General features: G+C 38.7%; 2 protein-coding genes across 4 annotated transcripts; both read right to left on the bottom strand.

Annotated features, from left to right (window-relative positions):
- Positions 1-4,953: 4,953 nt before the first annotated feature.
- BLOC1S5 (biogenesis of lysosomal organelles complex 1 subunit 5) lies at positions 4,954-22,202 on the bottom strand. 2 transcript variants are annotated; one of them, XM_032697461.1, is made up of 6 exons: positions 22,173-22,202; positions 21,768-21,864; positions 16,789-16,871; positions 14,564-14,693; positions 10,971-11,029; positions 4,954-7,027 (listed from the first exon to the last, which is right to left on the bottom strand). In XM_032697461.1, the coding sequence occupies exons 1-6, from the start codon at positions 22,185-22,187 to the stop codon at positions 6,848-6,850; spliced, it is 564 nt and encodes a 187-aa protein (XP_032553352.1). In that variant the 5' UTR covers positions 22,188-22,202; the 3' UTR covers positions 4,954-6,847. The 2 variants fall into 2 exon arrangements, with proteins under 2 accessions (XP_032553352.1, XP_032553344.1); XM_032697453.1 differs by lacking the exons at positions 21,768-21,864; positions 22,173-22,202 and adding an exon at positions 17,967-18,104.
- Positions 22,203-26,591: 4,389 nt separating this feature from the next.
- Positions 26,592-43,154, bottom strand: EEF1E1 (eukaryotic translation elongation factor 1 epsilon 1). Of its 2 annotated transcripts, none has more exons than XM_032708927.1 (4): positions 42,978-43,154; positions 40,760-40,960; positions 34,403-34,498; positions 26,592-27,257 (listed from the first exon to the last, which is right to left on the bottom strand). In XM_032708927.1, the coding sequence occupies exons 1-4, from the start codon at positions 43,152-43,154 to the stop codon at positions 27,117-27,119; spliced, it is 615 nt and encodes a 204-aa protein (XP_032564818.1). In that variant the 3' UTR covers positions 26,592-27,116. The 2 variants fall into 2 exon arrangements, with proteins under 2 accessions (XP_032564818.1, XP_032564828.1); XM_032708937.1 differs by having other exon boundaries at positions 42,953-43,092.
- Positions 43,155-72,089: the final 28,935 nt, after the last annotated feature.

Raw genomic sequence — 72,089 nt, forward strand, 5'->3', positions numbered from 1 at the left:
GCCACTGTACTGAACCAGACTTTTTGAATCTGGCACAGATAAGAGGTTGGCCCAGACAACATGTCCACATTTCACATAACTCAGAGCATTCCTTAGAAGGGATGTAAGCAACACTTTTTGTTGAAGGAAGAAAAAAAAAAAAGACATTTCAAACAAAACCTTTTATGATGTGAGAGTAAAAAGCTCATTATGTTAAGTGATATCAAACATGACCAGAAAAGACCCTAGGGAGAAATTACACTTTCTTTATTGGATTCTGTAGGACAAACCAGCCTGGGAACTTAAAAGCAGAAGGAAGGTGCACGTGGAAATCACATCATATATGAAGAATAATTCCTTACCGTGTGAAAATAATTGGAAATAGTTTTCAGCTAAAGTTTCTCCTTATGGCAGCCTTTTCAAAGGGATCATACTGAGGCAATGACCTACAGTAGCACTAATTCAATAGCTGCTGGATAACCTCCTTGCAGAGGTATGTGGTCTTAGTCCAGTTACGTGTCAACAGGCAAAATATAATGAGGACTGAAATTCTTAACAACAGGGTCTCTTTCTTGAGCCTTTTCTTATTTTGACTGAAGATAATGGCAAAAATTCAACTAACTTTTTGAATTTCAACTTAATTTTTGATAAAAGCAAAATTGGACCTGGAAAGGGTATAAAGAGGGGACTACTGTTTCTTTGTAAGGGGAGGCTTCAAGGGAGAAAGGGGCAGTATGCAAAAACTCTGCTATGACTTTCCATGCTCCACTTTGACCACCACACATTTCTCTGGGACTTGCATCCTCTAAAAACCAACTGAAGAAAGATTTTGCATTTTTGTGACCCTGTGCTGATGGTGACCACCTCAGTTGCAAACAGCAACACTACAACAACCTGCAGTAGTGGGCTGCATTGTCCATTTCCTCCCTACTTCATCATCTGGCTAAGAAACAAAAGTCAAAAATTAAGACAGTTTTATTACATAAAATTCTATCTGTTATGGAAGTTTTAAAGGAAATTGCATTTGCTGTACCATCTGCAAGTCACAGCTGCAAGAAAGTTTCAAAACACAATGCATCCTGGTCACCTCGCTTTTTTTTTTTTTTAATATGTATGTAGATATTTTGGAGTTCAATTTCTTTTTTCATTTTTTTGTTTTTGGTTTTTTTTTCCACAACCAGAGATGGCAGTCAGTGTCTAGGCCCACTTCTCCTGGATACACAGATACACAAAAAGTGTTAAACAAAATGGGAGAAAGATACTGTCCTACACTAGACATCTGTGCAGTATTTGTATTCTGCACTCCAGGTGCCCTAGACAAAAAATTCATTACATTGGCTGATGCAACGAGCATCTCTAACCTTGTTCAGGACATAAATATCAAAGTCCTATGAGCTCTAAGTACTTCTTGATTCCAGAAAATGTTTCCACTGTTGCAATGTATTGCAGGCTATTTATTCTGAAAAAATTTTTGAACCCTTAAGGCTCTGACAGTTTAAAGGATAGTTCCTCCTTAGGATTCCAAAAGCTAATTAGCTGTTTGAAACCAAGCTGCTATGTAGGTGTACTACTGTAATTCCACTTTACAATTTTAAACATTGTTTGAAAAATAAATTCTAAATTATTTTAAATTTTCTTTCAAATCAGTACACTGGAAAGATGGACAGTATTTCCTATTTATGTAATTCAGCTTAGAAGCTTTCTAGTTGACAGAGTAAATATTGGAACATATTTAGAGCCATCTGGAGAGAGGATTTTCAGGAACCGGAATTTATTTAATGAGGGCTAAAAACATCTGGAAAGGACAAACTTGGGTCCATCAATAAAGGACTTCCTATGGCCTCGAGCAATCCGGAACTAAATTTCCCGGAGCTAAAGCTACTGAAAAGTGCTGTGCATATTCTAGAACACGTTGCAGCAAGAGGCATATTTGCATATCCTAGTTTGGGAGAGCACTGGTTAGGTAGCACCCTACAAGCTTTGCAAAGCAAACTTGCAAATTTATTTTACAATTAATTGAAAGACAACTAAAAATGCTTATCTGGGTCCTGCAATGTTTGCTGCAGCAAGAACAAAGTTTATTTTTTTCCAGATTGCAAAGTGTTGCAACAATGTGTCATGAAATGCTAGGTAAATTTATATTATGTCCATCTCAAAATGTTAGTAATGAGTACCAAGCCAAAGCCATAAATAGTGCTTTGCTTCTCACTAAATTCCATTACATCACATTAAATGCAATGTCTGTTAAAAGAAAAAAAAAAGATATTCAGTTGCAGGTCTCCTTGTATCCACCCAGTGAGTCATTAGTGGAGAAGACTGAGGAAACGTAAGGTTTTATTTTAAATTACAGTTTTAAAATACAATATTGTCCACCCTTCAGTGTAGCTGTCTTGAAAATTCATATTGAAAGGGTTATCTTTTTCTTCATAGTCAATAAAATGATGTTAAATAAAAATCAGAGCCATCCATGTTCTGATTTGGCCCAGACAGAGCATTTAAGGCAGCAAACTGAAAGCTAGGTGAATAGGTCTACACGATTCCTAGTTAGGAAGCACAGCTCTGGGCCTGGATTTTCAAAGTTACAGCTTTAATCCCTGGCTGGACTTCTGCAAGCTTTTCTTCTTTCTAATGCTCAGCATTGTCTTGAGTAATTTTGTTCCTACTTTGCTCATTACTTATAAATGAAACTGCAAAGGTGTTGCACCCAATACTGTACCTCTGCAGAACTGGAAGGTACATTTGTGTGGAGTAATGTGTTTCTACAAGATTTCTTTCAACCCTTATTAACTACCTTTGTTAAGTGCTTCAAAACAGATTTGACTTCTCTCTTCTCTTTTAAATGTCTACGTTATATGGAATTTTTGAATCATCTTTGACTTAACTATTTATGAAACTTGTGTTATTCACTAAAATCTAACTAAGCAGCTGCAATTTCATTTTCCCGTAGATTCTGTTGCATCTTGACACACAGACCAGAAGTTTGACTCACAGCACTGAATGTACTGCATCTTTACTACTTTGAGAAGTTCATTTGATTATAAGCAATAAAATAACTGGCCTATTTTAAAAATGTGTGGTATGATGATTTTGTTCACAAATTTTATTTGCAGAAGATCCCATTTCCTTACTAAGGTGCAATCTCTATCAATAAGCACAAACTTTTGCCTCAAAAGTTCAGAAAACCTGATCCACTAAAACAAACAGCAGTGTAAGAATGCAGCTCTTGAAGTTTTTAATCTCTGACATTGAGTCTAACCTCATATTATAATACATTTTAACTAGAACGCGCAAGAACCGCAGACAATATTGTTCAGGTCAGCACACATTACATAAATACTTTGAGAGTTATTCAAAGTTCTAAAAAACCTGTTCTAAGGTTTTTTGAGCACTAATGGGGCAAAACGTTGTTGATAACTAGTGTCACTTTATATTTAAAAGTATGGCTTCATCCATAAAATGTCTTTTACTTACACAAAACATCGTGTTAAACTGAACAGCAGCATTTACATTTCATACCTCGTATAAAACCAGGCTTCCTCACGTTCCTTCTCTGGCCTGCACTGACACCTGCTGGGGAACATTTGTCAATCTCCAGTGCACAGCCTTGAGACAATCGGGCTTTTCAACTTAGCAGTGAACTATACCTGATTCAATTTACTTGCCGGTTATGCCACGTATTTGCTATTTAATTTGACTACGAAAAAACTCCACAGTATTTGAGGAAATATTTAACAAGCCATAAATTATCAGAGAAGATGCAATGTTGCAGTTGCTATTCTGTACTTTTTCTATTAAAAGTATTACCTAGTGTCACCATAGAAAAAAAGCAGAGGAAGGTCATATAAATAGGCATTCTCCCTCATTCCTAAGATTAAAACAATGTGATAGGCCTTAGAGAAACATTCCAAGAAGAACAGCGGGTTCATTGTTAACATAAGCCAGTTTGAAAAACCCCAAACCTTAAAGTATCTCTTCAGTTCTTCAGTTTGTGATTCTAAATACAGCAGCAGCAGATTTCATACAGCAGTTCCAAGGAAGATACCAGCTTCTTGCTATGTGTTCATTAGAATAGAAAGACTAAGAAAATATTCCAGTGGTTACGTGACACCGAGCCCCACTTTCAGTTACAACGAATAGTTACACCTACGGTTCAGCACAATAAACAGTGCTAATAGCTAAGCAAAAACTTATACACATAGGCTGGTGCAAAGACACAGAAACTCACTTGTCATACTAGAAGTTAACAATGTTGAGGACCCTTTCCAACTCCTATTGGAATCCAATGCAAACTTCTATCAAGTTTAACTGGGATTAAACAAATCCTCAAGATTTTTAAAACTATGATGTTCAGTCACGTAAAATTGCAACTATAAATTAAAACACTTCCTTCATGCACCAGTGACATAAAGCCAACTTTTAAACTATTTTTTTAACTACTCATTTTTCTATTTCTCCCAAATGGCAGAGACTATGAATAACAAGAATTTGAATCTTGCAAAGAAAGTTGCACTGTGGGGAACTATTGTGTCCAGACAGACCATAATCCCACCCTGATAAAAAACTGCAGAAGATAGGAATATTTTTTAATCAGTCAGACATGTTCTGTTTTGACATAATATTAGACACATCAGATATTGGTTGGGATTTTTTTAAGCATTTGGACAGAAAAAATAGGTTTTCCTATTATTGTTGGCAAGTTGCTTCAAAGATGATTAAGCATTTCTAGGTACCTCAAAACCTACAGCATATCACACAAAAAAAAGTAAGAGTTATGAAATGAAATATTTCAGAAACAGATAGTTTTCACTGTACTCCCCACAATGAATAGCAATGGGCCAAGAGGGAGACATGGACTGCAGAAAACTGCTTTCAAATGACCTTCAGCATAAAAAATTCCTCAGCATAAAACATTTTAAAAGAAGAACTCATCTTCAGTGTTAGACGCTTTCCAAAAAATCAGGACCACACAGCTCAGAAGGTTTTGGAAATACCACTTTATTTTCTAGTGAATATCCAACTTGTAACACTTGCATCATTGCTTAAGAGCCTTCAAATTGATGAAATACTAGAATCCAGTGCACAGTTAATTAGATATCTAAATCTCAATAAAAATTATCAGTGCAAAAATAAAAATGAATTCAGTATGCAGTTAAATGCATTTTGTTACAAAGGTATTTGAGTTTTGAGCACATATACATCAAATAATCTGGTAAGAGAGAAGCCACTTCCAATCTGTGCTCCAAATGAAATTATTCCACACCTGATTCTAAAGAGAGGCAAAAACTAACTTTTTCTTTTTAAATGAAAACTCTGAGCTTAGTTAAAACATTCACCATGGGTACATAAGCTGAGAAATACTACAAAAGTCACCTTCTATTCAGATAGGAGTTGTTCTAAAAGAGGCTTTCCTATTTTTCATGTGTGGGATACCTTTGAGACATCTATGTTTTTTCCATCCACAACAGAGAATTAACAACATTCCAGCATGCCCCAGTGTTGGCAAGTCCTCTTTTCACTCCAGACACACGATGATGATTGATGAAGCTGTTGGGCCTACAGTAGCAGGCAGAGCAGCTTGGCAGGAATTCAGTGTTATTGAAAGAAATCTCAAATACTTATTCCATCTCCTCTACTAACTTTAATCACACTATCAACATGCTGCCAGGAGCGGAGCCTTGACACCAAGCCATAATCTTATACAAGCAACCATTGTTGGTATATTACTGCTGCAATACAGGTAAAGCGTAAATTCTGTTTATTTTTGCCTGTTTCCATTCTACATTGGACACCAGCTAAATTATGGAAAGATATTTCCTGTACTAACGGTTAGCTTGCAGCAAATTTCATTAAGGTACTAAGTCTCATTTTCCTTGGTTAATGAACTGATTAAGTTAACTTCTTCAGTTACATTGCTGTAAACTGCAAGTTTCGAATAAAACGAGTTTCATGTATCCCCTAAGAGTAAGAAAGCAGATCAGTACTACAGGCATTTTACCACTAATCTGCTCGTTTGTTATGTTGATAAAGAAACAAAAAGCTTACCTCAATTGCTTCATAAAGTTCTGACAAGTTTATCCTAAGTAAACCAACAGCATGATAAATATTTAAGGTAAATACTGTACTCGCTACAAAGGTAATACAAGGACCGATATGCTTTTCATGATTACTTTTGAGCTTGTTTTGGCTTTGCTTAGAACAGTAAAGCTTAAAAAGAGAGGCCTGAGACAATTACATGGTGAAAAAAAAAAAAAAATTGTTGTCCAAGCTTACTTAGCCATTTTTATGCTAGCAAAACCCATTCGAATCACAACTCTGTTTCATAATACTGAACATACAACCCAAAAGTTTGAATTACAATTGGATTTAAAACTCTGTTGAGATCTTTCACTGCTAAAACTTCAAAGTAAAATATTTCATAAGACAAGTTTATTTTCTTGAAATCTACAAGCAGGATATATAGTTTTCCCAGTGAATTCTCAACTATGGCTGGAACCTACTAAACTACTTTTTAGGAAAGGGCTGTGGCTGCACACGGGGATAGTTAATATTACATTAGTCTCTGTTTTCCTAAATGATATGATACTCTGCTGATGGAAGAGAATTCTAGTTTGCAACTCCCTGAGCTGATGTAGTCACAAAATTTTCATTTCCACTTCCCAACAAAGAAATACTGGCATTCCACCTGCCCTGAACCAAACAAGCAGAGATAGGCACTTAAGTTGAGAAAGTATGCAAACCTTTTCTTCCCATACCAAGCCTGTAGAGGAAATTCTCCTTTTTCTTATCTGTTTCAGCTTTCCAAAAGAACCTCAATTTAAGTCAGAATAAACTGAGTAATGGCACAAATCTATCATTATTAAAAAAGGTCTTAAAAAGAAACATATTTGGCCAGTTCCTTCTCCATCTCAGAATACTGCTCTTTGAGGCGCTCCATAGCTTTTCTGTGCTCTTCATCCACCTCTGCACGTTTGTTCTGCTGTTCTTTCATGAATTCCTCCCAGTGGGCGATGCACTTCTCTTCTCGAGCCATCACCTTGTCTGCCTGAAGCTGAGAGGAGGAAAATGTGAAGTTTTAACAGTCATTTCCATGTTAAAACAGGAGGTTTAATGAGGGCTACATAATTTTAAAGTATCAGAGAAACTGGAAACTAGCAAGAAAACATAGGGAAAGGTGAAACTAAAAAGAAAACATCTATTTTTTTATAGTCAATCCAAAACAAGCGGTAAAATGTCTGCAATACTATTAACGTAATAGCATTAGCAATGATAGCTTTTCTATGCTATTTCTGTAAAATATAACAACACAGATACTAAATGTTTTGAAACTGGCAGCTAGTGTTTCTGTTTTAGCCAGCTAGCTCTCACTGTGATTAATGTCTTCCTTTATAAATAAGTTAGTTTTTCCCTCCTACTTTCTTACTGCTTGGCTTCTGGTAAGTCTGATTCCTTGCACTCTCTTATCTTGAAAAAAAAATATTAAAAAATGTCTAGATATCCAGAAAGAGAAATAATACACACATCCAATGCACACGTCATAATGCAATGTACTTCTGTGGATTGCTTGCATGCAGTATTAACAGTCTGGCCTCCCTATATTATAGGTGCAGAAGCCAAAATAAATCTAGGCAGGTGTTCTTCCATTTGCTCCATCTTCCAGCAAAGGAAAGGATTAAACTTTTTTTTCTTTTACCCCCCTCTCCTTTTCGGTCTATCAGCAATGACTGTTTACTACATACAGTACTTCTGTGTAGGAATAAACACTATCATACAGCTTTAATAGATATTTGGCATTTTTGTCAACTGAAGGCACTGAGAATCCATTTATGTATTCTTAAATACCCTCTCTTGTTCTTCAAGGTCACATATCATGGGCTAAATACACAAGTTTTGCAGTGCAGCATTTTATGCACTTCCACAACATTATACCAAGATCCATTTTGTTTGCAGCACTTGCAGTAACAGCTACCAACAAAACTAATAGTTTGATCAGTGTGCCACTTTGTATTCAACAGGCTTTGAAATGCTGGTGTTTCACACACTTTTTGACATGATTACACAGCACCTACCCAAACTACACTTCATCTAGACTAACTCTCACAATATGAATAGTTTGCAAGGAACATGGAACTGATGTTGCTACTTTCTACCTTCATTTTCCACTGCACCATTTCTACCCAAGGATATAAAATGATCTGCCTAGTAAAACAGCCTAAGACATTTCTAGAACATAAAAAATAAAATTAAGATATGCTTGCGCAAGCAAGTAAGAATAATAAGAAATACCAAGTAAAAGACATTAAGGACTTGAATACTGTTTTCACTCTCCCATCTCAGCAATGACGTGGAAAACTCCATGGCAGAAGCTCAGTGCACACCCTGAGCACTGCAGCTCTCCTTCCTAGAAAACAAATTCAAATCCAGCTGTGGTCAGCAGCACCTCCAGATCATTAATACTTACTGCTGCCAAGTGGATATGTTTGTGGGTGTGAGACAGTCACAATCTTAAAACCAATATTCTTATTTGTACCAGACAAATAGGTGTGCAAACAAGCAAATATAATAAAGTGTGATGCTTAAAGGTCTTTCAATCAAAGAACATGTTGCAGTGTAAACCTGCTGGTTTAGAAGCTAAAGAATCCACACAGGAGAGACATATGAATGCTATTGCTGTGGGATAATCTTCAATGAGCACTTAGTCTTGTTAAGCATGACAGAGCAATGAGAGAGACATCTGACCAAAGACAGGTTCTTCCTTTGCCCACATCCAACTGCAAGACCCAAGCTGCCACAGACACCATCCCTGAAGCTAAGGTACTAAAAGTCTTCCCTCATCCAAGCCTTCCCTGCTCTCTTGTGACAGCTGCTACCACAGTACAGCCTTTTGTTTAGCGGAGTGTCACTAAGAGTCTCTTGAGAACCAGGCTCCAATGCAGGACACGCAACTACTTTCACTGACACCTACTGCTACAGCCACAAAAAATTCAGTTTCTCAGCACAAAAAAACCAACTTCCACGCTGTAGCTCTGCAATTACCCATCAGGTCTTCCCAATATATATTGTGCTTTCTTACCACAGTGTTCTCCACTACTACCACATCCTCTTCATATCCAGCACTATTAACTTCACACTTTATTCGACTGACCATAACATACAGGAGGAAAAACTAATGAAATCAAGACACTATGCAAAAAAATACTACGTTCTAACTGCAGCATAGCTAGAAAGCATAGAGGTCCATATCTCTCTTGTTATATATGCCCTTGACAGTCATGAAAAATCTTTAAAATACAAAGGTTTTCAAGATGTACAGACAACTTTGCATGGATTTGTCTTGGTTAAGTCAAAAATCACTTTCAAAGAGCAAAAACAGTTTCCAAAAGTAGCATAATTAGTGATCTGTAGAGGCAATACTGAGTGTATTTTATATTACCAACTCATAATTTCCAAATTTATAGATTTAGAAAAGGTTTGTTTTCTGGAAAACAAACCATGTAGAATTTGATAGTATGCCTTCTTTCAATGAAACTCACAGAATTAGATATTACTTTACATCCTAAGTGAGACTGTGGTAGGGGCAACATAATTTCCGTTTTGTTACTTGGTCAGTAGCTGAAAAGAACTGCAAGAAAAAGATAATTAGTAAAGTAAATAATCTTAAAATTCATCCTATTCAGCAGAAATTGAATTAATTTCACTGAGGGCTCCTAATACTAATAACTTGACACTACATTCTACCAAAATCCCATTATTTTTTCAGAACACATGATTTCAGAAAAGTAAGGAAAAAGTATTTCTCCTCAAGTGGTTGCACTACAATGACAACTTTTACCTATAATTTTAAAAGAATGTGACTACTCACATTTGAAAGTTTCAAGCCAAAAAGTCTTACTATACTGGCTCAAAGAAATGCTACAAACCCTGAATAGCTATTACTATTCCTCCACTACATATTAAAAAACCAAAGAGTGGAAACACAGTTAATATTTTTAAAAAAGAATAGTCATCATTCTTACTGAGTGTTCATTTTATAAGTTATAAATTTTTTATTAAAGTTTTACTTCAAACAAACAGTAGCTGAACTGTAAGAATTTCCTATTTAACCTCTCTACCAGTATCTACACTAGTGTTAGACACAAGCAAACTTTGTCAGGGTTCAGCAGTGTGCTGTTTGCACAGTACCAGTATTCAATTGCAACCGAACTGCCCATCTTCATCGATTGCAAAAAGGAAAGAAAAACATGATTATCAGCTTACATACATCAATGCACGGACTGTTCTGCTTGATGGCCACGGAAACGTCTTCAGTTTTTCTGGACTAAATTATAATAAATAGCATTTTGCAAGTTAAGAGATAACCCAGGAACACAATAACGAAGCAGTAATGGGAAAACATGAAACTAATTTCTTGTATAATTTTCCAACTTCTAGATTCAGAGCACATGTATTTCAAATAAGCAAAATGTAGCCAGCTGAAAAGGTTCCAATGATTCGCATGTTCCTATAATATAGCCCTTCATTAAATAACCCATCCACAAGTGAAAAACACACTTCCTTTTCAACAAGCAATATATATAAAGCAATATATATAATATGGTCAATGTTCTCAGCTAACTAGGAAAGATTTACATTTCCATTCTGGTAGGTTAGTAGGTGTTTTTTGTTCCACAGAAAATAAGGGCTTTTTTATATTTAAGCTTTCCCTGTATGTGACAAATGTTATAGTCTGAGTTAGGAGGGAAAATAAGTGAAGGAAATAAAAAAAATAGTTTCCATACATCAGAAGACTGTAGGAAGACATAGCTAGATCCATTTGCAGTGTGCATTTTCTAAGTGCAGAAATCACCCCAGAAGAAGTTTTACTGCAAGTATATACAGTATAGGAAAACATGTTTTTAAGTTTTGCTATACTGAAGGCAGATGAACTTGCTGTGAAGCACGAGACTCCGACTTAGATCACACTATAAAAATGTATCCATCCACCCTTCTTTTACCTTTCTCACTTCACTTTCTTTCTCTTGGAGTCTATGGATCATGTTGTTGGCAGCTTGCACTGAAACAACAAATTGCAGTAGATCAGTCTGCTGTTCTAAATCAAAGAAACTTGCCTGAAAGGGATTTAGAAGATGTGAGATTATTACAAATCAAAGATTATATTCCACTGTGCCACTTAACTCTGCACAAGAGTTGTCAGTACTTGCAAAAAGTGCTTTACACTTACAACTGTAAGTAGGCTTATCACCAAGTTTAACCTTTGAGTGTTCTAGAAGGCAAAATGAGAAAAGCAGCTAGGTCCTCTTGGGTCCATACTCCCTAGTGTGGCTGATGAGCTAGAGTGCACTACTCAGCACCTCAGAAGACATCAAAAAACACTCTTAAGTCAGTAAGTAGAAACAGGTGACCAAGCTCTATGTTTTACTTGGTTCAGTTTTTTTCTTATTTTTTCCCCATCAACTGTAAAAGGTGATGTAGTATAGACTTTACATGGAGAACATCTTTATGCTGGAGCCAGCCTCTTCTCTCATGAGATTAAGCCTGGGAAAACTTCTCAATGGAAATAGGAACTGTATTCCTATGCACTTTTTCTTCCTAACTTATTTGACACTTAATTAATGTAGAATTAAATAAACTAATTTCCCCAAAGCAGTCACTTTGCCCACTAACACAATTTGGCATTGAGAAATACCTTACTTATTTATCACCATCTTGAAGCTGGTGACTTTCCAAAACAGGAGGCAGGCTCCTGCCACCCTGAGGACCTCCAGTTACAGAACAGGTTCACTGCCCATATAGCTGATGAGGAGCAGGGAGCACCATAAATTGGAGCATCTGGTGGCTGAGCCTGAGCTGCTCAGGACCACTAGAAGAGAGTGGCAAGTGGCAGCTGTAGCAGATTCCCTATGGCAGGGGACAGAGGCTCCCCACCTTTCAACATGTTTTGTCATCTAGGGAGGTTTGCTGCTTGCCAGGGGCTCACATTTAGGATGTCGTAAATTTGGACTATTACCCCTGGTGCTCTTCCATGTAGACAACAGTGGTACTGCAAGGGTGACCTGAGAAATAACAGGAATGACTACAAGAATCTCAGGACAGTGGTCAAAGGCATGGGAGTCCAGATAATGATCTCCCCAACCTTCCTGTTGAGGGGGACTAGGTGGATTTTTGGGATTAACAGCTGGTTGCACAGTTGGTGTTGGCAGCTGGAGTTTGGTTTCTATATCCTTGTGACCCATTCTGAGCATCAAGAGATGCTTGGAAGAGATGGGATCCACCTGACTAAACCGTGTAAAAGTACCTTTGCCAGAAGGCTGGCCAACCTGGCAGGGACAGCTTTAAACTAGAAATGACAGGCAAAGGAGTGATTCACAAAAAAAAAAAAAAGTAAAGAGGCTGGGGACACGGTAGGTCTGGGATGATTGTAACAAGGATCATCTCCTCCAAGCTCAAGAAAGGTCCATCCCAACAAGCATGGATGTTTCCTGCAGTAGGAGGTCTGCATGGATGACCAAGGAGTTCCTGACTAAATTTGAACTTAAAAAGGAAGTGTATAGGAGGTGGAAGCAGGGGCAAGTCATGCAGCAGTACAGTTGCTGTCTTATGAAGCAGAGACAGCATGAGGAAAGTAAAAGCTGATTGGGAGTCAAATTTGGTGAGAGGTAAAAAAGATAGCAAGAAAGGATTCTGTAAGTATGTAGCAGCAAAAGGAAAACTGGGGAAAATGCAGGCCTTCTGCTGAATGGGGTAGGGGAGCTGGTGACAAAGAACATGGAAAAGGCCAAGGTACTCAATGCCTTCTTTGCCTTAGTCTTTACCATAAAGACCAGCCTTGAGGAATCCCAGACTTCTGAAACCAGAGGGAAAGTCTAGAGCAAAGCAGACTTACTGTCCGTGAAGGAGCACCAGGTTAGGGGGCACTTGAAATGGTTGTGCTGCCATTCTGAGGGACCTTGTGCAACAGGAGAATTGGGCCGAGAGGAATTTTAATGAAGTTCAACAAAGGGAAATGTCAAGTACTGCATCTGGGAAGGAATAATCTCAGGCAGCAAGACATAACAAGGGCCAACAACACAGGCCGCACCTGAGGTAGTCTGTCTACTTCTAGGCTCCCCAGTAAACACAGATTAATTTACTGGAGTAAGTCCAGCACATGGCCAAAAAGATGATTAAGGACTGGAGCATGTTTTGTATGAGGCAAGGCTGAGAGAGTTGGGACTGTTCTGTCTGGAGAAAAGAAGGCCCAGGGGAGAATGTGAATAAATATCTGAACGGAATGAAGATGAGGGAGCCAGGCTCTTCTCTGTAGTGCTTACTGGCAGGACAAGAGGCAGTGGGCACAAAATCAAACACGTGGGATTTCAAATTAACACAAGAAAACACTTTTTTCTGTGATGGTAGTCAAACACTGGGACAGGAACAGGTTGCCCACGGTGGCTGTGGAGTCTCCACCTGTAAAGGTATTCAAAATGCAATGGGACAAAGTCCTGGCTCTAGCTGCTGCTGCTTGAGCAGGCAGGAGGCTTAAAAACATGACTTCCTGAGGTCCCTTCCCACCTCAACCATTCTGTGATTGTATTACTAAAGATGTACTGCACAGCTGACCCCTTAGAAAGTCAGGAAGCAGCATCACAGGTTCACTCCAGTCAGATGGTATTAGAACATACGTCTTATTTGCATGACTAAATTTAAAGTTTAAAATACTTCCCTGCAATTGTTTTGTGTGTATAGTATCATCCAGCATTTGTTATTCTGCATATGCCAGATGCCGTATAAATAAGTTATAAGAAATTAAATGCTTATACAACATGCCACACATAAAATATAACACAACCTACACTGGCAAGTTTCAACTGCATAAATTTGGCAGCTAAAGCTATGTACCCACACTCTCTTGAAATCTCTTTTTAAGAAGCCATGCTGACGAATGAGCAAGAAAAAAAAAACAAACTGAAAAATTAGTACAAAAAAATTTAAATTTTCTTTTAAAATCTGAGCAATAAAAAAATATATTATTGTAGTGATGAAACTAAGATTAGCACGCAATTATTCCTATTTCACTATTTGTGACTAAGATGATGATGATGAAATAATAATAATAATAATAATAATAATAATAATAAATTTCACAGCTATACAGCAGCAGGTTTTGTTTTAAATCTTGGGGGACAGTATTATGTGCTCCTGTGGGAAAATTAAGAAACTTGAAGGTCACACCACAACATGCTTGCAACAAACTGAAAAAAACCCCTGAAATTTCAGAAAACTAAAATTTTGTCCATGGCTTTGGTCAACATGGAGCACTATTTCCAAGTGAGTAGCAAACAACTGAGCTGAAACAGTTTCTACTTAAATCAACAAAAATCTTTAATGTAACCTTAGCAAGAGCTGTGTGGCTGGACTGATACGCATCAAAAAACATCCCTGTTGTTTCCCTTTTAAAATTTCACAGAAATGAGAAAAAAGCACATAAATAGTAGAAAATTATCCAACTATGATAATTTTTCTACGAATTTTCTACATTTTGAATTCAAACTACTTAAATTACTCCTCAAAATGATGCAACAAGAGAAATAAGAAGCAATGTGCTTACATCTCTTGAATGTTTCATTCAAATTGTCATGCATTGCCTGCTCACACTTAGGAAGAACATGTTCATTCGTTTCAAAGACTGTATTCTTTAGATTTTCAAGTACTCGCAGTTCTCGAAGGCCACGTTTTTCCTGCCAGAAAAAGGAAAGAAAATCAGTGGCTAACAAGGAATTCCACTTTACAAAATAAAGATGGTTTCCCAGTTGATAAACTAATAGCTTCATCTCAAAAAACTACATTATTGTCTATTAAAGAGTTACTCTACTTATTTAGCATGATTAATAAAATTGTCTTGCGAAAAAGAAGAGCAATGTTCCATTCTTCACAGAAAAATACAGGAATTTTTTGAATGACCCTTCTGGCCTTTGTGAAAAAAGTCAGTACTGACTAGCTAAAACACTGTGTGGAAAAATGTGCCATTTTGTAAAGAGGATTTACCGCATATCAAAAACAACTGAGAGCAGGAAAACTTGAAAACATTGCACTTTTATAACTCAGTTGTTACTGACTGATAACACAGCAGTGATTCTGCTTGTTTGATGTCTGACCCACACTTAGCATGGGAAGAGATTAAAACAATCCAAGTAAAATTGTTTTAACTGAAGTAAAGCAATGAAGTCAAGACTAAAAAATAATATAATACAGCTGACTAAAGAAGCAGCCCTTCTTCTGGATCACTGCTGATCATGATTAATTACAAGAACACCAAGATCTTGCTTTACTGTTTATATTTCAAAAAATAATCTTTTTTCTGAAGCTATAGCACTATTTCCACTCTGAATTTCACCAACACTTTTCTTTAGATGACTACTCTAGTTAAACAAAAAATACTGCATCCTATGAAGTGGGCAACTGGATATCAACATGCCTGTTTTAAAATTTCAGAAACTGAGGCACAGACAAGTAAAACCACTTTATTAAACAGGCTCCAGATTTCCTGAATGCAAATCTACATTCTTTGCACACTAGGTGCTCATCATTGAAAGAATAAGTATATGTCCTACTACAACCCAAAAATAGTTAATATCTCAAAGTTACAAACAAGTGTAATTTTTTGAAGAAATTCTAAGTTACAAAAATTTATACAATCCTTTGCTTTGCTATTTCCCCCCCTAAAAATAAAAACCAGTAACTGAATTTCAATAAAAGATCTAAGAATATATTAAATTTGTCCAAGAAACAGAACAAGACTTCAGGTGCCATGAGAGAAATATATGAAATTATAAAGATATGAGTTCTAATTTTGTAATTGGGTTTAAAATTTTCCTTCCTATGGAATGCCACATAAAATTACTTACTGTACCCTAAATCTTACTTAGGGAAGGCAGAGAAAATAAATCATTTCTTATGACTCTCAAGCCCATGTGATACAGATCTGATGAGAGTTTATTTCACTTGTGTATTTTGCTAAACCAGTAGAGACAAAACAGACCTGCTTCAAATATAAGCTACAATCTGGGATGAGGGGGGAAGACATTCTTAATGTCATTCAAATCAGGTTTGCTTGCTGGAAGTTTGAGGTGTAGCTGCATTTTCAGGACTGATTTTAATTTTAAATTCCACACTCTGTAAGAACGAAAATCTACTCAGAAACAGCCTTTTGCTGACACAAGATTTGACTTTTCTAAACTTTTGCTGCCATCTTGTGGAAACCAAATTATACTTTCCAAGGAAAGCTGTATATAAACACTTTTGCACCTTCAATACTTAAGCCTTATTTGCAGCCAATCGGACAAAAGTCATTCAATTTTTAATGATTTTCTTACTTTGCATAAAGTGTTTCTCTTCCAGTAATATTACTTTCTTTTGTGTAACAAATATTAAAGCAAAATAAAACTACAGCTGTGCTCGTTGAATCCAGCCTGATGCATAAAGCAGTTTCTCAGTCAGATGTAAACCTACATTGGCCAACAATACTTTCCTTGAACCAACTGGACTTCTCTAAGATGTCAGGATTTCATAATTGTCTAACATCAGTGTTCCTGCCAGTCTTTTGCAGGAAAAGAAATTATGTCCCTTTCGAAACTTTCAAAAGAAAAAGGTCTAAATTACTGCCTTGTTTACTAAAGATGCAGATGTATACTTCAAGTGCGTTATTTTGGAAAAAAACCCCCCATGTCAAGTTCTTCTGATGAAGCTTATGTACATACTGAGATCTCTAAGGGGATGCTAAAACTGTTGAAAGTATCAGACTACAACAGCATCCAATAAGATACAAATACTTACTTCAAATTCTTTAACAAAGTAACGTATTTCTCCCTGAATTACTGGTCTGTGATCCAGGAGTCTTGAATAGATTTCCCCAACATCTAGAATATTAATGAAAGCCAGAATTTTAGTTTTTCTCTCACTCCTACACCAGGCTGCACAACATACGGTAGCACATCATACCTCAGTTTGAAGAAGGACAACAAAATACATACAAAACCAAAAGAGCACCAGAACAGTGTTTGTTGGGTAACCTGTCTATTCAGCAAATCACCAACCTAGATAAAATGCAACGAATCAGTATTCCAGATCCCAAAGACACCTTTCTGGGAAGGCTGAACATTCTCCTCTGTGCCTCAGCACCCTTTGTTTCAATCCTCTTTCTCATCAGTACAAGCTTCTGTATCTGATTGTCGATAGTGGTAAAAGAACAGAACTAAACGCTGCAGCTTAATAGAGATTTACATACTAAGGCGTGGGAGTTTTCTGCAGCAAGAGAAGCAAAACACTCCCTACACAGGAAAACTGTCAGCATTTTCTTGTATTGCAGGGTCAAAGACTTGAAATTTAAGTCTTGAAAAAGAGTATTTACAATATAAGTGTGTGTGCAAATCAGGCTCGTCTGTCACAGAGAAAGAAAAAGCCCGTTAAATCAAAAACCAGTGTGAGAGTGCAGCAAATAAAAACTATTTCAAGAAATATACAGCGTAGCGCCAACAAACGCTTTAAACTGGCACTGCCATGTAAAGGATGTCTTCCTGCTCCACCTGTTGGACCTGCCTCGAGGCTCTCCCTCGCTACTGTATCCACCTGTTTGTTCGACATCCCGATTCTCACCCGGTTCAAAAAAGGTGCAGAACGGTTATTCCAAACCTGGGGAGTTACGTGACTGCAGTAAATAAAGCACAGGCGAAACCACTCCCCAGTCCAAACGCTACTGCGCGCAGAGGAACCAGGGCAAGACTCGGGGCGAACAAGACCAAAGCAGGAGCTTCCCAGAAAACTTCACACGCCGGTGGCAGGGCCTCGGCGGCAGACTCAGTTTCCCGGAAGAACGCCTAGCCTCAAACTCCGAGAGGTGAAAGCCAGCAGGTGTCCAGCTTTAAACCTCAGAGCGTGTCACGGAGCCCCGGGGGGCTGGAAGGCGGCCGAAGGGGGGCTGCCGATGCCGCGGTGACACCCCGCCCAGTGCTTACCCTTTATGATGGCCTGAATGGGGGAGCCGGCGGCCGGCGCCTCCCGCCTCCTGTCGCCGTGCGGCGAGACCGCCGCGGTGCTGCGGCCGGGGGACGCGGGGCCAGCCCCGCTCATGGCGCTCGGCGGCCCCGGGGCAGCACGGCGGGACCTGCCCGGCCCCGGCCCTGCCCGGCCCGCAGAGCTTCCGCAGGGCCCCGGTGCCGCGGCGTGAGGTCATCGCGGCGCGCCCGCCGCGCTGCGGTACCGCCCCCAAACGCAGCCCGAACACACCCGGGGTTTTGGTGATTTGAGGGGTGTTGTTTTAGGAGAAGAGAAGGGCACGAGCCCGGAGGAGGGGAGCGGAGCTGGCGAAGGGTCTGGAGCGCTTGTCCTGTGAGGGGCGGCTGAGGGAGCTGGGGTTGTTTAGCCTGGAGAAAAGGAGGCTCGGGGGGACCTTATCGCTCTCTACAGCTACCTGAAAGGAGGGTGTAGCCAGGGAAGCAGCGACAGGACGAGAGGAAAAGGCCTCAAGGTGCGCCAGGGGAGGTTCAGGTTGGACAACAGGAGGAATTTCTTCACAGAAGGGATGGTTAAACATTGGAACGAGCTGCCCAGGGAGGTGGTGGAGTCACCATGCCCGGAGGTGTTTAAGGAAAGACTGGACTTGGCACTCAGTGCCGTGGTCTAGTTGATAGGGTGGTGTTCAGTCATAGGTTGGACTTGATGATCTCAGAGATCTTTTCCAATCTAACTGATTCTGTGATTCAGATAATGTAGTAAGAGACGTGCGTTCGGGAAACCCACTTGCCTTCTGTGTGTAGTAAACATGAGTAACAACTGCTGAAAAAAAAAATGAGAGCAGCAGTCTTTTACAACTATACAAAAAATTATGTAAAATCCCTATACATTTCTTTTAAAACTATTTGAGAGTACAAAAGAGGCTCCTAGTACAAGAGAGACATGGAGCTTCTGGAGCAAGTCCAGCAGAGAGCTACAAAGTTGACTGGTGGACTGGAGGGCTTGTTCAGCCTTGAAAAGAAATGACTGAGAGGGGACCTCATTAGTGTCTATAAGTACCTGAAGGGAAGGTGTCAAGAAGACAGACCCAGGCTCATCTTGGTGGTGCCAAGCAATAGGGCAAGAGGCAACAGGTAGAAACTGATGCACGGGAAGTTCCACTTGAATATGAGAAAGAACTTCTTTACTGAGTGGGTGACTGAGCACTGGAACAGATTGCCAAGAGAAGTTGTGGACTCTCCCTCACCGGAGATATTCAAGAACCGTCTGGATGCAATCCTGTGCCCTGTGCTCTAGGATGGCCCTGACTGAGCAGGGAGGCTGGAGCAAATGACCCATGGTGGTCCCTTTCAAACTGACTCCATTCTGTGACTCTGACAGCACTAGGATATTTTCAATATATCTCCCCCCTTATAAATTACAGTATATTAACTTCTGTTTGTGACTTTTCATGCCACATAAACTCAATACTTTTAGAATAGGTTGATCCTAGTTAGGCCATTGCATCTACAGTTTGTTTCTTCTTTTATACATTTTTTTAAAATTTGCAATACACACCACACAGTGTCATGGTATGGTCAATGAAGAAAGAACTGGACCACAAATTCTGCTACAGCTGCTGCAGCCTCAGTGTCCTGACCTGGAATACCACAAAGGAGCCAGTTTAGCTGTAGCAATTACTAGTTTATTTGTAAAAAACAGAAGCAATATATATTTCTTTTTTAGAAATTAGTTCTGCCTATGTTCTACTCTCCATAGCTTTTATGTGTAGGAGCAATTGTGTGGCTGAGAAAAAAAAAGGGACTTTTTAAAGCTATTACAACTGACACAAAAAATGATCCTATTATAAATTTTGTGTCCCATCATCAAAGCTCAGAAACTGTTCACTGATATTACTATATGGGTTTTTCTGACAAAACCTGTAATCTTCTAAACACGGGTTAAAAATGAGTGAATTGATTTTGTTGAAACTATCTACTCCAAAATCAGTCAAAATACAGTTAGAATCTGTTTAAATAATAAAATGCATCTCACACTGGGAAGTGTTCAATACTTAACTAACATTATTACTAAATTCAGTATAAATACATAATCTGAAAGTCTTTCACTCCTTCACTGTTTCACAGTCTGTAAATATTAATTAGACAATTAGCACACAAAGAATTATTTAAAAAATAGTTCCCTTCCACATTATTTTTTTTTCACCCTGAAGTAACCACCTCTTGCAACCTATAGATTAGTACTTATATTTTCCCATAAATATAAGCACATAAAGCGCATAAGAAACTGACAATCACCATTAGATTACACTAGTGCTCATATATTAATAATATCTGTAGGATATTCCAGCTGGCTCCATCATCACTAATAATTTGGGGTAGAATTGTTGAAATGTTAATTTTATCCCTTTCCTCTGCCTAGCTGCCATCCTTTTGTAGTGTCTCTCTCAGACAAGTTATTTCCCCCTCTAAGCCCTATGCTCCAGCTTTTTATTTGTTAAGGAGGAAATCCTGTAGTTAAGGGGCTCTGCAACTACTGCATTTCTAGGAAACAGTTCTTACATCATGAATGTCAGGTTCGGCATTATGGGAATGCAACAAGGGCAAATCCTGTGACAAACAGCTGCATTGGTTTCTAGGACTACTGTCCTGAAACCATTCCTCCTTTGTTTGAATAGTTGTGTTTTTTAAAGAATGTGCTTTATTGTTGCATTTATGTCTGTTTTGTTGTTCCCCCCGCTTACTCCCACTGCCCTATCAAGCTTATTTTCAAAACATATTCAGAAAAATTAAGGAGGACTTAAAGAGGTGATGGCTATAAAAAGACAATACTTGTGGAGCCCCTAACCTGTCAGTTTGTAGAAAGTAGTCATCAAGTCACAAAAATATGGAAATAGCTATGGCTTGGAGCATGAAAATCAACATATGTAGTCATCATGTATTTTTTTGGAAGATAGGCTAAACAACCTCTGTCACTTTTGCCGTGCAATGGAACCCACTTTCTCTTTTAGGGATCACCCTGCCACTTCCCATTAGCGTTAGCAGCACCCTGAATTGCAAAATCTTCAGATGAACGTGCCGAGTCCTGTCATTTTCCCCACAGGCTGTCTAGCAATGATAATCCACTAAAGTATTATTTCATCCAAGTGGCGGTGTCCGAGTCAAATGCCGGCAACAGGCAGGGAAACCCAAACCTGTTGAGGCAGACATCTGCCCAGATGGGAGGAATTGGAGCGACGGCCCTTAAGAGGGCGAGGCGGGGGACATACTTTGCGCCAGCAGAATAAGTCCATGGGCTGCACCCGTGATGGGAGACCAAGACCACGATCATGATGGCTGGAAGTTTGCGGGCTGCGATGCCAATGCTGGCCAAAGCAGGCCCGGGGCTGCGCTGTTTGGAGGAGTGCCTTGTCAGATTAGCCGTGCGGCTACTGTATTTGATGCTCAACCTGTATGGACAGGCCTGCCAGGCAAAAACTGCTCGGGCGGATGATGCTAGGGAGGACAAAAATTATCTACCGCAAGACTAAGAAGACAGATGACACCCAGCAGGAACGGCAAGCCAAATCTGCAGAATCCACAATGCAGCTGGCTAGCCCGGGGCTACCTGCCTCTTTGAAGAGGAACAGACATCACCTACGAGCTGTCAAATTAGATCACCAGCCTGAAAATGCTGAAAGAGATTTAGTTCCTCCAACAGAGGAGGGAAAGTTTAATAGATGAAAATTTTCCTAAAGGGGCCAAGGTAGTGTGGGAGGGGAAAGGGGAATCCTTCAGATGCAGCAACAATGAAAAATTACTCACCTCCTGCCTGCCTGTAGAGTGGGAGATGGAATGCGTGGTGTTCCGTGGCAGCTGCGGTGGCTGCAGTCACTACCAGCATGGAAAATAAAGGCCACGCCTGCAAGAATGTGCACAGAGTAGCAACAACTAATGCTTGCTACAAAATCAATCCCCCTCCCAAATCTGTGCTATCTTTATATATCGCCCTGGAGCTGGGCTCTGAAGTACTATAAATTTACCATTCAAGACATGCAGCAGTAGGGTACAAAGACCCAGTCTCGATCTGAAAGCTTGGAGCAGCAAGAGGTGCATGATGGCATTTCCTCTCACATTTCTTTTGCAATAAAATTCAAGCACAAAAATCCCCCCCCCCCCCCATAATACAATTCAATTTTGATAAATCAAAAAAAAAAAAATTAGGATTACCAAGTGAGTAAGCATGTGCTCAGGTGTATGGTGAATATGAAACCTGGTGTCTCCATCAGGGACAGCAGCAGCATGATCCAATTATAGATGCAAAGAAAAAATACTGCTCCTAGGGGGAAAATATTAAATGTAGCAATCCATTAAGCAGCTGCATCATTGCAATTACACTTTGAAGTTAAAGACTGTGAAACACACCAAAGATTAAAAGAAGTGATAAGATTAAAAACCGAAAGGGGAAAAAAACCCCCCCGAAATAGGCCTACTGATCCCTCTTCCTAGCAAAAAAAAAAAATCAAAAAAAGTTAGAAAAAATTACATACTAGGTTCTCTATACACATACAATTAGAAAATCAATTCAAGCAAATTTACTTGGAGAAAAATCTACTCCCAGTTTCAGCATTCCTGTAGCAGACAAACCACAAATCACCTGCAGAGATGCAAACAGATCGGAAAGAATATGAACCAGACTTTTGAACAGAAGAGCTTACATTGAATTTCTTGATGATTTTACAGTTCTATTCCTTTATTTCCATCTTTCTCAGCTAGTATCTTTTTACATACTTTGTTCCAAATCAACAGCACTGACAAGCAGATTTTTGATCATCTGTTGTCTTTTAACTGAGAATAAAGATACCCAAGTTCTACTGCCTCTTCATCTATAATGTTCCTTGGGTGCATTTAATGGACAAAAGCACTTCTGAGTCACATTTTCATATGAAATAGTTAATATAAGGGAGAGTCTTATTGGAATTGCAAAGTACATCTATATTACACCTTACTAAGAGCCTCAGTTCCCTGTAATAACTCAGGATCCACACCCACACTGAAGGGTCTAGATTAGTCTTCCATCAGCTATAACTGAAATTAATGTATGTGTGTGTAAGAGAGAAAGAAACTAATGTTGAAGAATTATTTAATAAAAATACTCTGATGAGCTGTAACACCTATTAGGAAGTTTAAGATGTACCTCACAAAAAACAGGCTCCCTATTTCTAGGCCTGTGTGCTTCCAAAGATCAGACAATAGTACGAAATTCCTGGGAGAAAGGCTACTCAATTTAAAAATACGTTGAAGAGGGTGAGATAGGCTATAGAAAAGGATTACAAAATAAAAAAGATTAGAAATATGTGAAAATATCACTCCTTACAGGCAAACAACTAAGATGTTAGCTAGTAAACTTCACTGGCAAAAGTTACACATAGAATCTCTGGCAATTTAATAGTTGCAAACCTCCCGAAAGCAAGTACTTGCTGTGGTTGATTGGACTGTTTGATTGGACTGTTTTAATTTTAAACCAGAAGTAGTATTTCCTAACATGTTTTCTCTGTATAAAAAATATGATGCCAACCTGGTAGGTAAATCACTGATGACACAACAGGCACTTGAAAGAAAACATGTTGTACATTTAAGTTATCATAAATAATTTCTGTACAGTTTTGCTGATGAAAAGCCTACACTTTGGTTCCATTTGAATGGTCAGAATTTCTTAGTACACATGTCTAAACTGGAACTATTGGGTTTTTTTGTTCAGAGTAATCTTTCCAAATTTCTTATTTCTACTCACTCTTTTCTAATCCCATATGAAACCTGAATTTTCTTGTAAGTCACTGTTGCTCAGTTATAAGTCTCAGAGCAATAACTACCCCTACACACTTCAGAAGTCAACATGAACTCTCACTTAAAAATGAAGTCATTACACATACAAAGACAACTAAAAATCATCAGCACAGTCCTAACATATCTGATGCAAAACTCAAACACCTGTTTCAACCTGGCCTGTCTGCAAGCAGTCATCTTGGCATTAAGAGGAAAAAGACAAGTCAAAGTGGTTAAGTGTAAGATTTCACTGAACACTTAAAATTATCATATTTATTTCACTGTTGAATTCTTCAGTTGCTGAAAGGTTGTCATGCAGCACTATCTCACCATATGGCAACAACCTCAAGTCCCAGAGGCACATACTTAAAAGACCATAACACGTCAGGCCCCTTGAATAAATTAGAACAATTATGCAAAATAATAATACTGCAATGATGAGATACATTAACAAATGAAAGCGTTGCTGATCATGAAATGCTGTGAAAATAAATTCCACACATCACTGTGGTCATCATCATGATCAAACTGCTAAGCAACAAAAGTAAAACATCACAGTGCCCTTCAGCAACTGAAGTTTTAAGAAAGGAGAAAAGGGTTGTGAGGGAAGAAAGTCTCTTTTGCTAACGTTCAGTGAAAGTATAACAAAATATTACAGAAAGACAGGTGGAAGTACCGTTAAAAACAGCCCAAGATTTGCCCATGCACACACACCCTTTATACCAATTTGAAAGCTCACACTACAGTACACTTCGTCTGTATAAATTACAAAGTATAATTGTAAAAAATGTACCTCACACACTCTCAGATAGACTCAGCTACATTTGTGTGATTTCTCAGAACTTCTTTTACAGATTTAGTTGTCCTTGATCAAAAGGCATTAGACAGAAAGGGGGAGATGGCAGAAAAATCAATACCATCTGGTTTTCCCAGTTATCTCTCTAAAGGCAAAGTCTCCATTCTTTGCTTTTAACCCTCTATCCCTTTAAGTTTCTCTGTGCAGGAGAGAGAAAATTGAAATATGCTCAAGTCACCATATGATAATGACCAAATGCCTTTTAGACTGTGAAGAGTTAAATATTACTAATCCAATTCTAAACATTTCATCTTTCTGCTAGGTGAATTTTTTTTAATAGTATTTCAGAAGCAAGTAACACTTCTGTTCTACACCAGAGAAAATAAAACTGGCACAAGAGGCTAGGGGATACTGCAGCACCAGCATGCAGGCAACTTGAGAAATCCCAATACTTGGAAACAGCAGCTATTTGGGATTAAAAAAAAAGACAGTTTGTAGCAACATCTATACAAAACTTGCCTGAAAAGATGACGGTATTGTTTTCAGCAGTATTTAGCTCTGGTTGGATTCAGTGGTCTCAGCTGTAACATAAGCTGCTGTTCTCACAGATGACGACTTGCACATACACTTTACAAAACACAAATAATTCTCACTTGGAATAGCATACATAAAAACAATAAATCTGTAAGATGAATGTGAAACTTCCCTAAACCCTGAACAAATGCACTGATGATTCACACCCATGCTCCCCTTCTGCAACAGAAAACAGCTCATTATAGTAAAACGGAGTAGAAGTGTAGGTATTTTTCTAAGTCTTGCCATCATTTGGTCCCACACATAATTGAGGGGAAAAGCAAACTCACTTGTGTACATAATACTAGGCAGCAAATATTTGAATAAACTGGGAATTAAGAGTGCAAGCACTGACAGCTAACACCTGAGGCTTTCAGGTAGTCAAATGCGAAAAATTTGGATTGTGAAGTCTCTAAGGTATGTTTGTACTAAAGCCCACTCCATGATTCTTGAACAGATCTCAAGATTTCAGTGAGATCTGTGTAAGTACTGAAGGTGAGCTTCTAAATAGCAAGGAACAAGACTACCTGAGACATGGCAGAAGCAGAGATTTAAGCCCCCTGGAAAATGATGAGAAATTTCTGAAATTAAGTATTTTCACTCTAAAAGTAACTTGGTGTACCTTTAAACCCTCTATAAAAATTACACATATACAGAAAACACTTATTAGAGCCCAGAATTGTCCTGGTTATGCTTACCCTTACAATTTTCTTGTGTTCATTTGTGCGTCAGGATGTATTTTAATTATCTACCCACCTTTTTTTTTTTTTAAAGGACTTGCAACATTCAAAATGGTCAAACATCTATCCAAGATATCTTTGTATTTATATTTACTTGGTGGGAAGTTCCTAAAGTAGCACACAAGTTAAGACTAAAGAATGTACAAATGAAGTTCTCTGCTAAACCCTGTTGTAGAAACCAACATAGAAGTCAATTTATCAATTAAAATATCATTTTTTTCTTTCATGTGTTAAAAGAAATGTTAACTGAATTGTGCAGAAGATATTTAACCAATTAAAGTTAGCACTCTTAAATTTGTTAAAAATGGAGGGACCACATTCTACAGTTAAATGACCTGTCCAAATGTGTGACTCAACAAGAGTGTTGCTGTTTTTAAAACCAACTTTAAACACTGTAAGTGAACTTGACAGACCAGCTCATTATCTTATCTTAAGCTGAGGTTTTTTGGTTGGTTTTGTTGAGGTGGGGTTTGGGTGGGGTTTTTTTGGCTGTTTTTTTACAATCTTGAAACTTGCATTCACACTTGTGCAAAAAATGAAGTGAAGCACACACAAAATCTTTAAGAACACTAACTTTTCTACTCACTTTGAAAGAAAATGCTTCTAGAATCAAAACAGTATACCACAAAATGAAGTAGGAAGTGAACTAACTTTTTAAAATCTTCATATTCCTAACTGAATAAAAACTAGAAAGTTTCACAGCCAAATTAAAACTACAGTTTTAAAATAATTTATTCAGTCACATAAATACTTTGTAACATTTGCATGTTCCCTTTTTCACATCCTTGGCACACAATATAGCTCTTAACTTTTACAAAACTAGTGTAAACATCCATGGAAAACAAAATGAAAAGAAAGTGGGATGACATATATAAAAATTCAATAAATAGCAAAAGAAGTGGATAATTGAAGGAAAATAACCGATTATTTCCTATAAAGATCATGTCATTACACTTAAGTGTTTAATTAAAGGAACTTTAACATTTTTTTTAAAAATAGTGAATTAAAACTCAATTTCCATCTTTCTACCATTGCTGCATTTAATCAGATACATGATACAATTCTTTCGTTCAAATTCTTGAATGAACAACAGCAATTTAACGCAACTGTATTATCTGAGGCATTAACAGTTTTGGTTCACATACAGAAGGTTACAAAACAATATTTGCTACTAGTGGCTTTGGACAGTATAACTTCTAAACTCCAAAACCTCCTTCCAACACAACATTAGGATTCTCCTTAATGAGCATTTGTGTATAATCTGTTCTTGATGAAGACGACATTAGAGAGATGCTGCCGGACACCTGGGTAATGCTGAATGTGGCTGAACCAACGAGACACGTTAAGGTATTTCTCCTTTTCTTGCACTGTGAGGTCCACCTGCATGGGGAATAAATACAAGGCACCAAGTAATATCAGGCACTGCATGGCTAGTGTAAAGCAAAATGAAAGTAGATAGTTCTACAAATGATTTAAACTCAAGTAAGCTCTTGCAGTCCAGCAGTATTCCATATTAATTTCACATATTAATATTTAAGCCCCAAACATGTAAGAACTTTTAATTTACTCAAATGAACAGACCTGGAGGTGGAATATACATTTGTATGATAAAGAGGGGGAAAAAGCTTGCTTGAATTTAATGCATCTTTCTATTCCTCAGATCAGCATACAGTATTGAGGTGTGCAGGGAAGGAGTTCCAAAACATGCACGACCCTTTCACGTTAATTTAGAAGACAGACAGTATTGTCTCACAGACAAACTGACTACTTTGTGTTTCCAGGTGTATTGTAAGTACAGGAGTAAGATTTTTTTTCAAGCAATTTGAGACTGGATAGGTAATTGGAAGTTGTTTTGTATGACTATTGCCTAATATGGCATAGTTACTAAGAATCAGCACAGTTTAACACTTAACTGTTCAGATGTACTAGCTCACATTATTAAGATAGCAGTGGCATGATTCAAATTACCACAGTAAAACAAACTGGAAACCTGTCTATGCTTCATAAAAATATCTGAAGTACTATCACCTAGTCCTACAGTTTGAGATCTTGTTGTTCACGAGAGCTCTCAAGTTAAGAGCACAGTTACCTGCTTATTTCAACCCAGATCTAAATAGCTGCAAATAAGTCAGGAAGAAGTTTCCAACTATCACACACAATCATTGCAACAACTCCTTGCCACAGGAATTGTGGCTAAGATACACACAGAACTTCAAGCCTACCTTTAATCAGAGGGCTGGCTCAGATAAAGTCATCTACAGTTACAGATTCAAACTCTACCTTTAAAAGTCTTCTAAGTTCAGGTCAGCAGCATCCTCAAAGCTTCACTAAAAAGTCTGTAATTCCTTCAGTCTTTCAAGCCAGCTGCAGAAGAACTATTCCTATCCTGTATCACCTGTATTACTATTCCTTGATTAGCAATTTTATCTCTCCTTATGGCTTTGTAATCAAGTTAGTTTATCAGTTTAGATAATAATCATTAACAATCCTCACATTAACCTACTACAACTGAATTACAAATGAGGTAGTCTTCAAACAGCCTACAAAACCTACATCAAGAACAAAATGTGATCTTCACATTAACTACCCTATTTTATCTCACCAATACTGAAACCAATCAGCGTGGGATTAACCTCACTTCATTTTCAGTTAGCCAGGCTTAACTTAAGTCTTGACAATGCCTGCAGTCAATTAAAAAGGGCACCTCTGTAGAGGACAGTTTTAACAGAAGATTGCTACCCACACATGCCTAATATTTTTCCAGGTTTAGATTTCTAAAGCTACCCAAGGTTAATCCTCTCTTCAAAAGCTAAACAGATGGCATATTCCTTATGCTTTGTTCTATAAATTCTAGATTTTATGGATGCTGCAGGTTCATTCCAAATTTGGTCTTGGGCACAGGACAGCTAGAAACAAATCTGTTTCAACAAACTTTAGATCCCAGTGAGAACTATACATATTCACTCAGCTGTACGAGTGAAAAGCTGCTGTTTAAAACCAAGCCTCATGTTAAATTTGACCTTGTGACACACCAGCCTTTCGATTTCAAGCGTTGCCTTTAACATTTGCTACTTCTCCTAGCTGTTCTCTCACACAGCCCAGCACCTGACTTAGAAGATTTAAATGTGTAGCAGGAAAAAGAAAATAAGGAAATATACTGGAAAATGAACCAATGGAAATATACCAAGGAAGAATTCAAGGAGTTGCAGGAAGGAATTCTAAACTAATGGCACATAGCATTAAAGCTCTATTAACAGGAGGTTAAGAACACATTAACTGTGGTAACAACCAAAAAGCAGGGATCTTGCAGCTGCTCCTAAACCCAAGTAGCTGCTCTTCCTATAGAACTTACCTGCCTACAAGTGGAGCACTACACATGTATTTCCACAACACATTCTGCAATTTTGAACTGTTATGAACCTGAGTTCAGGTAGTATGAGAAAATCTGCTTTTCTTGCTGCTGGCATGGAAATGTAAATACTATTCCTACAGCTATATAGTCTGACAGAAATGCACAGAAAAATCAATTAAAATCAGTCACATTTTTTCTGATCTAGAAATATAAGAGTTATTTGAATTAGGTAAGTGGAAGAGAATAACCCTAATAAGTGAGAAAAAAATTGTCCAGAATTTTACAAACAAAGTGGAAGCTATTAAAATATAACATCTAGTATTTCACAAATTGCCTGAGTTTCTGCTAGTGCTGTATATTCAGGACCAAAATAAAAAGGCAGTACCATTTAAGGGAAGATGCTCTTGATCACCTGCAGTGCATTATAATTAATGGTAGTAGGAAGCTGATGCTTGACATGAAGCTGTAGAACCATTAACAAAGTAACATACAGAATGAAAAGAACAATGTGTGTACTCTAAGGCCATCTAAAATTACTCAAAGTGAAGAAAAAGCATTAAAGTATAAGCAGACACTGAAATGCTGACATTTTAAGTTCCTTGAGATTACAATACCCTTTTTCAAAGTCTTTAATGGGTAAGCACTTGGTTATGAAAATGCTGAACCAAACTTTAGGTTTTGAAGCAGATACACTATTTCCTCCCCATAATTTTACACTGAAAATTTTCAATCTTTACATTTCTCCAATGTAAATCAACGATGTCTGGAAAACTAGTCCTCTTTCATTCTGTTAGTATAGTGAAAAAACATCTGAAGGGCAAAACAGACAGCTACTCTAATAATAAAACCCCTTTTTGTACTCTAGGCACAACAAGCAAGATATTTTTACTTATTTACATAATGTACTCTATCAGTGAAATATATTAAAAAGCACTTTGTGGCATGCTCTACTTTTTACTCAGAACATAACTCTTAGGTTAATTGTTTAGAGATCACTTCCATGGCATTTTTTACAACATTTTGTTAGATGGGTATTTTCTGTTCTTCCTCATTAAATTAGACAATTCCCCCAAGTTAAGAAAGGCTGCTGTTCTGCTGTTATAATAATTATTTGCTATTAAAGCAATTATTTTAATAGCAAAGAAGCAGACACTCAATTTGACAGGCTTTTTTTTCCATGACACAAAAAAAAAAAAGAAAAAAAGTCCTGTTCTTCCACCACAAAGCTCACAAAGGGGAACCAAGGTGGTCATCATATAATGCAACTCTAAGAATTGCTGCAAGGGCTATAAATACACAAGCTTTAATTATATTTGCTTTCCATAGCATTGGGGATGCAGGCATAAACTCTCATTCCCACACTCTACATGTGCACGGAAAGTCTAAAAATACATGGCTACATCTGAAGCTCTTCAGTATGAGGAAAGGCTAAGATACTATTACACTTTTTAACTTTAGCTTTTAAATATGGGAGAAAAAGAAAATACTCAACAGCTGGATGGTGTATTTCATGACATACATGTGCTTTCATGTTGTTTTGACTACTTTACTGCTGTTAAAGGAATAGGTTTAAAAGTAAATCTTTCCTTTAAGTTAAAACTGGGGTTTTTTTCGTAATTCAGTTGAAGAACCATTTTTAGCATCATTCTTTAGAAGGAAAGCCTCATCTCAGTATTAAAATAAGCAGCATATCAGTGAATTTTAACAAAAATTCACAGTAATCTCTTTATTATGGGAAATTATTAATTATGGGAAAAACCCTACAAAATAAACTACTAGTGTAGTCTCATTACAGTTCACTATTATTAGTTGTGACTCAAGGAGAACAGCTTAGTTTGTTTTGTACTCGACTGTTTTTGATTTGACCCCAAAATTTTGACTGAGACTTCTTCTTCCAGCTGCATAAGTTATTTTCCAGACCTTATTAAAGAAATTTTCAAGTCAGACATATAGATTTGAGACCACTTCTTTGGTTCTGACAATTTTTTTGAAGTATAAAAGCAGATCAATCTTCATATTGATTATTTCTTTTAAAATAGAACTGGACTTCTGCTGTTCAAAAATACTTAAGAATAAAGACACTGGGAAATTTTTTTTTATAATTTTAAATTAAAAAACAGATATGAAAACAAGTTTATTATCACAGGGGGAATTTAATGTTTACTGATTGCCCGAGCTATCCTCAAGCAATGCTTCCAAGTTCGTGTTTTCTCTGCAGTCTGTGCTTTAACCTAGTGGAACTTCATCATATTTATCCACATATATATTTAAGCAATTGAGATCTCTTTAAGACAACAATATTTATATCACATACATAGAGACATCAATTACATATGACAACGTAGATCACATTGACTGAAAAGGCAGTATCAAGCATTACACTTTTGGGTGTTTGTGACCTATATTATGATGCAGAACAACAATGCATACAATTTAGTTCCTGCCTTATTATTATGAGTGTGTATTTCTAATTAATAGACTCCAAATAGATCCTGTCTGCAAAAAGCCTGAATCACTACCTGTGAATCTGACTCTCACTGATTAAAATACTAATTATTTTGCCACAACGTGGATTTTTAAACACGTTGTACTATTGTACTTCATAATATTACTTATTAAGATAACTAGAACAAACAAGGAGAATGAAAGAAGAGCACCCAACTGCAGAATTAAGAGTTGCTGCTGGTCAGTAGACAAACTCAGCTAGTCAGCTCAAATGGACGAGCCCTGGACAGTAAAGAATCAGACTCCAGAACTCTCCCCAGATTATGGGAAGGCAAAATGAAGATGGAAGGAGTGAATGAATACAAAGACACATTATCTGTACTCAGGAACACTATGAAAGGAAGATGATACCACAAGTGAAGAACTGAGCAAAAGGACAGGTTGGTCTTAAAAACCTTTCCAATGAAACGTGCATCAGAAGGATTTTAAAGTTTTACTACTTGGTTTATTTAGGGTGATTATGATATGTCGGTAATATTTCCAGTATTCTATTGCTAATGTCTGTGTTAGCATCACAGTTAGTTAATCAAAAGTGCAGAGATTAGCCTTAAAGGTCATTATCAGCAACATTTTCAGATCAATTTTCTAGACAACTTGATGGACAGCAAGATCTGTGGGTCTCCCCATTTTTACCTCCTTCCTTAAAGGATTACAGGAAACATTTATTGATATTTTGCGTAATTTGGCTGAAGCAGTGGTGGATATGACCAACTGCTGCCCTGGACCACATCACATGAAGAGATACAGCAACTCTTCCTGTCTCCCTCATAAAGCTTAGGGCAGAGCAGCAGCCCTGGATGTACTCTCTTCTCATTACAGGGAAAATAAAAATAATTAAAAAAAAATTAAAATCACAGGATTCTACAGTTCAAGATCTTACCTATATAGTTAAGTACTAATATGAATCAATTCTGAAAGCTTCAAAATATATGTAATTCCTAATTAGTAGCTTCTAGATTTTCATATTTATTTAGGATAATAACCTCGTTACTTGCCCTTTACACCTTTCTGATTCACCAAATTATATTCCGTGAAATCAAACATTTCAGAAACAGATGCTATACTATAAACTTGTCCCAAGAAGTGTCTGGGTGGTTGCAGGCACCCAGGAGCACCAAGTCATTTGTTTTTACCATCTGTTCTATTTCCCAAAGCAATAACTTGTATCTTTTCTTCTTGATTAGGTAGTCTACTCTAGAGCAAACTCTAAATTTAAAAATGCTTGGATTTTCCCCTAAGTTTTTTAAAAAAAAATCTCATTTGAACTCCTACTCTCTTACAGCATATACAGTCACATTTTTAGAAGGTACTTAAGCGTTTTTTCTACATCTGCATATCATATGTTAAAGGTAACCCATTCTGACACTTTAGTCAAAACATCTATCCTACTACTTAGGATATTTTACAAGGCAAATATGAATTAACAGAATTAATTCTAAGTGACTTACTCTAGCATGTTTTCAAAAACCTTCTGAAATGAAGCTTCCTTTTCCTCTCTTCTGCTCAACCCTCTCTCATTTGAACTTTTACTCCTGGACAGTCAAGACACAGACACATAAATTCTCTCTCACTTCTGGTAGTATTTCACAACTTGATTCCTCCTCTCCTCTGCCTCCATTTTGAAATGTAGCATTCTTCCACTCTTCTCCAAGAGCTCTGCTTTTAATTGTATAAAAGTAACCATTCACCCAGTTGATTGAATTCACTGATTCTCAGACACATGCGCATCCGTCAGAGGCATCTTCTTCTAACTGTTCTCTCCCCCCTCACTCCCCCCCCAGCCCCATGATTTTCTAATGCAAAACTGATGGATTTCATCTTCTCCCAAGAATTTAGCAGACCTTCTCCTGTAAGTCCTTTGGTTTCTTTAGTTGCACCCACTCCAGAGAATGACAATGGCTCATTTACAAACACATTCCAGCACGAAATGCAAATAATTTCTGCTGCTCTATCTTTAACACTTGGGGTTCAGAACTGAAGGTGCAATGACTTTCGAGCACTTCATGGTAACCTGAGCTGACTACAAGGAATCTCAACATCTTCCCCACTCAGGACAAACTTATTTTTGCAGGGAGGTGGAGGGGTGTGTTGTGTGGGGTTTTTTTTCTGCTCCTAAGCACTAGCTCCCCATGCTATTTCATATTATGTATCTTTCATCAAGTATTATCATTCAAGTCTTGAAACACAAGTGACAATTTGTTATGGCTCAAACTTTTTTATATGCATTCATCCTTCAGGAGCTTAATTTACATGCATCTGTATTCCTCTAATAGTAACAAGGTTAGTACTTTCAGTTCTGACATATCCTTTCAGTTTCTTTTATCTATTTCCTCATGTAATTCTGTAAGCAGTCATATTTCAGACTAGAAAAGATAAGAATCAAACAATCAATCCTTGAAACACGGGGACAGGTATCATCCTTGCTACTTCACAGAGGAAACTAAAGCATTCTGGACATTACAGGTAATAACACTTCTTCTGACAGATCCATAGCTAAACATTAAAGTATAAAACGAACGACTTAAAAATGAGTTTTATTTTTCTCTGTTCTGTTCCATAACTGTCATTGATCAATTCAGTAGGTCAACTTCTACAATAATAAAATGCCCTTTAGATAAATAACGATTATGGCAGTTGCACATATAAAAATAAGGCAAGTAATGCTTACCATGATATGATGCAATCCATAGTACATCAAAATGTCTGCTAAGGTAAAAATGTTTCCTGCAAGGTAGACTTTATCTTCAAGGTGCATGTTAAGATCCTACAAAAGAAAAAGTCATTATACTGCTGTAGTATTGACTTTGTGAAACGATACATTAAGGCAACTGTTAAAAATAATAGAAACTTCCTTTGGAGACCATGCATACAAAATAAACGCCAGTTTTAAATTATCCCAACTCAGCAAATGAGAAAAACAATAAAAGAAGAAAAAAATTCTAAAAAGTGAGTGACAAGATAAGAAACTAAAATATCACCATTCTTTGACAGCGAGATTAGGTAAAATTTAAATGCTGGTGTCTAAAAAAAGTGCTTTACATCTAGTCAAATTTTTACAAATACAAGTGTAATTTATTTTAATCTGACTCCAAAGAAATATTTCCTTCCTTTTCTCTATGTCTTACCTACTTCTCATCCAATTTATGCATCTTTGTGCCCTCTACTTCCCTCTAAAGAAAGAAACGTAACCACAAAGAAAATTACCTACTTGACACTGATGCCAGCTTAAGCAAGCTTTAGTTTCAAAGTATTCTTTTCAGAAGTGTACAAAAACAAGTTTCCCAGCTTTTCCTTAGATTTGGAAACTCTCCTTGTTAGTTGTGCACTCTTTTTCCTCTCAGACATCTCCTTAAGCCACCCCCCCCAAAACAGTTAGTTATGCTTAAATGTAACTAACATTTTAAAAAATTTAAATTTTTCAGTCTCAATTACAGCACACTCCATTTTAAGACAACCTTTTATTAAAAGAAATAAAAAACGTCTAGGGCAAGGAGAAGGGGGTTAATAATTAGTGAACAATTAAAAAAATTGTATTTAGCCTTAAGCATGTTGCACTTTTTGTGGTTACATAATTTTACCAATATAGAGATATCCTACAGGACACGTATTGAAAAAAAAAACGACTGAAACACAAAACTGAAATAATGAGACTTTTAAGATATCTGACCTTGCATTTGCATTTGACAAGTTTGACTACATTATGCCATCTTACTATTTCTTTGATAAACTCTTCATGACAGGACTCTTGTACTTCTGTAATATTTAAACATCCTCCTGTCTGCTTTGATTTCTTTTATTAGAGCAAATCAGGGAAAAATATTAACCCCTGCATAGTTAAAATTCTGTAAGGTCAATTGCCCCTGGCGATGTAGCTTCTTTTCTTTAGACTGGTTTACTCCTTTGTTCATGTTAGTTAGCACTCAAATTACTTTAAACACTTAACTACTGTTCTGTGGAATTTCCTACACACAGTGCAGAGGCAAATGCAATGTTAAGAAGGAAAAACTTGTAGGAAGAAAAAAACCCAACAACCTAGAGATCTGTTTACTAGAAAAAAAACCCATAAACTTGTCTGTTCTGACAGAGATCTTTGACCAGCATTTTTCATTTCAACTAACCAGAAATTCCACATGCATTATAATGAAAAGTAACACCACTAGAACTATATGCCAACCTCCCATCTCCGTTCTTCTTAGCCTAGGCTATGAAATTGGGATTTTGTAAAGTAAAAAGCTCATTATCTCCAAAGATACAATTACCACAGTTATTTCCATGCTCAAAATTTTGGATTTCTGCATCAAAAAAATTACAGCATGTTAATTCTGAGTTTTATACTGTATGTGTACATTCAAAACAGTCATCAATAAAAAAAACCCCTAAAACTTTAAAGGCAAAGTAACCCATTACAGCGTGAACAATTATTTATTCTGGTTCATCAAATTTTATGAAGTCAGTTAACTGAGTAAATTAAATTTGACAAAAATAGTTTAGTCTTGTATAAATTAGCATTAGTTTACAATTCTGGTTTAGAACATGTACTTTCCTCCCATAAAATACAGACAGATATTCCTATTTCATTCTGCAAGTCAAGATAATGCAGAAGCACCACAGTAAGTTTTCTTCCATGTGCATTAGGCACATTTAGTTAATCTTGCCTCATGGGTTATCCTTCCCATGGATGATTACATTACTGGCTAATAGCCAACTGTGCTAAAACTCCTGAAAGTCAAGTTTTCTGACGTGACCATGGTATTAAAGTGAAACAGCGTTTCTGTCCTGGAGACATTAATGAAAACCCAAATACGAAACTGTATTGAATTTCTATGACATGCAGGAAATTTGGGTCTGTTAGCTGTCTTCTGTATCACTGTCTTTCATGTACTGAATACCACAGTCTTAGAAGTTGCTTGTAACTATATAAACTTACTGTTGCAATCCCTCAGAAAATTCTTTCTCAAATTTCAAACAGGTATGTATGGCATAGCTGCAGTATGATGCACTAATATACAATCGAACAACTGCAGCAATTCAAATTCCATTTTTAGGTATGAGGGCGAAAGAGCAACCTAAGAACAGACGTTGCATTATTTATGGACTAACTGATGGATTTTCATTTGCTTGTTCTATGGAAAAAAAAAAAAAATCCGATTTACAGTCCATATCTAGCAACAGCTCAACACATCCCATCCACGGCACACTTCTGACTACCCCACATTATTCCTCCCTATCTTTTAAGTATGCAATACAATTGCCTGTAATCCATTTAATCCACTAAGGCACCTGAATCGCTTCCAGTCACCGCAAGCTGGAACAGCAATCCGGATAAGCAACAGTTGCTTCTTGTGACGACTCAGTAGGTTACAAAGGACCTACTCATACTCCGATTTTATTTTGGATATTTTGTCCACAACATCCTGCTGGTGTATGTATTTCCCTTACAACACAGAATCACATCCTTTCAGTCAGCAAGATTGTCAAGGTCATTTATGCCCTAAGTGCCTTTATATCTATCACACCATGCAAAGACAGAAAGCTGAGCACTCTCAAATGCCCCAGGAAAGCTCCTGACAACGCAGAACCCAAGAAAGGGTTTCTACAGCCACATCCAAGAAAAACAGAACTGCATTGTTGGTGCGTAGCTGTATTTTTAACTCTCATGCAAGAATCTTCTGTTGAACTGGCAAACTATGAGTTACACTTGGTCTGGAAGAATATTATATTCAACATACCAAGTTTCTTGTAAAAAAGAGAAGAAAAATAATCAAGAAATATTGCTCCAATAATCGAAATTAAATCCTTTAACCTCTAAGCACAAAAACATATTCTGGTGCTAAAATAAGAGGGAGAGAAATGAACACAGAAAGTTGAAGTTTAAAAGATACTTGCTGGATCAGCTTGCTAAAGCAGGTAGGCATCCCATTTAGAACTCTACCAAAAAACAGTGCACAAGAACTGTGGATTAATGGCATGGGCAGAGTGTGGATTAACCTGCTTTTTTAGCTGTGGAAAGAGTTAATTTTTTCAAGCAAGCACATTAGATAGGAACTGAAGCTTTCTTATTCAGATTTCTAACTGAACTTCATGCTTACAGCCGGACAGCACAGGAGATTGGGATAAAGCTAGCTGAAGTCATGGAACACTGTTTTGCATAAGACACAAAGTAGTACACAAAAATTCTGGTTTATAATTATCATTCAGGGACCAGAGGTATCTACATTCTTGTGAATTCAAGTACAAGCTCCCAGTTATTTGGCAGATGCTGAATATGCCTGAAGACGGAGGGGGGGTGGGAGGAACACGCTCAAGTTTTACATACCTAAAATTGACAAAGCAGAGACATTAAAACCTCCTGAACAGAATTCACTAACGTCTAAGTAGCCATTTGATGGCACAAGTGTTTCACTAAGGTTCTCAATTCCTTCCCTGGGGAGTAGAAAAACTACTAGTTATCAAGTGATGGCTCAGTAATTTTCAGCTTTTTTTCCTAATTTTCAGCTTTTTTTCCCCCCTATGCAGCTTAATTTACCACTAACCAAACATCAAAGAAACAAAGGAAAATACTCTCTTATCCTGTGTAAAGAAGTTAACATAATGCATTGGATATTGTGCTATCACTGCTATTGACATTCATCGTTCCTACATATCTGCTATAGAACAGTCCAGAAGTATTGCTCCCGTTTATTCTGTCCAGTACAGAAGCACAAATCAAAATTAGACAAAACTTCACAAGCCCATTTATTGGCCCACTGTGAACAGTATGGCATTTGCTCTGAATAAATATAAAAAACCTGGCTGAGATGGTCTGTTTCACCATTGTTTTCATGCCAAGTAATAGCTTTAGGCAACACATCAGTAAGAACAATTTAAGAACCTATTTTCCGAGGGCAAACAGATCCTTCCTGTTCAAATTAACAGACATTAAACCAGTTATTTACTGACACTTTGTAGAATCACATCACCTCAGTTAAGGGTTAAATGGAGGCAGCCTAAAGTTTATAGTAGAAGTGACTGAACTGTTTTTGGCACAGCTTATTATAAATTGTGGCTCTAGGCTGCAACTGTCCCAAGACTGCCATTGTGTATTCCAGACACGTTGTAAAACTACAGCCTCAGACTTCCCTCCCTGTTTTAGTTTTTCTTTTTTTTTTAAACCGTACTCCCTTTTGGCACAGTATACTTTAATGGTAGGCTGCCTCTTCTTCTGATTAATCATAGTGGCAAGAGAACAAATTAAAAAAATCCTTAATTGCTATACTATGAAATTATTAGTGCTGGAACAATTCCACAGCAGCCCTGTGTTAAAATAAATTCTGGTTATTCAACACTTGCTAAGAAAAAAAAACCACAGGAAAACTTTAAAATGGTAATATCTATTAAACTACTTAAAGGCAGAGATTCTCCTTTGAGTGACACTGATTGTTTCTCAGTAAGAAAATTTTGCTTTGCTTGGAAACACTTGATTTATCTACATATTTGTATTTCAGTACATTGTCTTTTCTACATGGCCACAATGCAGATATCATCATTGAAGCCATCAGAGCAGATGTACTTTTTTATAAGACAGAAAACTTGCTTTTGGTTTTTATATGATAGAAGGGCAGGAAAGGTGAATAAAAGTTATCTATTCTCATATGGTCTTCTCACAGTTCAGAAGAAAAAGCATCACATATTCGTTTAAAAAACTGACTGAAACTATATGATACTTGTCATAAAGCTAAAGTTAAAACCCAGATTAGTCAATGTCTCCTTCAATCAAGCTCAGAAAATCCCAAAGGGTAGACAGTTTTCATGTGATATCTGTAGAGTAACCATGACTGTGAAGGTTTTGATAACGTTTACACATAGAAAGTAAGAGCAGAGATATTACAAAAAGAGAAGCAATGTAAACAAACTTATAATTAACTAATGGAAGATATTTCCCAGATACAATGAAATCAAGATAACTCAGATTATTTGGGGTACAAGTGAGAGAAATGGTTCTTGAGGACTTTCACCAAGTTGGTAAAGCAGACGTGATTTCCAAGTCCTCAAGATCAAGAGGGCTGTCAGCTTGAAGAGGGCAACAAAGTTTTGCTTTGCATCATTTTAAGATGCAAACCAGAGTCAAAGTAAAGTCAACCAAAGCTATTTCTAAACCCATACTGACTAGCAGGACTGAGCAGTTCAACTTTCCATCTAAAACATACTTTCAAAGTTAGAAAAAATAACCACTTTAAAAACTGACTGAATTTCACTGCTGTTTTATACATGCCTAGTAAACAGTGCCCTGAGAAGTTAACAGTGTAAAGCAAGTTTACTCTTCAAGTTGTTCCCAAAACACTGCAAACCCACTAATTATCAGTCACAAGGAGCAAAAAGATATATAGAGTAAGTTTTACTATCTACTCCTTGCCATCTAGCTGCTCAAATAACAGGGTGACCCTTGAGATTTTCTTTTCTGCTTCCATCTGTTTAACAGGAAGCAAGTGTCAGACTGCAGGAAAAGTTTAATAACAGCAGACCAAGGTCTCCATACAAAGTACCTTGATGTAAAGGGCAGTTTTGTAGAGGCTCCTTTATGATTTCACACACAGTTCTATCCAATAACTCCTTTTGGCATCAATGCCAATTACCACAGCATCAAGTATCGCCTGTATTCCATAACTGACAAGTCAATAAGAACAGCTCTTAAAACAATCAGAGAAGTGTTACCTTGAAATACAAGGTCAACTCGTTTATAACCAAGGGTTTATGAAGATAATAAGAAACTGGTGTCTTACACAGGCAGCTGAACAATCTCTAAACTACATTGAACAGCCTGCTCTGCTTCATAATTTTACAGTTTTAACTGTTTTCCCTCCTGTTTCAGCTTACTAAAAGTGAAAAGCAGCAAGCAGAATAAAAGCCAGTACTTAACAATACTGTCAAGCTTTTAGCATTTGCTTAGTTTTATTAACTGCACGTTCACACACACATTAGCACTGTAACCTTCTTCTAGGTCTAGTCACTCCAAAACTCAGTGGCAAGGTAATTAAGTATTCCCTACCTTCAGAATTATTCTAGTATCTTCCTTACTTGAGCCTCCATTTACTCGAGTCACTCTGTATTCCAACCACTGCTGAACAACAGCTTTCTCTTCTGCAGTGTTCCCGAGCAGTTGCTCTTTCTTAGCCTGCCTGACAAGGTGGGCAGCAATGGTCATCAACCCTGTCAGCCCGGGGCCATTGTTGGTTTGGAGAACGGGAACCTGGAAGCGGAAACAAGAGCGTAAGACTTAACAACTCATTAAAAAAAGAGTCTCTATATGGATAGCTATTGGTTTTTTACAGCCCCTCAAAAGGATATTTAAGGCAATAAGTCAGAATTTAGAAGCATTCATAGTAAAGGTAGTACCATCAAAACCAAGAGTATGTTTGCTTTTCACTCTCTGGGGTTTATTTTCAGTTCTTACAGAAGAACGTGAACAAACCAAGACATCTTTAGCTCCAATTAATCAAATTCTGCCAATATTAGCCAGAAATAGTATTGTTTGTTCCAACATTGGCAGAAATCTTATTAACTGACTTTTAACTCATTTTCAAATTCAGGACTCTTCCTTAAGACTGTAAAGTCAGCAGCATCCAACTTCTCTCTGAGCAAGCGAACTGCAGTGACCACACCTCCTGAAATGCTTATTCATCCCAAGTGTCCTGACAGAAGCCAGGAGCTCCCTAGTACTGTGAGGGGACAACATAACACACCTCTAGATTTAACCATGTCTTTGTTAGTGACAGCAGCACATGTCAAACTGTGAGAAAGAAAACTGAACCACTAAGTCAATAAATGAAAGAATGAATTGAAACTCACTGCAACAGACTGAAGTCCATTCAGTTATTTATGACATCAAACAACAGAACCTGATTAAAATGCAACATTTCTTTTAATTTAAAGTATCTGACCATACACCGGAGTCTATGTTCAGACTTATTTAAACTAAGGTGCAAGTCGATACAACTACAAAAATAATTTAATATCTTTGACTACTACTAAGGGTTTTTTTTCCACTGAACATGCAGCCAGAAAAACTACAGACAGATTTAGTTACTTAATTTTTTCAGCCTTATGCTTTACAGTAAATAGCACTAAAATACTCGTGAGGTTGCTAAATAATTAAGACAGTTTTTGCAACTTAAGGATATACATATTCAGGACTCTTAATTATAAATAATCAATTAAAAAACCCCAAACTATAAGGCAACTGCACAGCTTCTTTTCTCCATCCACCTTCTCCGGGAGGGAGGATGAGGTAAAAAGTGTCACCAAATTTGTGACATTCAGCCTCATTATTACATTTTTCATGCCTCGGGTGCCTCTCAAACCATGGAACTTTATGTTTCCACACAAAACTTAAAAACATCAAGACATCTAGAATCAAAGAATCATCAGTGTTGGAAGTAACCTTCAAAATCATCAAGTCCAGCACTGCCACTGTAACCTCTAAACCACATCACTTGGCACGACATCCAGATGCCTCTTAAACACCCCTAAGGGTGGTAACTCCACCACCTCCCTGGGCATCCTATTCCAATGCCTGACCACTCTAACAGTGAAATTTTTATTCTAATATCTAATCTGAATCTGTCCTGTCTAAGTTTAAGACCATTTCCTCTGGTCCTCTCACTGCAGGCACGGCAGAAGAGACCGACCCCACCTCACTACAACCTCCTTTCAAGTAGAAGTACTTTAAAAGAACAAAATATTTAAGAGCAACAGTTCCTCACCACAGACACGATCCCAACACTAAAGCAGCATCTTTCCCCTCCCTCCATGTAATTTAACCACGCCTGCATAGACGTAACTCGCACAGGCATCAGGGAAAGGCAGAGAAAAGAGCGGCGCAAGAACAGATATATTTCAAACAGACGTCCCTTCCACGATACACGATGCCCTTTCCACGTGCAGAGGGATGAGGATTCCAAAACCCACAGACTCGCAGACAGTGAGGGCCTACAACATCCATAACATATGGGGGACGATGAAGGGAAGTCTGGAGGAAGCACAGGCGAGATCCCGCTCAAAGAGAACACGCAGGCTGGTAACTGGGGGGCCGCAGTCACCGTCGCACGGGTGTTGGGCGCGAATCGCAAGGGAGGTGAGAGGGGAAGCGCAGGGGGAAGCAGCCGTCGGGGAAGGGAGGCCAGGGACGCCATCCCGCGCGCGTCGCCGCCGCCCGCTCCCGGCCCCTCCTCGCTCCCTTCACCTTCCGCTCCCCCTGGACGCCGTACTTGTTCCCGGCCGGCAGCCCCAGTAGCCGCTCCAGCAGCTCCAGCTCCGCCGCACCCGGCGCCGCCGCTGCCATCTTGAAGCGCGGTACACGCGGGAATGGGCAGGAAGAAGGCAACAACCGCCCGCACCATTGGCGGACGAAGCCGCCGCGCTGCCGCAAGAAGCGCCACTGCCATTGGCTAGAAAGGCCAGGCCAGCCAATCAGGCGCCGAGGGAGGCTGCGCCTTGCAGCACCTCGGGGGCGGGAGAAGAGCTGTGGGGGTCACGGCTAGCGCATGCGCAGTCGCGCACATTCACGCACATTCACGCGCCCCACGTCGGGCAAAGCCCGCGCTCGCCAAGCCACGCCCAGGGGCGGGGCTTCAACGAGGGGCGGGGCCAGCTGTGAGTGGCCGCGGGGGCGGAGCCAGCGGTACCTCCACCCCCGACGGTCCGTGGGTGGTGGCTGGGACGGGGCTGCGTGGGGTGGTTGTCTGACTTTGCGGTTTCAGAGGATCACAGAATCAGCTAGGTTGGAAAAGACCTCTGAGATTATGGAGTCCAATCTACAACCGAACATCACCTTGTCAACTAGACCGTGGCACTAAGTGCCACGTCCAGTCTTTCCTTAAACACCTCTAGGGAGAGCGAATCCACCACTTCCCTGATCAGTTCATCCCAATGTCTATTCACCTTTTGCATGAAGAAATTCCTCCTAATGTCTACTATGGACCTCCCCTGGCGCAGCCGAAGACTATGTCCTCTTGTCTTTTCATTTGTGACCTGGGAGAAGGGGCCGACCCCCACCTGGCTACACCCTCCTTTCAGGTGTTTGCAGAGAGCAATAAGGTCTCCCCCGAGTCTCCTTTTCTGCATACTAAACACCCCCAGCTCCCTCAGCTGCTCCTCTCAGGACATGCACTCCAGACCCTTCACCAGCTTCTTTGCCCTTCTTCGGAAACCAGCTTTGCTCTCGGTGTGTCCTGGCTTTCCAGGTCCTTTGGCTCGATGTCCTGCAATGGGCTGCCCTGATGTGCCCCTGGGTGATGCCCTCAGGTTACCCACACAGACCCTTCTCCCGGGGTTTTCAGGAATCAGTGCTAATGAGATTGCACTGCTTTTATCCATCCATACACCAGTCCTGCCTTCCTCCAACTGGTAAATCATGAGCTCATTGTCCAAGTGTAGCTAAATTTAGCAGAGAAGCTAAAGTTTTGGGGGGGAGCTCTGTCACTAGGGATCTTGTGAAATCAAGGAAGAACAGACAGAACCAAGCCTCTACCCAAGGACATCAAAGGAAGAGGAGAGATAGAAGTAGGGTTAAGAAAATCATTCTAATCACCATTGTTAATGGTAGTAATGAAGTTAAGAGATAAACCCCACAAAATCTCAGCTGGCCATGAAATAGCCTGATTTAACTGCACATTATCGTATTTTAAGGTTGCTGAAGACATGATTTAATCACCTTTCCAATGGAAGTTATTCTGCTGCAGTTGTCATACATTTACATATGATCATAAATATTAGGAATTAAACCAGTTTTAGATTGGCAGGTCTATTTCTGCAGAGTATCAAAGCGCAATTCTTGACAGAAGACTATTGAATACCAAACTAACATTTTTTTACTAGAAAGTATGAGCTAGTCTTGTCCTACTACTGACAATTTTACAATACAGACTCAGGGCTGTCACTGTGTTAGTCATCTCAAATAAGATGATCCTGACAAATGTCCTGTTTCTCCAGTGAAACGCTTTATCTTGATACAAGGTGACATTTAGATTTGTACCTTCTGTTGCAGAAAAAGTCTGAAAGTGGTCACCGAGCCTTCCTCTGGCTGCAGAGCAAATCTGAGATTGTGAGTGAATTTTTAAGCTTCTGGAGGACTTTGTATGATCTTTTATATTAACATCTGCAAAAAAAATTGCTCCACCTTGAAAATGGCATCGATCTTTGCAAAATTTTTTTAAATTCTTCAGCTCCTTTCCCTCATATTTTGAAATGCTAGTGTTCCAGTAGTGTTCCAGCTGTGTGATATCAATGAATGATCTAAAATTGTACAGAAAGCCTTCATTTTCAGTGCGGAAATTGAAAGAAATATTTTGCCAATTTTTTAAAAAGCTAGTTGATTGTTCCATTAATGAGTGATTTTACTTTTGATTATAAACCATATATATACCAACATTTACAGCTTATTTTATATATTTATAATTTTTAAATGCTTTGGGATCTATAAGGTGCAATTTACCACTGTGAAAGACTAGTATTAATGGAGTAAAAATTCTATCAGTTAAAATAAAAAGGTTACAATTTCAGTTAGATGAAAAGGTAAAGGATGAGGTTGCTTGTGAGGTTTTTTGCTTTGGGTTTTTTTTTTCCCCTTATGACTTTCATCCCACCTCGATGTTTGAAAGACCTTGGAAAGAGAGACTTTATAAATTAGGTGGAGGAGATTAACTGCTTATCTTTTCCCCTGATAGCAGAGTTTAGCAGTGTCTCTCTCCCTTTCTTTTTCTGTGCACAGTTCTCCCCTCGTTCCATTAGGTGGAGCTTTGTGATTAAGGCAGTAGAAGAAACTTGCTTCCAAGTGCAAAATAATTCACCACGGAATGGCTGGGGGAGGAGGTGAACGAAGCCCTCTTTGCTTAGAGGTATCACTGTCCTGTATGCAAGCTCGATACACAAAAATCCGAATCATGGCCCTCACATACAAGGAAAATAAATTGAAAAATCGATTCTGTCAAATGGAGGCCTGCTCTAATCTGCTGTTATCATAGTCAAGTTCCAAATCTAAAATACCTTAGGTTATAAATTAAATGTCAAATATAATTAATTTGGCACTTGAAACATGAAGTGGATGACTGTCCTTTAGAGAAAGTCTGACAGCTTTATGTATGTCATGTTGGTATCTGTTAAAGCGAGCTTTACATGCCAGATGATCCTTGTGTGAATCATATTGCTGTTAGCTGTACCAGAATTTTGTCGATGGAATAAGTCTCAGAACAGTTTTCTCCTTAATTGTCTGAAGCTTTTGCAAGACAATATAAATCAATTGTCATCTGCCTCATCTGTGCAGAATAATGGTTTTATCATACATCAAATAAGCAATTTATTTCTTATTCATTACTACAGAAGTTATTGCTGAATATTTACATACAAATCTATATTTTATACAAATGGAAAACGTTTTCTGCCCTGTGCCTTGAACCCACTGCAGTTACAATTTTAATCCAGTTTTCCTTCCCTCTTCTTAACTTCAGCAACAGCAGCTATATTCCTGCAATACCCTTCCTCAGGAAGGCCCAGGTTATAATTGTATGTACCACTCCTGCCTCAGCCCAATGCCCCAGCACATGGAGACCCCCTTTTTCACACCTTCATCCCCTTACCCCAAACCAGAAGCAAAGAGATCTTTCTTCACTTTCTGCATTTTGTGTCCTTGCTTTGCAAAATGAACTACAGTGGCCTTAACACTTATTTATTCACAGGTACCCCTGGGGAAGTGGAGGAGGCAGGTTTGCCCAATGGACACTTTTACACAGTTGTTGAAGTAAAAATGTAAGTATACCACATTATTTCCCACTAACAAGGCCAGTAGGATCTTCCTAACCAAACCTCATAAAAATTCCCCAAGCAAAGCTTTAATAGCAGGGTGCTGCAGCAAGGTTTCATGACTAGTTTTTAAATGTGTGTAACAAACTGGCTAAATGTTTGTGGGTGATACTGTTTATACTGCCTGATTTGCAGCCTGCATGATCAGGCTATTCATCATTTAGCTTAAGAGCAAAAGAAAAAAAATCCAAAAAAGAGGCTGAGACCTTGCTGCTGTTATTCCTCTCACTGAAATGAGGGGAATGTGTGTGGCCAAACTAAGAGATCCAGATTTGTTCCTGGTTCCTGTGGTGGCTGAATGAAGTAAAGATGAAATTGAATTTTTTTTTCCCAAGTACTCTTGGAAAATCAAACACATGAAAAGAATGATTCTTGTAACAGCCATCTCTCCTCTGCTTCAGCTTCCCTTTTCTTCTGCTCAACCCCATGCTCTATAACAGAAACACAAGCCCCAGGTTCCATGTTAAAATTTAGCTATTCTTGTATGTGTCAGGCAGCAAACAACTCCAAAGCAATATTTTAAAATTAAGAGGCATGAGAATTTTTTCTTTTTGTCTCATTTCCACTAGGTTATATTAACAAAAGGGCTTCTCGTTAGAAGCCTTTCTGCAGGCAGTGACTCAGAGAGGTTACTGTCCCAGCAGCTGATTTCAGCTGAAGTGCATATTGGAGGAAACATGGAAGGGAAAGTTGCCGTGATAATAATGCTGTGATAGTGCACCAGCAAAAGCAGGGCAAGGGAGACTTTTCGTACGTCTGAGAAGACTGATCTCATGCACATGTATGTCTTAATTTAGTGATAGAATGCATATGTGTATATTCACTGCAGGTGGAGTGACAACAGGATTCGTCACTGACCATTATAAAATTGACTTGGTTCTTTTTCACTTCTGTTGCCTGGAATATGACTGCAAGTCACAATGCTGTCTGGGCACTACAGTGATTTAAGGGCCAGATCCACAGGCAGGATAGCTGCTTTACTGCACTGCTGCATCAAAGCTAATTAGCCCACGTAGGAGGCAATTAGCTCTGCACTGCCATGGCTCTTTCTAGAGCGTTCCCAGACCTGACTCACTTGTTCATAGCCTGGAGTTCCCTGAACTTTGTCTCTCATAGGGAGGTCTGCATTTGGATCTGAAAAACATCGTGACTCAGTTTTGGAATTAAACAACTGTTGAACATGGATGACTGTCTGGGCTTGATAATTCCAGAATAACTTTGACTATTTTCTATGGATTTGGAGACCAATCAATGGAGTGTGTATGTATTCTTACACATCTAAAAAGAATGCATCACTAATACTCCTTTCCATGCGTTTTTTTGATAGAAAGCTCAGGTAACTTTGTTGTTCAATAAGGAAAGAGTCAACTCTTAGGCACAGATCGTCACAAATTTGATTTCCTGAGACAAGAAAATATGGACCTGCATAGAAAATTTACTGAGAGATCTGTACAGACATATTCTACTCTCAATTCCATCCTCATTTCTTAAGTCAAATTTGCTGTCCTTTATTATTCATTCGCCTTCCATACTAGATGCCATTAAAAAAAACCAACCAGCATTGATGGGTATGTGGAAATTAAAACTTACAAAAAATGGCTGATTGGCACAAAAGGGAACAAACTGGTGTCTGACATACCAACCTGGATGCTAGGGTTTGGTGTGACAGAAGGCCACTGGTTTGTTCAGCAGTTGTGCATATGCAGCAGTTCTGCTCCTGACAGCTAAATAGATGAAGTAGATAACTGATTTTAAAAGTAGTATACCTAGAACACTATACCTAGTTTATCATGTGTAAATGCGGTACATTTGGTTATTGAAAATATAATCCGCTGCTTCTTTTACTGCTAAGTAAGTGCTGGGTTTAGTCTGCTGTGCTTTTGAGAACACGATTGTTGTAAGTGAATCGCTGCTGGCCAGAAGCTGGTTTTAGGGAGTTTGCCCTATTTACAAATACAGAGTCCTGGGATGAAAAGGCTAAGCTATTTCAGCATATGCTATCAGTAACATGCCATGTTAAACCAGACTTAATTCTGTTCTTTGTTCTCCACCTACGCTATTCTGAGCTGGAAGTGTGTCCTGAACATACACTAGATGGCAGGCGGGTCAGGTGGCTGGGAGCAAGCCTTACCCATTCATCACACAGCCCTCTCTCCTGCCTCCAAAAGATCAATAGGTCTTCCTCAGGCCTATACAAAAGCACGTTTGGCTCGCTGTACTCGACATGAGTATGCAGTCAGCACACTAGAAGCTGATCTAGCCCTCTGCCCACAAGATGCTTGGCCATGTTGTTTCTGACAGATTTGCTTTTGCCTTTTAGCAGACAAGAAGATGCCCGATCAGTAACAGCTCGATCAGTAGCAGCTGTTGTTGAGAATAAGGCTTGTGTTAGAGAAGTGGATGTGTTAAGGAAGCGCTGTCAGCACCTGAGGCAGGCTCTGATGGCTTGTCTTCAACTGTAGACTCCTGTATTTGCCCTGCAGGAGACGATGGCAGCTTGTCGCAAGTTTTTTGTAGCAGAACATCTTTCCAATGCTCTGTGATGCCCCAGGATGAAAGATGTCCTCAACGTTGCCCTTAAAGTGGAGATCTCATTGCAATGCCAGTATGTACAGCCTTGAATACATCAGTGCTTGCTGCAGGATCCTTTGGGAGCTGTCGTGACACAAGGTCAAATTCAGCCCTCATGTAAACTGGTGTGGTGCTCGCTTGACCCACAGTTCTGTCAGTGTAACAGAAATGCTGTCAGTTTTCACCTCTCCTGATGTCCTTGAGGAAAGGATGGATTTGAAAGGAGATGTCACCTCACTATCAGATTATGCTAATGTCATAGGTGAGTCTCACAGGGCTCTAAGAATAAACCACATTTTAAAAATAGTCCTTCCTATAGGTTTTTTTTTGTTGTTGTTGTTTTCCATTAGTGATAGTTGTAAGAAAGCCATGAGTGGTCATTGATTGCTTTTTCTTTTTCAAACAAAAGTTTGTTGAGCTGGATTCAGATGCATTTAGGATTCCTGCTGTGGTGTGGGAATTTCTGAACTGGTGCACCTCTTCTTATTTTATTATCAAGTATTCTTCAGATTTTAAGGACACAGCTACTCTACAGTCAGAATCATTCTAATGAGTTATTAGCACAAATAAAGCAAGTCTATACTAAGGATCTTCGAGAGTTTATCATATCTGTTGCAGAGCTAGAGCACTTCCATAGAAGCAAGATGGTTTTTGTTGCCAGTTAATCTAAACCCATCAGCATATCTCTAGGCAACAAATGGTGGAAAACATGATTTTTTTTCCAGACTTTTCTCTAAACTACTGCTGCTTGTGTCTCTGTATCAGCTGAGAGTTATGGGGAAGCAAATGCTTTAGTTTCAATTGCCTTACTGAATCAGTTAGTGGAATAGTTTGGACTCTTGAGAAGAGCAATGGGAAAATCTCAGTTTGAATAAAACTGCAGTGTTGTATCTTTTAGTGTTTAGAGAATACAGTAGTAAATTGGGAGTAAAAAAAAGAGGAATCAGGCTTCAATCATTTCTAATTTAACCATTTGACACTTGCTAGAATATTTGTACATTTTCTCTAATAGAACAGAGATGGTCAAATATTACACACAAGCACATTTTTCTTTTTATTTTTTTTTGAGTCATTGAGGAACTGCTCACTAAAAGGGACCACTCACTAGGAAGTGTTGCTGAACAGGAAAATGAGAAAAAAACCCACAGAGACTTGACAGCATGAATAGGCAGGTGTATTTATACAGACATGAACGACGAGAGAGTCCCTTCACTGAGCAGCAGCCAGCCTCAAAGGCAAGCTTAGAAACCCTTCCTCCTGCAAATGTGGTTTGAAAAAAGTTGCGTGAAGATAACAGGAGAAAACATCAGGTCACAACCAGACAAATGAAAATATGGAGCTAATGACTCACCATACTTTTAGTTCTTCTTCATATATGTGCAGTCACAAGGTTTATCTGCAGCAAAGCCCCTTAAAGCTGGTATTACTAGTGAAAGTAAACATTACACTCCTTCATTTGTTCTTTGCTTCTCTTTATCCAGTCTCTTTCAACGTTTAGTTGCCGGAGACCTACATCTACAAAGTAAACAAACATATTCAAAATATAAAATTGGAATTAAAGCAGTACGTTTTATAACTTTTAATGCATTGTTTTCCATTAAAGCAACTCTTAAAGGTAAAATGTGTTTGGGATATATGTTACAGACACAGGCCAACACAAACTCTGTCTGTGAGAGGCTTCCTTTGTGAGAAGAAATTTAGCTTTTGGCAAGTGTGTTTGTTTGACATTAGCACATACATCACCCAAAGGAAAATCTGTATTAGCATGGAGATATCAGATGATACTTTGCTACTAAGGCACATGATGCTTGACCCAGGACTGCAGCAAGAAATTACACACAAAGCTTATGAATTTAAGCACTTCAGGTTATGTTGCACCATAACCCATGCGTTTGATAATGGATCTAACAGAAGAAAACAGGGTTGCAAATAGAAGATTGTCCTGTCATCCAGCATCTCTGCAAAATGACACATTTCCTCCTTTTCCTAGGTGTTAGGGTGGTTTGTTTTTTTTTAATTTAGATTTTTGTAATGAACTCTCCTCCTTTTCCCCATTGATCCCTGCAGTGATCTTCAGTCTTGCTTCCTCTCTCCATCCAAAACTTGTCAAAACCATAAATGGCAAGACAGACTTTTTTTTTTTTTAATTGACTCTTTATTTGCTGCTGTTTTGGAAAACATTTTGTGGAGGTGAGGAGCAAGGCTTATGTGATGATGAGAATTTGAAGTTATTACAGCAAGGAAGTATAATGGAAAGGAAGAAGGTTATGATTATAAGCTGCTGGGTGTTGTTCAACACATCGGTGACAATGTGAAAAATCTGGTTTAGAATTATTTGAGCCCACAGGAGCTCACAGAGGTTCGGACAATGGTTTATAAAATTTACACAGAGATCAATGTGATTTGAAATTCAGACTGATTTTCTACCTTTTTTTTTTTTTTTTTTTTTTTTTTTTTGGTGTAGGAAAAATTAATAAACCCTCAAAACACTTTCATTCAAGGCCATTTCCTGCCAGCAAGGGAAATTTAATCCACTCAACCCACCAAATCATTGAGTACATTTATTCATTAAAGTAATCAATCAGTGGAAATAGGTTTTTCTTTTTTTATATTAAATGGCAAAAATGATGAGTTCATAAAAATGTCAAGAAATTTTCATCTCTCCTATCTCTTTTCTTAGGTCAGCTGTCTTCAAATGTATTATCCCATTTGTGGGAATCTTACTTATTCTGTCTTTCTTGTGAAAAGCCAAGCATTGAGTATTACACAGAGATTAAAATTGAGTAGAAACTGTAGAAAATGTCAAACATAGCAGAAATCGTGACACTTGCTCTTTTGACTAGTCACAAAAGCATCAACAGTTGTTAATTTTTGAAGCTAGTATTCTGGCAGTGTTACATTAATACATCAGTCACAGCAACTTCTTGTTTACATTTTTGCTAGCATCTACAAGTTTCTCAAGATCTATCGTCTCTTTCCCTTACGCAGTTGGCTTCTTTTATTTTGACAAATGGATCCTTGCCAAGAAGTTATGTATGTGCCTTGCAATCATTATTTGGAATCAGGAGACAGCATTAGGATTATCATTTTTCTCTACCATTTATAATCCAGGGTGCTTCTCTGAGGTCTTTTCGTGGAAAAGACCTGGTGAAGAAAAACATCAACCGTCCATTTACCACAGGAAATAAAATAACATGCATTGTTTGTCTGATGTACTCTAAACCTAGAAATTAAGCTCCTTTTAGTTTGGGAAAGATGAAGTGCCTCCCAGGTTCGTCTATGACCTCTTAATCATTTAGGAAAGGAGGAATATAAATGGACCAACTGTGTCATGAAATTCAGTGTCTTACATCTGCAGACAGTCCTGTAATATAGACTAACCCAAATTTGTAAAACACCTTTTGAGACCTTTGAGTGAAAGACCTCACAGTTGTTATAATGATTTTAAACCTCAAATATGTGGCCACAGGTAAGGAAGAGATGAAATAAAAAGACATCATATTTTGAGTGAAGCAGCAATGTCTAGGGTGAGGTTTCCATATCTTCCCAGGAAGGTATGGGACCATGGGCCACGTCCCAGTCTCCAGAGGAGGAAGGATATTCCCAGCTAATTTCCTGAAGTAAAATTCTGTCCTGAAATGTGTTATCAGACCATTAGCTTGTTACTATTGAGTCTGGTGACAGGTTTAACCCTGAGAGTGTGAGAAAGACATGCTGATCTTCCTCAACAGTGCCAAGAATATCTGCCACCTCCCCCAGCACCGCAGCTCCATCTGTGGCCAATCGACAGAGGAAATTGATTGACAGCAGCCCTGAAGTATGGACTAATTAAATATATCATAAGTAGGTTGCAGTGAACACAAATCGGCTTGACCCAAAAAATTTTGGTTCCCAGATGCCTGCAAGATTTTCTGTTTAGCTTTGTAATATGGTCAGGGTCCAGAAGCAGTCTCTGTAAATAACAGGGGCATCTTTCATGCCAATTCTTACTCCTCGCAGTTTTAAAGTTGACCAATAAATATCCTTGGAGCAAGCAGACCCTAAAGGGCAGCCAAAGGCCTGTTTGTATGGGGAAATCAGCATGGGGTAAGGTAAGATGAAAACTGATAGTACAGTAGCTGTCTGTGCTCATTTTTCACAGGGAGAGTGGTGAGCCCTCAGGGTCTGCTCAGACAGCCTCTGCCATCAGATGGCTCCAGTGCTCACTGGGGTAGTTTAAGGGGTCACTGTCCCTGGGTATCTGCTTTGTCCTTTTGCTGGAGACTATGGCCCCTACTCCAGCAGAGATAGAAAGAAGAGCATGGCCACCCTTCCACCATCCTTCTTGACAGCCTGCTGTGTTAGTTGAAATTAGCCATGAAGATTGATTTGCGTTAATGAGCTGAGCTGGTGTTTGATGGAGGCTGAAGAACTGAACTGTGATTTGGTTTGCTGCCCCAGCTAAGGGAAGAAAACTGCTGTCAAAGGCATAGGGCAGGTGCCATAATGACATAAAAGTTTTAAAAGGAACTATTTGTGAATGGATTGGAATAAAATATCATGTATTCCATTATTAAAAGCATCTACATGGAGAATCAGGGCAGAATAACTAGTGGCTTGCATGTTCTCAGATTACATAGCTGTGTATGTATGGTCTTGCTCTAAATTCTTGGGCACAGCAACAAAAAAACTCTGCAAGTTTCAGTTATTCAAAGACATAGTAAACCTGTTCCTTCTCAGACAGAACAACACCATATTGTTTCATTATTTCACTAGAATCCATCAGTCCTTGTATTCTGGATGACATTAAACAGAGAAGAAATTTGCCTGAATAAGGGTGCACTACTACAATGGAGCTGTCATTATTCCTATATGGGAGAACAAAACCCTTTCGGATCCTGCTGAGCGTTTCCTCACATGCCTAGTGCATGCACTGCAAAGCTCTTTTTCTCTTGAGATTTTTTTTTATTTTTAGGTGGGTCTGCAAGTCTTAATGCATATCCCTTTGAGGCCTTAGGATTGGGCTGCATCATCTTTCCACGAAGATGCAGCATTTAGGTAAGGAGATCAAAGAGGCTCAGACGCAGTCTTAAAGATTATCTATGCAACTTGAAGATCATGTTGTCAGTTTGTAATGATTTGTCAAACACACAACAAAGCTAACGAAATATCTTTAATTGCTTTGCATTTCTGAAGGAATTAAGCTATCTTAAAAGTATTCAGAAAACAGATATGTGTCAAGCTACTGTAGACTGGGCTCACAAACATCTTAGTTCACGGGCTTGAAAAAATCGGTCTTTACTACTCATCAGAAAGCTCCATAGATGAATGCTAAGTATTGTGAATACCACTTCATACTTCCAAACAAAGCTTTTCTTCTGGTCATTGGCAAAACCATTTTGGGATAAATGGGCTATACACAGAAAGGATTGCTCTATATCCCATGTGATTTAGCTCGGTTGGAGCATGGCGCTAATAACATTGAGGTTGCAGGTTTGATCCCTATATGGGCCAATCACTTAAGAGCTGGACTTGATGACCCTTCTGGGTCCCTTCCAACTCAGAATATTCTGTGATTCTGTGATCTATCTGGCTGTAACATATTTTTTTTCTCTGTATCCAAATCTTTGTGTGTAAATGAATATATCCACTAGCAGGAACAATTTACGAGGTTGAATCCAACAACATACCCTGCAAAAAATACTAAGGTTGTCTGCTGTAGCAACCTCACCATCATTGAAACTTTCCTGACAAAGTTTCATCTGCACTTGGCTAAGTTCAGTCAAGATGGAAGGCTTCAAGAACTTCAGGCAGATATTTTCCCACAGACTTCCTTATGTCAAAAAAATACCTTGCCCTAATACAAATTGTTTTATGGACACCACAAATTCCTACCTTGAAAGGCATCTGGGTCAATATTAATAACAAAGGGGAGAAACCTGAAGATCTGCAGCTTTCCACAGGTTCTTTCATGCATGATTGCATGAAGAGAAGGTTTTTGCCATTCTGCATGCACAAGGACTTTGCTGTAATCGAGACACCCAACTCTGCTGGCCTTGGCAGAGTTGTTTTCCATCCTCCACTCATATTGATGCCAAAAGCTCAGTTCCAACACATCAGGTCGGTGTTTGTTTGAGAAACAAGTGTATGAGAGTCCTTGAGGAAGAAAGTAACTCTGGATTTCTATTCCACAGCTTGTCTTGCTTCTGCTGCATTTTATAACATCTGGACTCCGTACAGGCAATGGAGCACATATTGGTTCTGTCCTATGCTCTCTGCCCTGGAGAAACAACAAGTACTGCTGATCAAAAAGCTCTTACTTTGTGAGTCTACCAAAGAGGAAATGCAAGTGGAAAACAGGTGGGAGAAAATAATCAGTACCACTCAAAAACATTCCTTTCCTGTTGCAATACTTGGACTTGAATGTTCTTATTAAAATCACCATATCAACTGTAAAGTTTCGTACAAAATTTGTACAGAATCCCAGGAAGAAGGAAATCCCATGAAAACACACCTTTCTAGACCCAGATGGACTTCCACGCTTGACAAGGAGAATTTTGCCACCAGTTCAATTGAGAACACTTGGGTTAAGCCTTCTGCAGTCACTGATTCTTCTTCTCTTCTAGTGTTCATTCATATGATAGCAAAACGATGCTAAAACAGAAGAGAAGTAGTACTTAGAGCTCTTTGAGGAAACACAGGACAGGTCCTGAGGTAATTAAATTAGCCCAGTTCCATTGTTTCTGGTGATATATACTGTATTCATTGAAGCTATACCAATTTTTCCTATTCAAGGCTCAGGCTGACACTGTTTGAGCACATCATTGTTCCATAGGATGCTGCTCTATCTGTGCATCTGGGTGGGATAGAAATCAGAGACCAAATGCAGTCCTTAGACAATACTTCAGAAGTATTACAGAAGACTGGCTGCATTTTGTATGAAAAAATGTAAATTATTTCCAGAGTGAATTCAGTTCATTTTTCACAACTTAATTTTACAGAGATGTGGAGCTGCAGCTGGACACTGCCTGTACTGGTTAAACTGTACAGTTGTGGCAAGGGTCCAGTCACTTGGAGGGCTTTGCAAGTGCAGCTGATCAGTCTCCTCAGCCACACCTAAGTCATGCTGGCTTCCACCCAGTTGCTTAACCTCACAGATGAAAGGCAGAAACTTTTCACCTGGTCTGATACCTCTCATACATACAAGTATGCACATGTGTTTATAGGCTACAAATAATTTCCATATTTTAAAACCAAACAAAATGAAAGCAAACACGCAATAGGGACGTATGATATGTGTAGCATGTTGGAGGTAAAGCCCAGTTTCCAGAGGCTACTGACAATTGCCTCATGCCATAGGGAAAGGCATTACTGTCCTCAATGCGTGGAGCCAATTATACCAGTGTCTTGACAGAGGGGAGGGGGAGAAATCTTTTTGCTGACCCTGACAGACAACAAACTTGCACCTTGAAGCCTGATTAGTTTTTCAGGTTTTTTACTGACAAGCTGTTAAGTAATAAAATAGTTTTTCCTGAGACCAATACTATTTTGTTTATCAATATGCCATTTGATGTATTCCTCTTTGTTTATGACATCAACTTAAATACCTGTACCTTCCCTCCTGAAGATGTGGAATCGCAAACCAACAAGCCCAGTTAGCGGCAGCTGAGTGTCAGTAATACCTGCAGAGATTAAGGGAAGAGAATATTTATAAGCAACCTAATATTTTAGAGTACTTTTCATAAAAAATGGAATCTAGCAATTAGGTAATAATATAAAAAGCACTAAATAATATAGTATTAAAAGGTCACGTTTACATAATAGCCACACAGAGAAAAAAAGTTAGGCATTTGATTTCACTCTGAACTTCATGCCTTTGATAAATCTAAGATTATTGTTGTATTAAAGCCATTTTATGTCTTCAGTGGGAGTTAAAGCACTCAGCACTTCCAGGACTGAAGTAAGGATGGGAGCAGTAATTTGACCACTCTCGAATTGTACTGCCTAACATCTGAGAAGGATCAAGAAGACAATCCTTAGCCCTGAGCATTATATACAAATGAAATAGGGGTTATCTGGGGGCAGCATAATTCATTAAATGTTCCTTCTAAATGTAAAACACCAAATTCCCTTGACACAGTCAGCCTTTCTATCTGCCGTCTAGTTGTGACATAAAAAACTGTATTACAGTGAGAGTAAACTGAAATTCAGAAAAGCCCAGAAGTTCACTGTTAAAGCTCTTTCTATTTTCTCATTACATCTTGTAACAAACAGGCAGCAAAAACCTTATAGGTATCACAGTCCTTTGAAAAAGTGACTGATTTTAGAAGATGGGATTGTCAGCTGGTGTAATTTAGGAAATTTACATTAACTGTAATCTAATTACCCTCTAGTTCTATCAGCTAAGAATCTGATCCAGGAGCTGTAACAGTTAAAAAAGCATCCATATATAGCTTCATCTTCCCCTTGAATGTCTTTTACTTCAGGCCAGTGCTGGGAAAAATTTCAGACAAATACTCTGATCAGATTTTTATGAAGATTCAATAGAATTACATTGGGGCAGAAAAAAAGTATATTTCAAGGAAGGTGAAAGGAATCAGACCAAATTTCAAAAAAATCTCGTAACTGTAATTGTACTGTAAGACGGGTACATCACTCCATTACACAGACTGTGTTCTCTTATCATTGATATATTTATCCTTACATCAAGCTTCCTCATGAAACAAGGAAGGGCTAATTGTCCAGTCTTGTCAAACAGGACACAACAAGGTAAGTAAGTGACTTGTTTAAGGCTACACAGGGAAGATGTATCAGAAGAGCATGAGTCTTTCTCATGCTGGGCTCGTGCCCCAGTCCCTGGACCACTTCTGCCTGCCTAGTTCACCTTCTGTTATTTAATTAATACAGGCTCTATTGATAATCTTTAGAAAGTCAGTTATTTATACTCCAGCTTAACCAATGCAGAAAAGTGGAGACGTCTGTCTTGTGAGCTGACAAATGGAGGGTGTTATATAAAGACAACTGATTTTACATTTACTGTTACCATGCCATTAACAGGCGACCAGTCCAATGACCAGGGAGTTTTAAAGGTGCTCCTCTTGGCTTCACCAGCACAGCCCAGCGCCCTGCTCATGTTCTCAGTCATGCAAGACAGAGGCAAAGTAGCAACGCTGATCTCCTTCCATTGTACAGCCCCAACTGTGCTCACAAAGATGGGATGAAGTCTCAGTGTTTCAAGGAAGGTACTGCTGACCCCTGTGCATATTCAGTTATGATGAGCGACACTTGCTTTCACTATAAATTAATGACAAATGTGAAGGAAAGTTAAAGAAGTCTTGGACAACAGCTTTGTAGGAATTGCCTTAAGTGAGACTATAAAAATATTTGTGGAGAAAAGGGAATGGAGAAACCTTAAAGAGAAGGATTCATGTTTCCTTATTTTTTTCATAATTGTGTTTTAAAATTTCCTCATGGAAACGCTTCTGATTCATGTATTTGAAAACTACACTTTCTGCCTGTTCAGCCTTTCCCACAGCAGGTCAGTCCTGATTCACTGTCCACTGAAGCAGACATTTGTAGTTCCTCGTGTTTGTGTTAAACTTTACTGAGAGATTTTGAAACTGTAATATAAATGCACATCTAGGGTCCCTCTAAAACTCAAGATTACATTTAAACAGATATTTTTAAGTCCTTTAAGATAGATTATATACTAACAATGACGTTAAAAGTGGTTACTAGAAAGATTTGGTTCCTTTTAAATCTATCAGTGACCATGCAGCATTGCAAAGTGGCCAGTGGAAGAAATACGTGAATCTGGCAACTTATTGACTTTTTATTGACTTAATGTAGTGAGATAAAGAACAGGCAAAAGTATGCCTTTTTGTGAGCAATTCCATTTTTATTCAAAATCTATGATGGCTTACCTTAAAAATATATGATGCTATTGAGTTCAGCAAGCTGCATGATTTATTAAACCTGGCTCACCATTTCTTCCTGTCAGTTATATGTGATCAGTTATTGCAAGTGCCTATCACTCATTATATATTTATTTATTGGAAGTTAGAGACAGTCTTTTAGAAGACTTTCATACATGGGTATTAGGGCCCAATACTCAAGAACTACTTTCAGCTAGCCAATGAAACATATGTTATAATGAATATTATCAGTTAATAGAAATCCTTTAGCCTCACGCTTCCTGCTTACCTCAACTCTGAGAATCTGGCCTGCACCATTTTTGGTGCAGTTTTGCTCTAGCATGGTGCACTGATGCTGAGGCATTTTCCCAGAAAAAACCACAAAATGTTGTACACCATCTCATGTCAGGTATTCTGTACCTCAAATTGGTGGAACAAAGCATGTTATTTCCACTTAGTGGGAAGAAACCAACATTGTTATTTCTACTGCTCTAGTGTCAGGGCTTTTTATTTCCACTGCAATGATTGTACAGGCTCTCATAACCAATAAGCCAACATCCAACCCTGCCAAAAAAAAACAACAAAAAAACCCTTGACTGGTCTGAAGCACATTAGAGCATGCAAAAGAAAACTGACTCCCGGCTGCAGCTAGAATGGAAATATCTACTCTCTTGATAGCAGTGGTGGAATTTAACTAAAAAATGATATTTTTCTGACACATGGGCAACCTCTGGAGTGTTTCTGGTTCTTCATATGATGCAAGCAGAAAAAAACAACAAGCCAAGGGCACGTATAGATTCCGAACTTCAAAAAGGGGGAAGGAAACATGCACTACTTGCTTATGGTTGTGTAAAATAAATGCAGTTCAGGTTTAAAGATTCTGGACACAAGCAGTCAGATACAAAGGACCCAGACACACCATATCAGATGAAAAAAAAGTCATCTCTGTCTACAGCACCATTTTTAGGAGAATTTCCTCTGAATAATGGACACAGAAACCCTTCTCAAAACTTCCTGCAATGAGAAGCAGCTTGAGGGTGAAATTGTCGCTCCCTGGAAACTTTGTCACAGAGTTGATGTGAACTAGTTCACTGTGAACACTGGTTGTGCCCCATTCCCATCTTGCTCTTCTCACTTGTTAACCTGAACTGCCCTCAGTCCCCAGCCCTCTGAGTGACCTTTTCTTACAGCACAGCTTGGTGCTGTGACCTACTCCAGCTCCCAATAACAGGCTTTCTGTTTCACAGCATGTGAACCTGGGCCAGGAAAAGTTGGGTTAGATTTTATGGGGCTTGTGGACTACAGAGACATTGCCCCTGAACACACAGGAAGTTGGATTCTTGGGTTAGTGGAAATCTACATCACCTCATGTACGTATATGGAACAAGATGCATTTGTTTTAGCTGAGTGTACAATCTCTGTATTCTGGGTTTACACAGGATTCATTTGCTGCGGTGAGAATAAAATCTTGGTTTTATTCCTTATTAGAGGAAAATATAGGTCTCTACTGTCCATGAAACTAAGATTCACTCATTTTTATATGGCTTTAGTAACACCTGATGTATTTTTAAATGATAGAAACTTCATGAGAGAAACTAAAAGATGCTCTTTGGTGAAACTGATGCTTCTGTTATTTGCAAACATAATAAATTAGCACCAAATGTGTGCACAAATATGAAAATGAGTTCTTTGACAGAAATTATCACCTTTCACCTTGAAATGTGTATGCAAATGCTCTTTTCAACATTTTTTTTTATGAAAATGTTTTTTTCATGAGCTGTTACTTGAGAATTAACAATATAAGAATATAATGCATATAATTTTGTAAAGCATAGAAATTTTTATGACATTGGTTTACTTCACAGAGAGTTTTACTGAGAATTATTTATTTCAAGTCACCACAGCCCTTAAGTTTGATGCTGACATCAGCATAAGATGTATGCTGCTTATATTACTAAATGTTGGGGACAGTTTCAAAAAGTCTGCTACAAGTGGCTGCGAGAAAGTCTAAAATTAATTTTAACCCATAATAAACAATTCTCACCAGTACCAGCTAACATCTGCCTAGTTGCTGTCACACATCCTTACCCAGTGGCAACGGAGACGTGGCTATCCTGAACTCTTGTTTTTAGGAGAGAGTGAGAATGCCAGTTGGAGGAGATCTGGGTCCACTCAGATTCAGCATCTGGATCTGTGACAGGGAGCAAAAGCAGTACCAGAGGGCAGGAAAATACTCAGCACCCTCACTCTGGAAGCACGGCATGGCAGAGCAGTGGATGCTGCCGGGGCACTGGTGCCGCACGGTCTCTCCAGCGCCGGCTGAGGTCACTGTGGCTCTGCACCTCCCGTTGCTTTCGGAGCAGCTTTTTGCTGCTGGAAGAAAGGATACAGCAACAGATTTTTTGACTTTTTTTTTTTTCTCCCCAGCACGTATAGTTTCTAAAAATGGGGACTAACTGATGGTTGTAATTTTGATGGAGATTTACCTGTAGGCAAGACGGCAATCAAACCCACACTATTAACGGAAGGCTGATTGAGTTAATGAATATAATTGTCAACTCTACAACCTGATTCAGTCTGTCTAACAATCTATCAGTTTGTCTTTCCTCTTGCAGTTGTCCTCATTTATATCTTGCTGTATGGTGGCTGTAGGTGAATACCTAAAATCCCCATAAATATAGAATTGTTTGAGTGGGGACTGATGGATGTTTGGGGAAGAAGAGGGGATCTGCTATACCGGGTAACTGAATTTATCACTATTCCATTAAACACAGTAAATTTGGGCTAGGCAGATGAACTAGTAGGTAACATTAACTTTTGTCTTTACCATATAGCTGATCTGTGTGAAATTCAGGTCTTTTACTCACTGGACTAAGTCTGCAAGGGACACATCCTTAACTTAAATGACTTACAGTCAGATGGATGAAATAGTGTACAGGAAGCAGTGGAAACTGGTGCTCTAAAGTAACGATAAAATCTTGTGGGTAGTGGGGAAGAGATAGGGAGATGGGAGGAAACATCAAAAATGCCTTCCGTGGGTCAGAACTTCATGCTTGGTAATCCTGCAGCCCACCAATCTAAACTGACACCACAAAGCCCACCACTGGATCTGCAGGAGATTTCCTTCCATACAGGGAACTTCAAGGGTCTGTAAAGAAAGACCTCCTGTCCTCTGCATCCTCCCAAACAGTTCAGAGAGAAGATATTAGAAGATGAAGATTAAACTACTGAATAGTTATAAAAGCATAATCCACAGCTCAGGGACAAATCCAATTCAGAACAGCCCTCTCCAGATCAGACAGCCCTTCTAGGAGCAGTTGCTATAAATGACCTTTTTCAAATGTATCAGAAGTTTACATTCGACCTCTGAAAGAGGCAAGCATATTCTGCCTCCTTACAAGAGCTTGACACCAGTCCTCAGATCTGCCATCACTGAAGAGGTAAGGGCCAGATGAAAGCAAGAGAGTTACCTGCCTTTCCCCTGATGTCACACACACAGGACAACAAAAATGAGATTACACTACATGGCTGTGAAGAACATTGTAAAGTAGTGGGACGTTGAAATGATAATAGATACCTTTTGGAGTGGAAAGAACCTCTGTGTTTGCGAGGAAGTCACTTCTGAACTCTACCAGTAAAAATAAGGAGCAAGAACCCATAGAAAGAGATCAGGATTACTCCCCAGGGCAGGAGCTGCTGTCTTTGAAGCAAAAGAAATGTCCTTCATGTGCTTTAAGCGAATGATCAGGTGGAATGAGATTTGCCCCACCTGTATTTGTCTGTCTGTAAGTGAGGATCTTAGGCCACTGATGGCAGGGACACAGTCAAGCTTAGGTAGCCCATAGCTGTCTTTTAACAGAGGACACGAGGCTGTGGCATGGGCCTCTTTAGCTGAACTCATGGAAAGAAACATGAATACAGTTACAATGATTAGCCTATGGATGCACTGTGAATGATGCATTGCCTCACTGAGAGACACAGGGACATATATAATTTTGAAAAAGAAGTGGGGAGACTTAGGTAAAATCTCTTAATAAAGAAGTGACCAACTTTTCTGAAATCCATCTCATGTAGCCATATGTAGGTAATGCTGCGTTTTGCTGTCTTCCTTTCATCTACAAGTCTTTTTCAACATATATATGATAAGACAATACCTATCTGTGTCCTGACATGAATCTGTGTTCTTAAAGCCTTGCATGTGGCAGAGAAAGATTTATAACCCATTTGCTTATGTGCCAGCTACTCCTTCACTAGCTCTTGCATATTATTAATGTTATTTGATAGAAGAGTATTTTGCGTGTCCTATCATGAAACATTACAAGCCTCTTTCCAGCATAAAGAATCTTCCCCCTCCCAAATTTTCTTATGCTGTATCACTGTGTGTGTGTCACACTTAATAGCTGCTTAATACATGTTGTCTGTATAACTGTGAGTTTATCCTCAAGTTAGTTGGATTAGACAGTGGGTTCCAGAGACTACACTGCCACTTACTTCAAATTTAAGAGGAAGCTTAATCAATAAAAATAACAACAACAAATTTGTTTCACTCTGCTTTTCTTATGCTGTAGAAATGCCTGAGTATAGATGGATTTCAGCTTTTTCTCAAGGGATACCTTTGTCATTTATTGAGCACTTCGTGCTTCACAAGAGTTCCTATTACAATGTCCCAATTTAAATTTGCCTTGCCCCAATGCTCTTGAAATGCCTTGCCATCTGATGAAAAAGGGAGTATCATTTGGTGCTTGCATGTAGGTATCACCTAAATCAACATTGTCTCTGATCTATTTGCATATGCAAACACTAAAATACCCTGAATATAGAAAAAAATACAATTTAAAAAACCGTGAAAAACCTCTACTTAAAAGAATAAAGTGAAACTGCTTGTTAGGAACTTCAGTGAATGAGTCAATATCTCTTGCTCAAAAATGAAACGTTAGCTAAAAGTTGAATTAACTGAGTAAGTCAACCAATTGAAGTTTTAATAATGACCCATAAAAAAAATAGATTTGTTTGCTTTTTTAATTTTTTTTTTATTTAATTCATATAAAGACTGTCTGATATGCATTTTTTAAAAGGAGGTGAGAAGAAAGCAGGGATTTTATGCTCACTGTTGAGGTCATGTCTTGCCTGCCTGCCTGCCTGTGGGAACCAAAAATGTATTTAAATTATAACATTGGAGGAGTCAAGAGCAACAATGTCAAGTGCTTAGGAGAGAAAGGGTTTTTAGCCTTGACTGTTTTGATTTTTTCATTTTGTTTAATTTTAGTGGCTAAAAAGCACTTGGAAAGAGGATGTTTTTATTTAAAATTCAACATCCATAATACTTACATTGCGGTGCAAAAGCTGCACTAGATGAGTGATATCTTGGCAGGTCTCCCAGGGGCTTAAGCCAGGCTGGATTTTACCCATTATTTTTAAAGCAAACAAGGATAGGGAAAAAAAACAAACAGAAGAAAAAAAGATTCACATTTTTCTTTATAATAAAAAAATAAAAAGCACACCAGCTTAACTTAAAAAAAAAAATAATCTTTGGCACATCAGCCTTTCACAGAAGGGGTTTTGACTGACCACTGGGGTCAGGTTTGTTGTCTGAAAATATGTGCCCTAAATATAATTCAGAAATAAAAGGAGGTTTGGGGGGCTGGTCGTAATTAGTTTTTTTTTGACTCAGTGATTTGGCAGAGACTTAGCTCTCCATTTTACCTGAAGGATTTACTAAAATTCACAGTCTGAAATAGCAGCTCAAATTCAGACACATGGATGAACACATGGCAGACTTTCTCACTGGAAATGGCAAGAACCTTTCCTCTTAATTTTAATACTTACTTAGTGATTTTTATGCAATACCAGTAAGACTATTATCTCAGCACTGACAGAATGATATAAACTGTAAAATACCTTCTTTGAGACATTTAAACCTTTGCTGGATAAAATGCTAGTAAATATGATATTAATTAAGAAATAATCCTGCACAATAGTAAAAGATGTTAGATCTTAATGAGTAAAAGGAGTTTCTCCATTTTTAATATTTTTAAATCTGTAGTAGGCATAGGATAATGTTCTTAATTTGTTACTTTTTAGTAGAAGATCAAAGCGCATTATAAATTTAACCTTGATTTGAACAATACATTTCCTTCACATTCTCTAGGCCTGAGGTTTTTGGAAATCATCAGTAACATTTGGGTGGGTGTGTAAAGAAATATGCTCTCCCTCTGTGGCCAGAAAGTAATATAAGTAAATTTCCATGCTTGAAAACTTAACTGTAAACATTTGTGATCTTAAAGTCTAGTGTAAAATGATCAGCTTAACTTTCCAAGTGTGCTCAGGTACTATGATGATGGGCAAAGCATGACAACTAAACTCAGGAGGTTGTGTTAAGAGAGAAGATTGTTCAGTACATGGGTTGCTGCTTTAACTTGCAGTTCCTCGCTCTTCAGCAGCTCTGGGATCAGCTTTATGCAGAAGACTTCCTGCTTCTCAGCCATGCCAAGGCATGTATTTGGGGAGCTGTGTATTCACATACTTATTTCATGTCCCTGGAGTTGATCTTATTGATCACTCACATACTTAAACATTCTTAACTTTAACAGCTTTGTTAAACTGAGGACTAATTCACTTACAGTAAGGCTCAGTTTTGTGCAATAGGGATATACATTTTTAAGAAAAGGGGACAAAAGGAACTAACTAAAAAGGATATATTAGCTTAAAACAGGCTTTAGACAGATTTGAGGCATTCAAGTACACTGTTGAATCTAGCCCATAATGTTAAAACTGCTTTTCCTCCAAAACAAATGGGCAAACCCATTAATCACTAAGGGCAATAGTAACAGTGGAATTGTGTGGCAGACATTGGTAGTGAGAGGAAAATAGTCTGTGTAAACGCAATACTTTCTTCAACATTACAAACTAGTTTAGCGTAACTTTTTTTAGAAGGTTAAAAGGTGCATTTTTGGAACAGATAGTAAGTATGGTATAGAATGACTTCTGATCCATATTATGCCATTTTCTCTCAGTTTTTTTAAAATAAATTATTTGGCTGAACAAAGATGAATTTCATCATACTATTCCCACACATCTATTTTTTAACTTTGTGATGATTCACCAGTTAACATCATGTGAAATCATCTAATATTGTTCACAGAAGCATTTCAGTCTACTAATAAAGAGAAGAAAAGTATCCATTTGAAAACAGAAAAATGAGCAGGTGGATAAAACTGCAAATATTATTTCAGTTTAATCTAATTAATTACAGAAGCAGAAAGATTCTTGCACTACCAGCATTTGCAAATGCTGAGGCCTGTGCGTCAGACTACAGCCCTCAGAAAAGGCTCCATTGGAATAACTGAATATACAGGATGGACAGAGAAACAGTTTATTTCTCTAAAACTTGTTTTCTGAATGAAAATAAAGCTCCTTATTTTGATGACAGCCTCCCACCAACCTTTAAAACACAGCTGTTCTCCTCCTCACTTCTCTCATCTTCTTTCCTTTTTTTTTTTTTTATTTTTTTAAATGATTACTATTTCTTTTTGTTTACAAACACTCATTCTAACCTTGCAGTTTTACTTATATCCTACAGTGGGACAGTAAGCCCCCAAGAAGTATGGGTTTACAGGAACCTGTTATGTCCCATTTTCCAGCTGTGGGAAAGTGATTCCCAGGGAAGGGAAAATGACTTGTCTAAAATCACACAGTGAGATTAATGATAGAGCCAAGCATTGAACGTTTAGGCTGTGGTCAGATGATCACTAAGATTGGATTTATGCATTACTGGATCACCTGGCAATACAAATTTGGTGCAGACAGGCATGCATTCCTGTTGAATTATTCACAGCACATCAGATAGTGCTTATGTCAGCTGGTGCCCTGAGATAGCCCAGAGTACAATGTATCCCATATGCCATTCATTCTCATCTCTCAAGTGTAGTTTGGGATGATGGCCTGTTGCACTGTGGAAGGAAAGTTAGCTTCTACTTATGAGGCTGTAATTACCACAGGAACAGGTCCAGAATGTCAGTGTCCCAAGCAAGGCACTGTTTGAATGTCACAATGTGTCAGGGCATCGAGGTTTTCAGGGTGCAGCAGATGACAACATGGCTCTGTTGCTGGCTATGCCTCTAGAGTGCCCATTTCCTGCTAGAGGCTGGTGACAGAGAAGTGTAAATGTGATGCCCAGAGAATGGTGTTTCACGCTGGGCTGCATTAGCAGGGAAGAGGGAACAGAGAACAGAAATAACTGTTTTGCCAGACCTTTTCTCATTGCTGATAAAACTGAGCACAGTAAGGCCAAGGAATTACAGGTTTGTATTCCCTGAGGCATCTGGATCTGTGAGAAGAGCTATGAGTACCAGCAGAAGGTTATACTTCAAATATGGGAAGATCCAGAATATGATGAGAGCTTGTGAAAGGAAATGTTCCCAAGTATTGGCTTGTACATGTTTCTCGGGAAGGTGCCCACCCAACCAGCAATGCTTACTGAACGCTGAGGAGAAAGGGACTTCAAGTATCTGTGAGGTGGCAGCTCTTGACTCCTAATATTTGAGACCCAATTTTGGGGTTAAAAAGGCATTAAAGACAGTGCTGAAATTCAGAATGCCCTTTGGAAAGGCCCCAGTTCATGATCTGAGTGTGACATGCAGGAATTCAGAGTGAAAATTGCTCAGCTGCGTATGTATCCTCTCCCTCCATCCTGTGACCTGTCCTGATTGTGCATCAACATCTTGGGTCAGTGCAGTATTGTGCTGGGGTCATCTTTAGTTGGTTTCAGAGACCTCATGGAAAGTTGTGTTCTCTGTGCTGCTTAACTGATGCCCTGGAGACAGGACAGTCTGCTGTCATGGTCAACCACTCATGTAATTTCATGCTTCCAAAAATATCCCCTGCCACACTTACTTCTGAGAATCCTACTGCACAGTGCTTGCATCTAGTTGGGGTTGTCTTTCCAGGGTCTGTCCCCTGCAAATTTTAAGCATGCAAAGCCTTAGTGATCTGCTGGGTCAATCCCTTTCTTGGAATCACTTCAGGTGAGAAGGGAACATGCTACAGGTGTTGGCATTTTATGTGTCCAACTGCTCAACCTTGAGAGGAAAAACAAGGTGATAGGGTTCAACAAAAATAAGATCCTAATCTGTGGCATGTCCTAGCAGAGAATATGTGAGGTCATAAGCTGGGCAAGTGAGATCATGATGTTGACTAGTGTAGTGGTGAAAAAACCGGCATTGGTAAGGGACGTACCAAGCATCAGCAAACTTCCAAACACATGGAACAAGATACGGGTTCAGCCTGCTTATCACTTCAAAGTGCAGGGAAGAGGGTGTAAGGAAAAGGGGACTGGTGAATGCTCTAGAGACTACAGAGGGATCTGTAATGAAGTAAGGCTATCAGCTAATACCCAGTTAAATTATATATTCTGATAAGTTACAGTTCCATTTTTTTTTTAAATAAATGACAATGATTTGCACTTTTGATCACCTTTTTTCTGATTTGGATTTATGTGCTCTAAAACATGAGATGCACTGTTGGTGGAGAAAAAAAGGGTGCAGTCAGATTTACTACTGCAAATGTACCTAGCGAAGTTTGAGAAGTTTAAGAAATTACCTCTCTCAGCTCTTTGTGAACACTTCTTCATTTTAAGACTGAACTGCCAGCACAGTCATGTTTCAGTTTGTCCAGCTTGACCAAAACCAGAGATAGGATAGCTGAATCATAGAATATCTTGGGTTGGAAGGGTCCTTTAATGGTGATCTAGTCCAACTCCCCTGCAGGGAGCAGGGGCATCTTCAACTAGACCAGGTTACTCAGAGCACTGTCCAACCTGGCCTTGAATGTTTCTAGAGATGGGGCATCTACCACCTCTCAGGGCAAAGAGTTACAGGGCTTCACCAACCTCATCATAAAAGATTTCATAGTATCATAGGATATGCTGAGTTGAAGAGAACCACAAGGATCATCAAGTTCAACTCCCAGCCCTGCACAGGACAGCCCAAGAATCACATCATGTGCCTGAGAGCATTGTCCAAATGCTTCTTTGAACTCTGTCAGGCTTGGTGCTGTGACCACTTCCCTGAGGAGCCTGTTCCAGAACTCAACCACTCTCTGGGTGAAAAACCTCCTGATATCCAACCTAAACCTCCCCTGACACAGCTTCATGCTGTTCCCTTGAGTCCTGCCTGTCACTGGTCACCACAGAGAAGAGATCAGTGCCTGACCCTTTGCTTCCCCTCATGCAGAAGTTTTAGACTGCAATGAGGTCTCCCCTCATCCTCTTCTCCAGGCTGAACAGACCAAGTGACCTCAGCCACTCCTCATATGGCTTCCCCTCAAGGCCCTTCACCATCCTCTTTGCCCTCCTTTGGACACTCTCTAAAAGTTTACTGTCTTTCTTACATTGTGGTGCCCAAAACTGCCACAATAGTCAAGGTGAGGCCACACCAGTGCAGAGCAGAGCAGGACAACCCCCTCCCCTTACCAGCTGGTGATGCTTTGCCTAATTCCCCCCAGGACACGGTTGGCCCTCCTGGCTGCCAGGGCACTGCTAACTTATGTTTAACTTGCCATCGGCCAGGACTCCCAGGTCCCTTTCTGTGGTACTGCTCTCTAGCCTCTCATTCCCCAGTCTATACACAACCAGGGTTGCCCTGTCCCAGGAGCAAAATCTGGCACTTTCCCTTGTTAAACTTCATATGGTTGTCGATTGCCCACTTCTGTAATGAAAAATGACAGGAATAACAAACATTAATCCTAAAGTAAATAAAAGTAACTCAATTGTACCAGAAGGAATAAAATTCAGCAATATTTGTAAAATATATGAGTTTGAAGAGCCTGTATTACACACAACCAGGTTCTTCTGTCCCAGGTGCAGAATCCAGAATAATTTCTTTTTTATAGCTAATCTAAATTGACTCTCTTCTAGATTAAAACCATTAGGCTTTGTCCTGTTGGAACATACTCTACTAAAATATCTGTGTCTGTGTTTCTTATAGGCCCCTTTTATGTATTGAAAGTCCAAAATAAGGTCTGTCTGGAACCTTCTCTTCTCCAGGCTGAACAAACTCAACTCTCAGCTTTTCCTCATAGGAGGTAAAGGTGACTTGAGAAGACCTGTCTGATTAGGCTTTGAATCTTTAGGATTTACATAATCTGTTCTGGTGGCTCAACTGTGGGTTGGCAACCACCAGCTGAAAGATGGTAAATGACAATCGAGGACAGTAATGAATAGTTAGAGGTTGTAATATCTTGAAGGCTCCAATTACTGCCACTGCGACTCTGTGACTATGCCCAAAGACAGAGCGTGGGAGTTGACTCGACTCTGCCAGTGACTAAGCAATTAGCCCCAAAGGCAACATGGCACATTTCTCTGTGCCTCCATTTCCCGTCTGCAGAAGTAGAACAGTGCTGTGCATTCACTTTCACTTAGCACATTCTGCTTTGACACTAAGTGTGAGGATTCAACTTTAAACAGGAATTTCTGAAATGCATCATGAGGGAACGAGGCATCTACTCAAATATAACTAAAACGGTAGTTAGAAATTACTGGAGATGAGCCCATGTCCTTGCAGTAACAACAGTTACACTTCATCTCCTTCATATTCTCTTTTTCATATAGAGAGATCAGAAAGACCTTATTTCCCCGTATTAAGATCACATGGCAAACCTTTTCTTGAAGCAAAATGCGTGCTAAAACATTTTGGTTTATGTAAAGGCACAAAGTGGTATTACCTATGGGGCTTCGGGCTGCAGGGGCCTCCAGGCAAAATACTCTACATGCTGAAGAGGAAATGCAGTTACTGAAGTCAAGTTTATGTTTTTTAACCTATTTTTCTTGAGATAACTTTGTCAGATTGTCAAACAAACTCTCCAAAGGGATTTGAGTCACAACCACATTAAACTGGAATCCAATCTTGTTATGCTGGCCTCAGCGAGTGGATATTCCCTCTGAGCAAGCCTGCACTGTATTAAGCTGCCTTCTGTTTCTTCAACCTAAGCTGTGAATGTATAATCATATTTCCTTTTCAAAATGACTTGTTTTTCTTCATTACAGAAACAGGATTGATTTTCCTACAGAGTGTTACACTTGTCGAAGCAGCTATAATCAAATTTTAGTGTAATGTCCCTACACAAGTAATTTCCACAATTAAAATTGTAACCATTCTGGATACCTGTTGGGTTGGATTCTAACCTTCATATGTATCCAGAAGAGGTCCACTGAGAACGTGGAGCAAATCCACAGCTTGTGCAAATCAAGGTCCCTGGAGCTCCATCTGTGGACACCAGCTGTGGATATAACTACATTCAATGAAGTAAATAGACTCACTCATAAATACTGGTATGACAAAAGGGAAAAAATAGGACCAATAAATCAAAATAAAGTACCTTTCACATTATCAATTGACAGAAGATACAAAACTTTTAAAACTTTCCAATATTCCAAACCCCCGATCATGTAACTGAATAAAATTAAGTGGAGTTGGATACAAGGATAGTAGTGTTTCAGTAGTTAGCTCAGGAGTGGCTTCAGTGGCCCAAGAACACCTGTGACAAGCCACAGTAAGAGCACACTAGCTTAATAGGCTGTATTTTGGGTGATCAACCTTTAATTTAAGTTTAATTTAATGAAGGCTTTTATGTCAGTCTTGAAGAAAGCATAGGCTAAGACTGCATCCCTTTATATGCATGACTTGCAAGCGCTGCCTTTGCTGCCTCCTCAGCAAGTCCATGATTTCTTTCTGAAATCCTGTGATTAGGCTGCCATGTCTGCTTATATGGGATATGGAGTGCAAAGTGTAGGCAAAGTCCATTTTTTTAAAAAAACAAACAACAAACGCCAGAAGATCGAAAATTACTTTTTCTAGGACTTTGCTTTTCCCCAGGTTTCTTCCCCTGCATTGTGATCTGTACCTTTGGAGGCTTTTCTTCTTTCTTTGTCTTCATTCATCAAAAAAGTCCCGACTTAATGGACTTTAGTTCAGAGAGATATTTTCAGGATTGCTGGCAAAACAGCAATTAAAATCAAATCCAGCAAAGAGGTGGGTAATATCACCATTCTGTGGTATTACTAAA

The sequence above is a fragment of the Chiroxiphia lanceolata genome, chromosome 1 (assembly GCF_009829145.1).
Source record: "Chiroxiphia lanceolata isolate bChiLan1 chromosome 1, bChiLan1.pri, whole genome shotgun sequence".
In the NCBI taxonomy this organism is placed as follows: domain Eukaryota; kingdom Metazoa; phylum Chordata; class Aves; order Passeriformes; family Pipridae; genus Chiroxiphia; species Chiroxiphia lanceolata.

Bases quoted from the DNA above. Each gene is read 5' to 3' on its own strand.
- BLOC1S5 (XM_032697453.1), bottom strand. From the start codon at position 18,081: ATGAGCGGGGCTGGCCCCGCGTCCCCCGGCCGCAGCACCGCGGCGGTC. The intron at 16,872-17,966 runs GTAAGCACTGGG...TTAATATTCTAG, and splicing joins CATTCAGGCCATCATAAAGG to ATGTTGGGGAAATCTATTCA. The intron at 7,028-10,970 runs GTAAAAGAAGGG...TCCTCCTCTCAG, and splicing joins AAGAAAGTGAAGTGAGAAAG to CTTCAGGCAGACAAGGTGAT.
- EEF1E1 (XM_032708927.1), bottom strand. From the start codon at position 43,154: ATGGCAGTGGCGCTTCTTGCGGCAGCGCGGCGGCTTCGTCCGCCAATG. The intron at 40,961-42,977 runs GTACGGCGTCCA...TTCCGCTTCCAG, and splicing joins GGGCTGCCGGCCGGGAACAA to GTTCCCGTTCTCCAAACCAA. The intron at 34,499-40,759 runs GTAGGGAATACT...TTTCTTTTGTAG, and splicing joins ATACTAGAATAATTCTGAAG to GATCTTAACATGCACCTTGA.